This window comes from Amborella trichopoda, chromosome 4 (assembly GCF_054954075.1).
Source record: "Amborella trichopoda isolate Santa Cruz 75 chromosome 4, AtrichopodaSantaCruz75HAP2 v2.0, whole genome shotgun sequence".
Taxonomy (NCBI): domain Eukaryota; kingdom Viridiplantae; phylum Streptophyta; class Magnoliopsida; order Amborellales; family Amborellaceae; genus Amborella; species Amborella trichopoda.
In genome coordinates this window covers 53,305,750-53,366,663 of record NC_142339.1, presented here as the reverse complement: position 1 = coordinate 53,366,663, position 60,914 = coordinate 53,305,750, and the positions used below count along the sequence as shown (strand labels likewise).

Below are 60,914 nucleotides of genomic sequence, written 5' to 3'. Positions count from 1 at the left end.
AACAATTTCTAAGAGATTATTTGGGAATGAACAAAAGGATAAACAATTTCTAAGAGATTCTTTGGGACAACAATTTTAGATGGCACAACTAGTCGCACACAAGCCGGAGGAAGCGTTGAAGTGAGCTTTTCGTTGAGAATCTAACCAAAGCAATATATAATGCCCAAATGATATTTATACTCCCGCGGGAGTATAGTATCCATTTACTAGCTCGGGTAAAACCTCAATTAGAATTAATTTTAGGACCCCAATTTTGGCAATGTAACTTTTTCAACCCATAGATTTAACCTCAATAATAACAAAAAAATCCTAGTTGCACCATTTGTGCACTTAAAAAAAAAAAGTCTTAAAATTAAGTAGAGACCATTCAATTTTTAGATAGTGAAATCTAAGTGTTAGAAGAGTCAAATTTTCAAAATTTTCCTTTAAGAATAATTATATAGTGACTCTTAAGTTATTCCCAAAATTTTAGATTAAAAAAAAAATCCTTCGAGTTAGGTCTTCCAATATGCTTCTAAGAAATTAGAATTTCATCTGTAATCGTGACAAAGGAAAAATATGGAAAGGTATATAATAAGAATGTTTACTTTTGGTACAAGTTATAATCACTCTTAGCCATTAGATGCAAAATCGGAGTGTGCTATTGACTATGCTCAAAGTTTAAAGTTTTTTTAAAATTTTGTGACAGCCATCGGATTTCACATTTGATAACTAATGTTGATTATGACCTTCGTGGACTAAAAGTATGCAACCTTAGAGTGTACAATTCCTTCAAATAAAACATGATTGAAATATGGATAACAGTACCATGAGTTGAGAAAAGGGGATATTATGCGTAGAACATATCTTAGCCTACCAATTATGTATCAAGTATAGATCAAAAGATGAAGCATTGTCTAACGGCACCCTTCTTTGTTCGGGCACGGTTTATATAAGTTGGTCACCTAACTTGTAGAAGTAAGGTTGTGATGTTATCTACTATCCATTTTCATTTGACAATATAGATGACACATCTTTGAGTGTATATATATAAAAGATAGTATCAAAATCTATACTACCTAAAATAACATAGATTATGTAAATTACTGTAATCTTACTTCTACATCCAAGATTGCATCCTGATATAATTTTTACCTATTTGTTGATCAAGACTAGCTACAGGAAATAGATGGTTATGATATGCGGAGATATAACCATAGCATGATGCACTTAATACATAGGAGTAATTCTGAATCGGTTGTCACCCGATGAGACTTCATATAAAGTTGTGGATCCATGGTTGCATTTGTAGGCCCCAATCTCAGATGCCCCTCGAAAGGCCCACATGTAAAATTGTTTACACATTTCTTCATATTGGAGGATAGATGAAATTAAAATAAGGGAAAGGTCTATATAAGGTGGCACCTCAAAAATCCACCAAAAAGGATTGTTTTGATGTTTGAAGACTTCAAATTGATCACCTGAACCTCGAGATGTATCGATATTAAAAAAAAGAGGATTTCAAGTTGATAGCAAAACTTATAGTGTATCTTTTGGAACATCAATGTAAAAAAATTTATGTTTTTAGATATGCCCGATTTGTCATTATTTTTCAAGATTTAAATTTCATGATTGGGGGTAAAAATAGATTTTTAGGCCATCAAAAGAGCTTCCAACATCAAAACTGCTTCTTCTCACATAATTAAAAAATGCGCATACTTCGATTGTATAAGGTGGCGCTTTATGCAATCAAAGTATGCATAGTTCTTAATTATGTGAAAAGATGCACTCCACATCCTAGTCACCACATTGTGGTTTCCATTGCCACCACTTCATTAATACCTTCAAAAAACTAATTTGAAAAACTGGTAGGGGCCCGTCTTCCCCATTGAATTACCCAAAAAAAACTAAGGTTGACACCTTATGAAAACCGCTCTCTTAATTCTAATTGTGGGTTTAGCCCAATCATTGGGCTGAACAAGGCTCGTCAGATCGCCACCTTGGCTATGGCCCGGCCCTTAAGCTGTGGTGGCCCAGGCGTAGCGCTCGGGCAACATCTTGTAGCCCAAGCCCTAATTATTTTAAAGCCGGACTGACCAGGCCGCCTAGCCCATTTTAGTCTTAGTCTCCCCTCCTCAATCCAACCCAAAAAAAAAAGTTCCATCCTTGCATATTTAACCTATGTACAAAGAACCCCAATCGAGGGCATAGTTACAACAGCATCAAAACACAACTTAGGGCTCAACTTCACCATATGTTACTCCAGCCCACAAATTTCCAATTTGTGGATGTGTTGGTCGACAGTATGAAAAGGAGGTTTGAATGTTTCTTTTTCCTTAACATAAAAGGAAAATTTCCAGAGATTGTATAATATGCTCACATGAGAAATGCCAATTCAACGCCAGTATTATGAGAATAAAGATTAATACGTGCATCCTGTTAGTGATATGATAAATATAAGTGTTGGGTAAAAAAGGGGGCAAAATTAAATGTGGCATGCATGAGCGTTTTTTCAAACGATATTTTTCGCCTTTCAAAAGCGTAAATGGAGTGCATAAAAAAGACCATTCGTCTAATTGTCTTTAAAATATATGAAACAAAATGTCTCCTCGTTATGCTTTTAGGTCCTATGCAACTGAACCAGAAGCCTACTATAGAGAATCAGAGTTATGTCATATAGAGAGAGAAAGTTCGAATTTAGACAGAGAGAAATCGAGTAGATAGGGAGAGAGAAATCGAGTAGATAGTGAGAGAAAGATGAGTGCCAAAGTTATGCAAAATTGTGTATAGAGAAATGGCATGCCAAAAATAGGAAAATAACCTATCCTATAGAGTTCTAAGTAGTTGCGAGTTAACTATCCAAGTGAACAGTTTCATATTGTTACACTACACACTATGACTATTAGATCTCAAACAGTCACCAAGTGCAAAGTGCGGATATTATCTCAGGAGATCAAGGGCTAATTTTATTTTTTTTGAAGAGGAAGAAGCCATTATTTTTCTCTTTCTCTTGTTGATGTTAGCTACAGCACAAAAATAAAATTTACTTAGAACTGAAAGAAGGGAAATTTTCTAAAACAGCTAATTATAAAACTACATGGACCTCATCTCAAATGACAAGGATAAGGATACAAACATCATTGAGTAGGCTCCAAAATTATTCATTTCAGCTGCCCAAACTTTCTACATGTCACTATAATGCCATTTTCCATCTGTCACTGGTAGTAATAGTGAACAATGGGGATGTGTCGCACTTTGGAGTGAACAGTTACACTGCACAGTCTGACTGTTGGATCTCAAACAACCACCAAAGTGCAAAGTGCACTACTAAGCGCTCTTGCAACCTCGCACACGTACACGTGCCGTACACCATGCGTTGCACAAACACCCTCACTCTCACCTTTGTTTTAAGAGATTAAATGTATGTTTTAAGAGATTAAATGTATGAGTGTCTAGACATATAAACCACGCAATCCTCACTGTCTCTTTTAATGTGGAACTTGAAACCAATGTTCGCAAAATCGAACCGGAATGGTTAACCGGTTTTGGGATTGGGAGCGGTTTGAACCGAAACTGGACTAATCGACGCGGTTAACCGTTTTAACCGGAACCAAACTAACCGGAGCGGTTAACTCGTTTTTAACCGGTCAAGTACTTCTTTTTTTAAAAAAAAAAGGTAAAAAAGGTCCAAAAAAATTAATAAGTAATTGAAAAAAAATAGAAAACCTTAGATTAAGTGTATACTATTATATTACATACATTTATCTTACAAAAAAAATTGAAACAACTTTTTATATAAATTAATATTTGAATACTATGAAGATATGCAAGACAATTTAGAATTTGACATTAATTCAATTAATGAAGTTACAAAGTCCAACTAACAATGCTAGTAGTAATGAGAGTGGCGTGGGGGATCATGATATTGTTGTGTTTTACTATCAGGATTTATAGGGCGAAAAATCTGAGTAAGGCTTGGTGGAGTTTATAATGCCGCAGTTATGCCCCCTCGCCAGTCAGGAATATTTCTTGTGGCACCCCCTTGGTCAGTCTCCTAGACTCATTCAGCCTTCATGCTCTCCCCCGCCCTGTTCTGTGTTACCCGCACCCTGTTTTGTGTTTCCCCCACCCTATTCTGTGTTATGACCCTCAGCATCTTCAATACTGTCATCATCATGATAACCAGGTTACGGTGACCGTTATGGCTTTGTCTCTCCCTTGTTGAGTAACTCCTATGCCTCAATGCCTGGACTTCCTCCCGAGCCAATCTCATTAAATCTTCCTGTTCATCAGGCACCGCATCATGTTGCGCCCCTTCACATTCCTGGATGTCTGGTTCTTATCAATTGTTTTCTATTGTCCCATTTTTTTCATCATCATGTGCCTCATCTTCATTCAGTGTATAATCGTCATCCATGTCCATTGTCATGTCTCCTTCATTGAATGCAGCAACATTCACATTATCATCCATATTGACAACTGCCCCACTAAAAAAATCATGGTCTAGTAGTGGGGTCCTAAGTGACACCCACTTATCGACGAAGTCCCTTCGGAAGATGTAATCAAGGTTGATCGGCGTGTAGTTTATGGGGGTCCTCCTTATATGTTTTTCTCTCAATTTTAAATTATAATGAACGGACACCAAGTTGTGCAACATGTGTGTCTTTAACCTATTCCGCCTCAGGGTATGTATCCACTGAAATGTACTCCAGTTTCTTTCACAGCCCGAGGCAGCACATGTTTGACTCAAAATTCTAACGGCAATCTTTTATAATTTCTTTGTTCGAATTCTGTATATCGTCCACCATTGTGTTGACACAGACAAACATAGAAATACTTAACAATAGAAAATAAATTGATTTAAAAAAAACCACAAATAGTAGTATACCAAACTATTGCAAGTTTTAACTTAAAACTAACCTGAGTGCAATTTTGCAGTTGTTTTTTTGGCATTGTTGTATGCAAATTCCCAATTTTTTTTCATGTACATGATAAGCTAGAAATAACAAGATGCATATACAAGAAATTAGTACTACATAGAAATGCAATTCATTATTGTAAATTGAAATTTTATTACATACATGTTTTGATTAAGGTTTACCTATTGCATACACTCCATCTAAGTTTCAAGATCGGGTTCAAGCTTGTAAATGCAGTTTCTTACCCCCTCAATGATATTTGCGTCATCTAAAGTGGCATTGGAGTACAAATTTTGTGGATTAAGAAAGAACTCTGCACATGGTTTGTTATATAACTTTTCTCTGAGTTGAGAAAGAGTCATGAATTGCGACAGTGAATCATAAATTACCTGCTGCATGGATATCCTGGTGCAATTAGTCTCTCCACCTACGATCAACAATCTCCAATATCTCTTCATTCCATATGTTATTCTCAAATATAGCTTCCCTTGCACGTCTCATTGCATCAAATAGAAACCCCATTGCGGGTTTATCATCAGAGTCACTTAACCTCAACATACTAAAGGTTCAGTTACAGAAACAACATAGTTACATTAAGCCCAGAACCTCCGATCGAGAAGGGTGGTTTCAACTGCCTTCCAAGTTGACTTATTGCTGCCCTATCAGTCTGACATTCATTAGAGCATATCATTGACCTCACTCCTGCATTGTTTACCAATATCGATTGTATCGTAAGGAACGTTGTAGCGAATCTAGTATGGGACTCCCTGACAATCTCTCTCATGCAAGGCTCCCTCATCAAAGCATGAAGATACGTGTGATTATATATAAACCTTATAATCAACTTGCTCTTTAAAATACAATATTTAACCCTCTTCAGCTTCCCTATTTCCTTGAGCATCAATTTAACCCTCTTCAGCTTCCCTCATCTACAATTTTGTCTAGGTGTAGACATATTAGTCTCCTAGTATGTGTCTTTTTTGATAAATCAATGCTAGAGTGATAAATAATGCCCCTAAGAGAACCTATTAAAAAATTGATAAGATACCTATGGGACTTGTCCTTCCAACCGTCAGTCATGATGATCACTCTTGTACCTAGCCAGCAGACCTTGAACTGTGCAATATGCTTATCAACATCATGAACAACAACTTTTAAACATGAGCCTGCAAGCTCCTTCGTAGTTAGACCTCTAACACCTAGCTCTGCCTCAGTTATAGAAGCTACCATTTGTGGGTAAAAGTCTGAGCTTGCATAATTAAATAGCAGTGCATTAGTATACCAGTACATGCTAATCATCTTTCTCGCTTTTCTATTAATACACCTGTTGATGGAAATTTTAATTTTTTTTTATGATATTGTGACTTGTGGGGATCAAGTCCAGGGTTCGCGAGTCATTGATGGCACATCTATGGGTTCATGTCGTTGAGTAGCAAATGACCGACTATAAGAGGATGAGCAACTAGAGAAACTACGTCTTAATCTACTAGATGTGGATCTAAGCAATGAAGGCCCACATCCTCCCTTACCCGATACTATATGTTCTTGAGTTTGACGGCTACTGGATGCACCATCCCTTCTCCCATACTTCTCTTGAATTTCCATTTGTTTATAATTAAGCTCTTGAATATTGGCAATCCTAGCTCATTCCATTTGCGCCTCAAACTCTGCCTCTTGGTCATCTTCTTCATCTATTGGACTTTCATACCCCCTCCCTATCTCCTCTGCATCCCTTTCTCTCTGCATTTTTTTTCCTTTTATTTATGTAATTATTTTTATCATTTGTTGTTTTACTTCTGGTGGCACTTCTTTACAACTGGTGACATTACCCTTTAGCCAAGAAAGATGTTCTTTTATGTGATAAATACCACCACCCATTTCCTTATTACAAAAATTACGTCGAACTCTTCCTTTGTCATTCATTTTTGTACCATACTGACATGTGACATCTCCCCTTCTCATCTTATTATTTTCTTGTAAATTTTTCTGAACATAAAAAGTTCATTAAAAAAATATTTATTTGGGAAAATCACTCTACCAAGGGGACCTTGTAAGCATGGATATTTAAGCCATACTTTTTCTTGAAAATGAACAAGTTACAATAACATCCAATAGAAAAAAAAAATATAATTAAGATGACCATTAATCACCATGTCATTCAATTAATATTTCTCAATAAAAATCATGCATGTGTGCCTCTAGACCATGAAAGCTGAAAAAGCCATGCATGAGGGGAACGCATTAAGAAATGTGGTGAAATATGTTTTCTAGAGGGCTAAGGTTAAGTAAATCCTTCAATGGGGAATATGAACAAAAATAAGTGCCCAAACCTTTCCCAAAGCACATGGTACACCATGAAATTGAATAAGAGCAGCAACCTATTAAACAAGAAGTAATCCATATAAAGATACCTCAATTCCTGATGAGCAACCTATTAAACAAGAAGTAATCCATATAAAGATACCTCAATTCCTGATGAGCAGTTTACATTTTATGTGATAGTGACACTTGCCATGAATATATATTCAAGGTAAAAACTATTTCTCAAAAGGTTCTAAATGGATGCATCGAAAGGGACAAATACATCCACTTTCCAAAAGTGGAATTTAATACACTCCTTGCTATAAGTTTAAACTATAAAGCATCCATTGCTCCAAAGAGTTATACAAGCTAGTACAATAGATCAATTCTGTATGTTGATCAAAACTGAAGATCTGATAAGATATGCTTCCAAAACTGAAACCTCTATAAAAATGGGCTTTAAACACAATTAAAGTTGAACAACTAAATATACCCATTTTTCATAACATTGTTGCATGCATAAAGATATAAAATCTTAATTGTAGCATACATAAAGATATAGAATCTTAAGGCTTTATGACACAATTGCATAATGAAGTATAGCCAACAGGTAGTCCGATACTTAAAGAATACTTGAAATACTAAGTGTTTTTTGAAACAAAATGACTCCACAAAATTAAATCATTCATAAAAAATGTCTCCCTAAAATTTAAAGAATACTGGGAATAAAATATTTGTTTTTTTGAATATATATATATATATATATATATATATATATATATATATATATATATATATATATATATATACTCATATTCATCACAAAAAACGTATTTTCATATATATATATATATATATATATATATATATATATATATATATATATATATATATATATATAACATTAAAAACAACCTCACAAAAAAAATATCAATTTTATTTTTCATTCAATAAACCCTAAAATCCCCAAAATCGACCTCCAAATTTTTGTTTTTGTTCTAAAATTCATTCATTTATTTTATGCAGTTAATAATCTCATAAAAATATTGTTTATATATATTCTCATATTCATCACAAAAAAATATTTTTATAAATATATATATACTGTATAACATTAAAAACAATCCTCACAAAAAAATATCAATTTTATGTTTCATTCAATAAACCCTAAAATCCTGAAAATCCCTAAAATCAACCTCCAAAATTTTGTTTTTGTTGTAAAATTCGTTCATTTATTTTATGCAATCAATAATATCACACAAATATTGTTTATATATATTCTCATATTCATCACAAAAAATATTTTTATAAATATATATATTATATAACATTGAAAACAATCCTCACAAAAAAAATATCAATTTTATTTTTCATTCAATGAACCCGAAAATCCCTAAAATCCCCAAAATTGGCCTCCAAATTTTTTTTTTGGTTCTAAACTTCGTTCATTTATTTTATGCAATCAATAATCTCACACAAATATTGTGTATATATATTCTCATATTCATCATAAAAAACATATTTTTATAAATATATATATTATATAATATTAAAAACAATCATCACAAAAAAATATCAATTTTATTTTTCATTCAATAAACCCTAAAATCCCCAAAATCGACCTCCAAATTTTTGTTTTTGTTCTAAAATTCGTTCATTTATTTTATGCAATCAATAATCTCATACAAATATTGTTTATATATATTCTCTTATTCATCACAAAAAAATATTTTTATAAATATATATATTATATAACATTAAACACAATCCTCACAAAAGAAAGATCAATTTTATTGTTCATTCAATAAACCCGAAAATCCCCAAAATTGACCTTCAAATTTTTGTTTTTGTTCTTAAATTCGTTCATTTATTTTATGCAATCAATAATCTCACACAAATATTGTATATATATATTCTCGTATTCATCACAAAAAACATATACATATATATATATATATATATTATAACATTAAAAACAAAAAAAACCCTAAATTCCTAAAATCGAACTCCAAATTTGTTTTTTGTTGTTTAAAAATCGTTCTTTTATTTATTGTAATATATAATACTAGTCAAATATTGTCTGAAAAATCCTAAAAAAGCTGCAAAATTAAGAAAAAAAATTTGGGTTCGAGCTTACCTTGTCCGCTTCAATCTCAAAATCGAGCCCCAAATCTCTCTATTTTAATGAAATCAGGAGTCTTGAAGTATATGTATCTCTGCGATCTTTAAAATCCCCAACTTTTTATCAAAAAAAACTGAAAAAATAGGCCAAAATCAAAAGAATGGCGGATTTTTCATAAAAAAACTCAAGAACACCAAAAAATTCATCAAAAATCGCCAAAATCAATATAATATTGGAGTTTTTTATTCAATATTGATAGATTTGTAGAAGATTTAAAGGTATTGTACAATAATTGAGCCAAAAAAACGACGACTAAAAAAGCATCAAAAAGCTGCAAAAAATGGCGGATCACGGGTTCTGCTCAAATAACGGCCGTTATTTGCTATGCGCCATTATTTTGTTATATCGGGCGATATAACGCCAGACCGGACCAGTTTTTATAGAACCGGCCGGTTTTTCAAAATGTCGCCGGTTCAAGGCCAAACCGGCCGATTTTTTAACCGATTTTTTTCAGGACGCTTTGGTTTTTTACTAGTACACTAAAACCGGTCCTAACCAGAATCACCACCCCACCGGTAGGGAGCTAACCGACGGGTTCCGGTTCCGACCGGCCGATTTTTCTAACACTGTTTGAAGCCACTCCTTTCTCTCTTAACATATATATACAATTTAGGAAAACCACACAAAACATAACGTTGTTTTGAAATTTCAAAACCAAAAATACTAACACTAATGATATATTTTTATGAGTACTAGGACTCACATGTAGATATGTGTCCCCTCTTCATGATCCATAGCTTTGATGAATTTTGGACCTAATATTTTAGATATATTTAATCTCTAACATGGAAATCATAAATTTGTAAAATGATAAATTTTTAAAACTACAAATAGTAACTTTTTTTGAAAAAAAAAACATAAAAACTTAAAACGGTTGATTCTGCCCTTTTTTTAGGTGAGACCACAACTCACATCCGGATGATGGCTCAGCAAATGCATATATGATTATGCATCCCCTGACACATAGCCCACTTTTCTTGAATCTTTGCATAACTTCAGAAAAAAAAAAAAAAACTACTAAAAGGGCAGAGAACCACAAATAAAAAGGACCAATTTATGAAAGTAATTTGTAGGCGTTAGTGAGAAAACTAGGGCCCTTCAGTCACGGGTTCACATGAAAGTCTTTTCTTTCTTTCCACCTAATCTTCTTTCTCATTTCTTTTTTCTTTGAAAGCCGGACCATTCTACATGTAATGGACTGTTTGTATACTACATTTTGGTACTCACATTCATCCCGAGAATTGGATGGTGGAGATGAACAGTTCCTCTAATATTGTGTATTAGAGCAGGGAAATGGTTCATCTCCACAGTCCCCTGATGACACTGACGGTTGAGATCACATGCAGTATACAAATAGTAAATACTATTCAATGATTTTTTTGTTTGCTTTTTTAGGTTGCGGGGTAGGTAAACCTGGAATATGCATTATTGACCCAAACAGAAAGCTGCATATCCAAAAGAACCGTATAAAGGAAAAAGTTTATATAAGGGTGAGTCCCTAAACAAAGAAATTAAAGTATACCTCACAATTTTAGTAAAAGAGGTTGTTTAGATGCAAAAAAAACCTCAAATCAATCATTACGACTTCAAGATGTAAAAACATAACAAAAACTGGATTTTAAGTCTTGAAAATAGTGTATCTTGTAATGCATTTTTAAGACCGTCAATTTTTAAGTTATCAAATGTTCATAGATCTGCTCTATCTCTACTATTTTTGAAGCTTTAAATTTTATAATTAGAGATAAGAATAAATTTTTAGGCCATCACAAAGATTTATAGTACTGAGATAACATCTTTCGATATTATTTCAAGGTACGCCTTATTTTGATTGTATAGGGCCTCAGCCTCATACAAACTACACGTGGAGAAGTTTGAATGAGGTCTCACGAAATGTGGTATCCTTCAAAAAATCTATCTTAGATATAGATTTATGATCTGAAACGCATATTAAGTTTACATTTCAACTTTAAATGCAAGATTTAACTTCTAAGAGAAGTGCAAATATAATATACATTCATTTTTATACATTCCTTTTTCTTATTGGAAAATGGTTTGATAGGGCTGCAGCCCTATCAAAATAAGTAAATCCCCATCTCATAACTTATAGAAAATTGTAAGTCAAGTATTGAAAAACCTTTGTATTGATCATCTCGACTTCAACATTATGGTTGTCAAAATAAATTAAAATTTTAAACCCTAAAAATACTGTACAACGTAACAAATTATCTAGACGGTTTGTTTTGTGTTAAAAAATAAGTGTTGACAGATCTGTAAAATTTGTACCAACTTTTTGAGTTTCAAATTTTATTATCAATTTTGAAAATTGATTTTGAAGCCATCATAGAGATTTCCGTCGTCGAAAGTACTTTCCAAGTATTTGAGGTGAGGCTTTATTTTCATAGAACTGATACGACTAAGTTAATGCTTGAAGATCATGAGCGTGGTCGGCCATAATGATTTAACATTCTAAAGTGAAATTCGACAACTGATAATGGCAATCACTAAATTTGGGGACACAATGCATATGTTATGCTAAAGGAAATAGCACATGTTTCCATATGAACACCTTTAAAGAACAAAAGAAAATTTTGATTACAAGGCAAAAATTATTGTGGGAAATCCATAAAGTTGAACTTTATACACCCATGGTAGAGGGATGTATTTATGCACATCATTATGTAACCGTATTTGTAATATATAAAGACTATAAATGTGAAATGGAAAGTTCCAATTAGTGGGTTTTGTCTCTTTATTTTTTGAGTTTAGTCCATCTATTGCAACATATTTGAACAAAAGGAAGGAGAAGGCTAGAAATGGGTTTTTCCATTGATTCATCTGTGAGATTGCGGTTTGGGCCTACAAAACGAGTGGAGGACGTATTTATAATAGATAATAATTTCAAGGAGGATGTACTTACAATAGGTAATAATTTCAAGAATATTTTACGTATGTACCATATTTAAATATAGTAATTATATAGAAGTCCATAATTTCGCAAAATTTACGAGGAGGTCCTTGGTTTGATGTTCCGAACATTGGACCATTGCTTTTTTTCCCTTTTTTATTTTCTAATTTTTCCCAATGATTCTATGTTCCAACATCTTGTCCGATTCCTGTTTTATTTTTTTTAACTTTTATGGAGTGTAGGAACTGGTCTGAAGTTTCAAACCTTCAACTGCTTAGCTGGTGTGAACATTGTGGAAGCCAAGCGGTTTGAAGTTTGGACTATAAACTTTACAATCCATGTACCGGTCTAAGGTATGGAAACTCAGACCACTTTGCTTGCACAATATTTACTTAAGCTGACTTGTCCAAGGTCTCAAATCTTAAATTGATTCCTAAACTAAAAATTCACAATGCCAATACCGATCTGAGGTCAACCTCACGGCTTGGCTTGCACAGTCTTCACAAAAGCCAAGCATTTTAAGGACTTTGGAAGTTTCCTTACACTTTAAAAATTAAAAAAATAAAATAAAAAAGTAGTCAAATATTTGAAACATTTGACAAAGGACAAAATTGAAAAAAAAAAAATGGACCTTTGAGTAAAATTTGCAAAACTCTAGACCTCCACGTAATTCTCTAATTTAATTACGGTATGGGCGTAATTATTGTAAGTTTAATTTAATATCTTAAAGTCCTAATATAATAAATTTTCTATTAAAAAGAAAAACACAATAGTATGCCAATAAAAACTCCCACGGATAACATACTGATTAGACAATGCGAAAACCTTGGTGAAAAAACTTGTTTTTGCGACCGCGAAACCAGCCGGGTTAAACGCTAATGGACTCAACTTTTCGGGCATGTTCTGCTTTCCACTTCCCTCGTTCGAAAAATGATTAAAACAAGTTGGCCTTCAAATTCAACACTCTTAATTTTCATAACATTAACATTAAGATTTACATTGACTAAATTCAATATGGGAAGACCTTTTGGAGATTTCACCTACCAATTATATATCGGAAAACTATTTAAGTTCGTTCAAGTACCAGGAGACCATTTCTCTTTCATACAAGGAGGTCACAAGCATTGTTAGAAAAACCGGACGATCTAACCGCTAGTTGCTCGGTTAGATCGAAACCGATCGGTTTTGATTTTGGGCAGTTTTAGTATTCGACCGGTATTTTTTAAAAAAATCTATAAATTTTCAAAAATAAAGAATTTGATTTTTTTAATGTATTTTTAATATTTTTTACATTATGATAAAGATTAAAATTTGTTTTGGTCACTAATACTCACTTTTATATTTTCCCATCTGTTTTAAAAAAATTTAAAAATATCCCTAAGCACAAATCCTTTTTTTTTTATTAATTTTCAACTTCATTTGAATGTGTTTTGTTTTAATCATGCTTTATATGTTTTTTTTATATTTTAGTAGATCTTTTGTATCTTTTTTTATTTTTTTCAATAGTTTTTTGACCGTCCGGGACTTGTCTGGTTAGAACGGTTGAATTGGCCAGTTTACCGATTGGGCTGGCTAAATTGCTTCCGGGCCCATGCCCAATTAACCATTCCTGTTCGATTTTGTGAACACTGGTCACAAGTATCCATCAGCTTGGATGTGTCATAAAGTTCGAAAAAATTTCTTTTGAATGGTCTCATTGTATACTTTTCCTAATGAAAATTATTCCCTGTTATCGTTGGGGGATGCAGGAAAAGAGCCCAAACTTAATTGGTTGACACTTGACTATTTGCGCTCTTCATCCTAAGCTCAATTTCTACCAAAGGTTGGGGCCTCTCCCTGCTGATTGACCTAAAATAGAACTACAATCCGAATTCATAACACAAAGTTGTTCGTTTTTAGTTATTTATTTTACTTAAATTTATTTTCTTTTGTTGAGCAGTTCATCTAAAAAAAAATTAGAACCTTAGGGATCATGTGTCTTGCAGAGCCAGCGTACCGGCCCTACGTCCTCATCTATGACCACTCACGTGTTGTTCCATCTGCTCTACTCCATTATCATTTCCCTATAATAATGGAAATTATTTATATCTTACGATCTGTTTCAAAGCTGAACTTACTTTATGACAGGAAGCTGAGCACCAATGCAGAAAAGGAAGAAGCGACAAATATTCCTCTTTGAAAAATTATAAATAAAAAAAAAGAACCAAAAGGGTAAGAAAAGAAGTAGCATAACCATCCAAACAGGCTTTTGCACAATAACTGGCCCAAAATAAAAATAACAAAAAAGCATTTTACTATATTGTCCTCCCCCAAGACATTCTCGCATCACAGTCTTGGAGGAGTTGAAAGCACACCTTAAAACCCAGGGGCACTTGAGCTTCTCACACTGAAAACAGAGTAAGAAAAACTAAAATTGAACGAAAATGCACACAACTCACAGGCACTATACAAATCCAAAAGCGGGTTTGAGCGAGATTTCCAGTGAGAACTTTTCTACTCCTGTGTTTCGGCCAAATTGTTCACGAGAGCAAGAGCATTACTCGTCACCTGTTTCGCGCAGGAGACTCGCCCGCTCAATGCCGTGACGCCGCCGCCGTCAGATTCCCCCGAGCCATCAAATCCGTCCATACATGTGTCGTCATTTGTTATGGCCGCACTTAACCAGGTTTGGACATTCCCCATTTGCAACCGAAAACCGGCTCTGCTTAAGCGGCTCAGCTCCCGTGCAGACCTCTTCACTTGATCCAAAGCATCAGCCAAGTTTTCAGCGCAATCTCTTACCGACCCATGCTCTCGGGTCGAATGTCCAAGCCGAGCCACTAGAGCCGAGGCCTTTTGCGTGCTCTTCAAACTAACTGAAACTGCAGCTCTAGCGAGCTGACTCGGACTCTGTTTGATGGAGTCCGAGTAGACCGAGAGCGAATCGTAACAAAGGGAAGGGTATAGAGTGGTGTCACATGATGTGCGGATGAAATCGGACCGGGAATCGTTTGTGACGGCCGTTATCGTTGGGAGCACAACAGTGAGAACGAGAGAGAAGAAAAGAGCAGCCATGGCTTAGGGCCTTTGTGGCGTTGGCGTCTTTGAGGAGTGATTGAGTGCAGAGTTTATATAGAGAGAGATGGAAAGGGTGAAGTGTGATTGAGGGCGTGCATCACGAGAAGTTGACGGGTATTAAATGATCCTTCCGTGACCGACTGTACTAGAAAGTTTTATTTGTTTATTTTTTTTTTGCGCCTCTTGGACAAATTAAAAGTGAGAAACACTCTATCGTGGGTCCTTTTTCTTTGGGTTAGGTTTATTTTTAAGTTATCCCATTTTTTTTTTTTTAATTTTAGATGATGAGGGTGGACTTATGGACTTATGAAACAGTATAAGCTCAACAATTCAGATTGAATCTGGATCGATTTGATGATCAAAATTGTATATCGGTAATATGATTTTAATATTTTTTATATAAATCTAAATAGTATGAAATTTAGAGCATAAACTCTTCTCATCAAGGCACACTTAATAAAAATATTAAAAATATAATTCAGATAAAATAAATTGACCAAAATACCTTCAAAACTTTTCAGAGGTATTTTGATCAATTTAACTTATATGAATTATTTTTTTGATATTTTTATTAGATTCAAATATTGTTCAAGAATAGCCCCTCCAAATTTCAAGTAATTTGGATTTGTAAAAAAAAAAATTAAAATTCAATTATGAAATACAATTGTAATCATTGGATAGTCCAGATTCAATCTGGGCTGTTGGGCTTACACTGTTCTATGAACCCATAGGCTGAGAGGAGCTTTTTCCATATATATATATATATATATATATATATATACCTATGGATTTTGTCAATGTTTTAGTTCAAACTTTTTAAATTTGATACCTACAGATTTTGTCAATGTTTTTTTATTCAAAAATCAATCCATCATCTAGGTGAGGGTTGTCTCTCACCCGCAATCCCTACATAGAAACTCTCTCTCTCTCTCTCTCTCTCTCTCTCTCTCGTGGAGATCGTGGGTGAGAAATATCACGTACTTATGGTTACTACACAAAATTTGTAAATAAATAATACTAACATTGTAATTATATAATATAGTTCATTAATAATAAGTAAGATGATTAAATTTAATTATTTATATTATGTTAGTTTTTTATATTTTTAATTAATATAGTATATTAATTATTACAATAGAAATAAAAATATTAACTGTTATTTCTTCAGAGCAATGAGTGTTATATTAATTATATAAATAATCATAATCCTCATAATCCTAATTGATATTATAACTCTGTTATAATCACTTATATATACTTATGTAATTATATTTTAATAAGTATAAAATTCTAATTATTTGTTTCATGCATATTTCCTTATTTTTTAGGGGACTGTTTAGTATTACAAGTCATGGTGGGTTTTTTTTTATATATATAATTATGATAGGATTTTAAGATTATATTAGATTAAGTGAAATATTGATACTTTGCATTACAAATTATGTTTTACAATATAACTCATCAATAATAATTAATTTATGTGAATTAATATATTTTTTATATTACGTGTTAGTAATCATTTTTATGAGTTGTAGTAATAACTAATTTAAGAAATAAATATACCTATACTTGAATTAATTATAATCACAATAATTTCCTCCCTACGTTATATGTCCTCATGTAGTAGAACATTCCTTCTGCTCCACTACAACGTTTATCATTAAAAGTTTGTTGCCTATTTTTTTATGCGCTATCAAAATTCTAAGTTAGTTTAGAAAACTTATAAATCTCCCCTCTATCTCTCAACATGAGTGAGAAATCATTATTTTTTATTTTAAGTAAAATTTAGTTTAATCTTTTTAGTACATTCTATATTTTCACGACTTAGATTTTGTAAATTAATTTTTCTAACAAAATAATATTAACATAAATATTACATTGTGCATGATGTTTAAATAACACATTAAATAACACATGCAATGCAGATACATGCTACTAGTTTGCCATAATGGAACTACAATGGGTTAGAAATTGTGAAGGCAGAGATTTTTGTTTCGAATTTGCTTCTTAAGGCGAAATAGTAAACTACCTATATGGGATATTGGCATTCTCAAATACCATGTTCTCACTTTAAATACCTTATGAGATTTTGGTAGTTACAAACAAACATATCTCACTAATTAGATTACCATGATGTTGCTATGTTTTGACATTGATATCTCTCTAGCTAAACCATGAGAGATACTGTTATTTTTAAATACCTAATTTAAAGGATGTTTAGATCGTAGATATTGGTGATTTCAAACATTACAATTTCACACTAAATACCCTACAAAATATCGGTGGATTGGATACCAATATTGCACAACATGAGTTACCCAAGGTGATATTCGTATTTCCAAAACACTAATATCTCGTTGAGCCTCCCATGATTTATTAGTACTTGCAAATACTATATTTCATAAGGTGTTTAAAATGAGATATCATTATAATCCACTTTACATCAACTGGAGGGGCGAATTTGGATATCTCCTCTCCATCACTATGTGACCCATTCATTAGATATGCACTTGATGTGTACATTGATGGATTTTTTAAAATAAGACGTATGGAAAGCTAGTAGATCTCTTGAAGCATGACTCGATAAATTTACCCTTGTTTTGATGTACCCAGTTTTTTAAAACCTTGTGAATTCCAATCATGATGGCCAAGATAGAAATCGGTTGGGACGAAACTGATTCTAAGATGGTATGTTCCCAATTTGATTCCCTACCTAAAATCCTCATTATATTTTTTCTTACTTTAAGCTTATCTAATTTCTTTTCTTCTGAGGTCTCCTTTCAATCCCTACCCCACAAGTCCCTATTTTAATTCTATTTTTTAATTTATTTTTAATTATTTTTTGGACCACCAATTTAATCGATCCAAACCTAATCCGGAGATGATCCGATGCGTATCTGTGGACAAAAATATCGACCCCACAGACCTAGATTTGAGACACTGGTTATTGGTTGAGAGGTCTTTTACATGACCTCAATATTCTTCATTGAACTCCTACACCATTGTATGCTTATAATAAGAGCGTCATATGTATTGCATCAAATCCAGTGTATAGAAGTGATTTCCATTTCATTTGTGAAAAATTTCTAGCCGGAGAAGTTACACTTCCACATATTACCTCACAACAACAACTTGCAGATATTTTTAAAAAATGCAATAACTCGTGCTCGTCATGATTATTTCATTGACAAACTGATGTTGTTAAACCGACCTCAATTTGAGAAAGAGTGTAGAGATAGTTGAAGATTATGTATTTATTTTATATATATTATGTATAGAAAGTTACTAACTGTAATTTATCTTCTTGTGCAAGTTATCTCGGGTTGTATTATATATTGTTGATAATGGTCAATAGATAGAGATTTTCTTTTTGCTTTTTTGAAATGTCTCTATCTATTGACCACTATCAACATGTATGTATAATACAACTTGAGATAACTTGCACCATGTATATATAATACAACCCGAGATAACTTGCACCATGTATATATAATACAACGCGAGGTTACTTGCATCGCAAGTTAACTTGCACAATAAGATAAATTACGGTAACTTTTATATATATATATATATATATCTTTACAGGTTCTACCGTTCAAAATATAAATGATCATACTGGTGAAAAGGGTATATGGCACTATTCTCATCTATGTTTTTTATATCCTCACACAAAATAGTGGTGCAGAAAGAAAGTGTGATCATTAAGCAATAGTGGGGATTTGGCGTAGTATTGCCAAGCCCCATAGTAAGGTCTTTGACTTCATTATCACCCAATGGTAGATGCCCAAATCCCTACTGAATTACCACTTTTGATAATAGCTTAGGGCCTTGGCAGTACTTTTGCTAAACCCCATGGTGAGGTCTCTGACTCCATTCTCAACAAATGGTAGTCTCAACAAAGGGTAGGGCCCAAATCCCCACTAACCTACCACTTTTTTGAGAATGGAGCTGGGATCGTGATGGTAACACCACTTGTGTCCCAACTAAGGTCTAGGCTTCTATTCTAGTTCGAATGCTCGTTAGGGTCCTATGATGGAGTATGAATCAATCTTATGGGTGGCTCGGCTGCTCCCGCTTAGATAGAGCGTTGCCGCTTCGCTTTCATGAAGTAATGTCACACCCCAAGAATTTACAGTACTGTTATTCCTGAGATGTGACGGACAAAACATATATACATCTATTGATAGGACAAATTTACAGTGGCGAGGTCTTACAAAGTAAATAAAGAAACTAGTACAACAACAGTATCTTCCAAGGTTGATCTTGACTATCACTCAAAATGAATTCGTCGTTATCCTGAAAAAATGTTTACCATAGTTTGATGAGTTTGGCTGCTCAGTAAGTGATCATCATAATCCTAAAAATAATCATGATTGAAAGATATCAATATTTTCCAAAATGAGATCTATTAACAGAAATGCATCAACAGTTTCACTTTCAATAAATGCATAATTATGTATAATCCGAGTAATTGAAATGCTTATAACACTTTTAACGACAGTACATAATTCAAAGGATTTCACAAAATACCCTACTGGCGTCCCAAGTAGGTCACCTATATACCCCATCAGCGTCCTGATGGGTCCACTTAATCCCTATCGGCGTCTCAGATAGGTCCACTTAATCCCTGCAGGTCCACTTATACCTCACCGGCAAACCGGATGAGTCCACTTAATCCCTACCGGCGTCTCAGATAGGTCCACTTATACCTCACAGGCGAACCGGATGAGTCCACTTGCATACTTAAATTATTTCTAAATCTCTTTAAACATTCGAAAGCAGCAATATCATGTACTCAACATATCACTGAAACCATTAATATGAATTTCACTTAAACCATTAATAACAGTCACTCTCTATAATATTTCAAAAATAACCAATCAAATATTTTGGGCTCAAATTTAGAAAGGTAACAGTTTGTAAAGGCATTCTAGCATAATTGCCAATTTAATATGTATAAAAAAAAAAACTCTTATAAAAATTCAAGAATACGGAATTATCACAATTTATGGAATATCAATTCACAAATAAACATTTCACAACAATACTATAATCAATTGCAAAAATGTCAATTTTTAAATAATAAGGCAGTTATTTGCACATGAATTTTACAATGTCTAAATATTCAAAACAGTAGAAAGCAATATCACAATTTTACTAAAAGCAGAAATATCACATTTATTTCTAACAATAGACAAGAAAAATAAATAAATTTATTTTTCTAATTTACAGCATTCAAAATTTCTAACATAGATAAAATATCACAATTTTTATTAAAAAGATTATTTTTCAAGATAATGAGGTCACGTGCGCATAAAATTTATCGCGCCTAAAATTCATGATAATAAGTAGAAATAATTATTTCATTTTATTTTTAAAAAGAATGGATTATTTTTCGAGACAATGAGGTCACTTACACACAAAACTGATAAAATAAAGATCCTAGACGGAAATATTACTATTTATTAAAAATAGACTATTTTTCAGAAAGACGATGTCACTTACCCACAATTATTTGAGAGGGAGATTCCGATAAAAAAATTTTGGTTCGAGAGAGAAGTTCACTGTGTTTCGACCAGAGAGAGAGATCTCAAAATTTTGTTTTAGGGTGGGAGTGCTCACATCCCCTATTTAAATTCTTATAATGTATTATTATATTATTTTCTTACGCTCTATCTCATACCTGAGGTGTCGCGTTAAAAGCAGACTTTTATCGTACGAAAGCCACGTTCGCTAAAGGACGCTGCCAGCTGCAAGCAGCAGGAGGCAAAAGCGGGCAAAGGAAAAAGTAAAGGCAAAGCAAAAGTTAATCCAAAGCAAAAGTTTTTGAAAACAGTGATGGTCCCCAAGGACCATCATACTCAAACAGAACATCACCTATTTATAAGCATATTTTCTCCTTTTTTTTTTTTTTTTTTTGAAATTTTAGGATTGTTACATTCTTTCCTCCTTAAAGAAATTTAGTCATCTAAATTTGTGTACCTGATTACTGAAAAAGATAGGGGTATTTTTCTCTGATTTCGTTTTTTCGTTCCCAAGTCGACTCTTCTCTTGAATGGTACTGTCATAATACACGGACTAAAGGAATCTCCTTGTTACGCAACACTTGCACCCTTCTATCCAGTATCAAAATTGGCTGCTCAATGAAGGATAGGTCCTTCCGGATCGGTAAAGGTTCATATTTTAAGATATGGGACGGGTCGGGCTGATATTTTCGTAGTGAAGATACATGAAAGACATTATGGATGCCAATTCGGGTGGTAAGGCAAGTCTATAAGCGACACCTCCGATTCTTTCCAGGATTTCAAATGGTCCGATGTAACGTGGGCTCAACTTTCCTTTCTTGCCGAATCTCATAATGCCCTTTATTGGTGAGATTTTTAGGAAGACTCGATCACCTTCCTCAAATTCAAGATCTCTCCTTCGGTTATCGGCATAACTCTTTTGCCGACACTGAGCTGTCCTGAGCCTTTCACGAATTAATGCTATTTTATCTGTGGTTATCTGGACAATTTCTGGCCTCAAAAGCTTTCTTTCACCAACATCGTCCCAACATATGGGTGACCTGCATTTTCTTCCATACAGGGCTTCATATGGTGCCATTTGAATACTGGCTTGGAAGTTATTATTATAAGCAAACTCAATCAGGGGTAAATGGTCATCCCAACTTCTTGTAAGGTCAATAACACAGGCCCTCAGCATATCTTCCAAGATTTGGATGGTCCTCTCCGATTGTCCATCAGTTTGTGGGTGAAAGGCAGTACTAAAGGTGAGTCTCGTCCCCATGGCTGACTGTAGTCTAGCCCTGAATTTAGAAGTAAACCGAGTATCCCTGTCCGATACAATACTGACAGGAACTCCATGCAACCGCACTATTTCCTTAATGTACAACTGAGCCAGTCGATCCAAAGTGTACGTCGTGCGAATCGGTAGAAAGTGGGCAGCTTTGGTTAACCGGTCCACAATGACCCAAATGCTATCATGTCCTGAATTTGTTCTAGGCAAGCCAGAGACAAAATCCATAGAGATGTGCTCCCACTTCCATTCTGGCACCGGTAAAGGCTGCAACAACCCAGCGGGCCTTTGATGTTCAGCTTTTACTTGCTGGCATGTTAGGCATTTAGACACAAATAATGCTACCTCTTTTTTCATATTATTTCATCAAAAGGTTTTCTTCAGGTCCTTATACATTTTAATACTTCCGGGATGTATCGTATAACGAGAATGATGTGCTTCTTCTAAGATAGCTTTCTTTACACTCTCATCATTCGGGACACAAACCCGACCTTTGAATCTTAGCAAATCCTCACTACATATAGAGAATTCATCTCTCTTTCCTTGCTTCACCTCTTCTATAATTGTTATAAGCTGAGGGTCTTTCTTTTGTGCCAATCGAATCTGTTGGATTAATTGGGGTTCCGCCTTTAATGTTGGCAATCATACTTACCACACCATTAATGGACGGAGTTGGATGCCAATCCACTATTTCCTCTAACAATCGTATTTCTTGGATCATTAGATGAGCTAAGACTCCCGTAGATTTTCTACTTAGAGCGTCGGCCACAACGTTAGCTTTTCCTGAATGATAATGGATTGTACAATCATAATCTTTTAAGAAATCCATCTATCTTATCTGCCGCATATTTAAATCTTTCTGAGAGAAAAGGTATTTCAAACTCTTATGATCCGTGTATATTACGAATTGTTCACCATATAGATAATGCCTCAATATTTTCAAAGCGAATACTATTGCAGCTAGCTCCAAATCATGAATTGGATATTTTTTCTCATATTCTTTCAATTGTCTAGATGCATATGCCACTACTTTCCCATATTGCATTAATACACAGCCCAAACCTTTATGTGAAGCATCACTATAAATCACAAATCCCCCACTCCCCTCAGGAATAGTTAAAATAGGTGCTGAAGTTAATCGAACTTTTAGTTCTTGAAAACTCTCCTCACGTTCACTTGTCCACTCAAATTTGACATTTTTCTGTGTCAATCGAGTCAATGGGATTGCGATTCGAGAAAATCCTTCTACAAATTTTCTGTAATATCCTGCCGATCCCAAAAAGCTTCGAACTTCAGTCACATTACTTGGTTGTTTCCAATTAACAACGGCTTCAACCTTTGAAGGATCAACTGATAGACCTTCTTTTGATATGACATGTCCTAAAAATGTCACTTGTTCAAGCCGAAATTCACATTTACTAAGTTTGGCATACAATTTATTTTCTCTTAATATTTGCAATACCATTCTTACATGCTACTCATGTTCCTTCTGATTCTTGGAATAAATTAAAATATCATCGATGAATACCACAATAAATTTATCCAAAAAAGGCCTAAAGATTTCGATTCATCAAATCCATAAATGCAGCCGGTGCATTAGTTAATCCAAAAGGCATAACTAAAAATTTATAATGGCCATACCTTGTTCTGAAAGCTGTCTTGAGTATATCTTCACCTTTAATCTTAAGCTGATGGTATCCAGATCTAAGATCAATTTTTGAAAACACTTGTGATCCTTGTAATTAATCAAATAAATCATCAATTCTAGGTAATGGATACTTATTTTTCACTGTCACTTGGTTCAACTGTCTATAATCAATACACAATCTCATAGTCTCATCTCTCTTTTTGACAAACAGTACTGGAGCACCCCAAGGTGACACACTGGGCCTGATAAAACCTTTATCTAATAATTCTTCCAATTGTTGTTTCAGTTCTTTAAGTTCTGCAGGAGCCATTCTGTAAGGTGCCTTAGAAATTGATGCTACCCCTGGCAATAATTTAATGGAGAATTCAATTTCCCTGTCAGGCGGTAATCTTGGCAATTCTTCAAGAAAAACGTCGGGAAATTCTTGGATAACCGGAGTGGTATCCAAATTCATTTCTTCCTTCCTATCTTCTTTGATATAGGCAAGAAAGCCTTGACACCCTTTTCGAAGGAGGCGATTAGCTCGAATACAAGAGATTAAATATGATGGGGAGTCTCCTTTGACACCATTGAAGTAAAATACTGGTTGATTCGAAATACTAAAGGTAACAATTTTCTTATAACAATCAATACTTGCATGGTATGCAGAAAGCCAATCCATGCCTAAGATTACATCAAAATCTTGAATTTCCAGGAGTATTAAATCAACCAACAGTTCCTTTTCTTCTATCTTTATTACACATGATTTGTACACTATATTGGTGTTAATTGAATTTCCCATCGGTGTGGCTACCTCTAGAATGTATTCTAATTGTTCTGGTTCTACCTTTTAGTGGCATGCAAAGTGTTGTGACACAAATGAATGAGTAGATCCAGGATCAATCAAAACATGAGCTACTTTTTAGAAGATAGTAAGAGTACCTTGGATCACTGATTTTGAGGCCTGAGCGTCTTGCTCGGTAATCGCAAATACTCTTCCCTTCATCTGAGGCTTTGGAGCTATCTCTCCCTGCTTTGGAAGCTGTTGTGTCTGTAAGCTAGGACATTGTTTAATCTGGTGTCCCAATTTTCCACATTTAAAACAGGCTCCGGTATTCCAATAACAAGGGCTTGATCCATGATTTTTCCCACATTTTCTACATGGTTCTATTGGGTTTTGAAATGGCGAGGGCCTTGGCTTCTTGTTTGGCCTTTCAAACTGTTGTCGATTAGATGATGTAGGTCTAACATGACTGTTCTGATTTTTCGTCTTTTGGTAATCTTCAAAATCTTTTTCGACAATTTGGGCACGATCCACTATTTCAGCATAAGTTCTTAATTTCAAGACTGATATTCTGCTTCTAATAGCTGGCCTGAGACCCCTTTCAAATTTCTTCACCTTTCTTGCCTCATTGTTAATCATATGTGGTGCAAACCTGGCCAATTCAGTAAACTTGGCCTCGTACTATGCTACTGTCTTATTTCCTTGGATTAATTCTAGAAATTCCATTTCTTTTTGGTCTCGAATAAATTCTGGGAAATATTTTTCATTGAATGCCTCTAGAAATACTTCCCAAGTCAAGGTTTTATTTTCTTTGACCAATACTCCTTTTGCCATTAGCCACCAGTGTTGTGCCTCACCTTCTAACATAAAAACTGCCAAGGCCACCTTCCTATCATCAAGACATTCCATAACCTCGAATATTTTTTCTAATTGCATAATCTATCCCTCGGCTTCCAGTGGGTTTAATTTCTTAAATTGTTCGATATTGCTCCCACCATTTCCTAAAACTGACTGCTTGGGTGGATTGTTGTTTTCCATCTGATGTTGCATTAAAGCAACCATATTTTCCAAGGCTTTGTGAATTCCTTCCATATTGGCTTCAGCTATTCTGAATCTTGACTTTATCCCGGTCTGTACACACAATAAATGTGATTTTTAAGTATATTCTTTTTAAATTTCCTAAGGATCTTAAACCTATTGCTCTGATACCATAGTTGTCACACCCTAAGAATTTACAGTACTGTTATTCCTGAGATGTGACGGACAAAACATATATACATCTATTGATAGAACAAATTTACAGTGGCGAGGTCTTACAAAGTAAATAAAGAAAGCTAGTACAACAACAGTATCTTCCAAAGTTGATCGTGACTATCACTCAAAATGAATTCGCCGTTATCCTGAAAAAATGTTTACCATAGTTTGATGAGTTTGGCTACGCAGTAAGTGATCATCATAATCCTAAAAATAATCATGATTGAAAGATATCAACATTTTCCAAAATGAGATCTATTAATAGAAATGCATCAACAGTTTCACTTTCAATAAATGCATAATTAAGTATAATCCGAGTAATTGAAATGCTTATAACACTTTTAACGACAGTACATAATTCAAAGGATTTCACAAAATACCCTACTGGCGTCCCAAGTAGGTCACCTATATACCCCATCAGCGTCCTGATGGGTCCACTTAATCCCTATCGGCGTCTCAGATAGGTCCACTTTATCCCTGCAGGTCCACTTATACCTCACCGGCGTACCGGATGAGTCCACTTAATCCCTACCGGCGTCCCAGATAGGTCCACTTATACCTCACCGGCGAACCGGATGAGTCCTCTTGCATACTTAAATTATTTCTAAATCTCTTTAAACATTCGAAAAGCAGCAATATCATGTACTCAACATATCACTGAAACCATTAATATGAATTTCACTTAAACCATTAATAACAGTCACTCTCTATAATATTTCAAAAATAACCAATCAAATATCTTGGGCTCAAATTTAGAAAGGTAACAGTTTGTAAAGGCATTCTAGCATAATTGCCAATTTAAAATGTATAAAAAAAAAAACTCTTATAAAAATTCAAGAATACGGAATTATCACAATTTATGGAATATCAATTCACAAATAAACATTTCACAACAATACTATAATCAATTGCAAAAATGTCAATTTTTAAATAATAAGGCAGTCATTTGCACATGAATTTTACAATGTCTAAATATTCAAAACAGTAGAAAGAAATATCACAATTTTACTAAAAGCAAAAATATCACATTTATTTCTAACAATAGACAAGAAAAATAAATAAATTTATTTTTCTAATTTATAGCATTCAAAATTTCTAACATAGATAAAATATCACAATTTTTATTAAAAAGATTATTTTTCAAGATAATGAGGTCACGTGCGCATAAAATTTATCGCGCCTAAAATTCATGATAATAAGCAGAAATAATTATTTCATTTTATTTTTAAAAAGAATGGATTATTTTTCGAGACAATGAGGTCACTTACACACAAAACTGATAAAATAAAGATCCTAGACGGAAATATTACTATTTATTAAAAATAGACTATTTTTCAGAAAGACGATGTCACTTACCCACAATTATTTGAGAGGGAGCTTCCGATAAAAAAATTTCGGTTCGAGAGAGAAGTTCACTGTGTTTCGACCAGAGAGAGAGATCTCAAAAGTTTGTTTTAGGGTGGGAGTGCTCACATCCCCTATTTAAATTCTTATAACGTATTATTATATTATTTTCTTACGCTCTACCTCAAACCTGAGGTGTCGCGTTAAAAGCAGACTTTTATCGTACGAAAACCACGTCCGCTAAAGGACGTTGCCAGCTGCAAGTAGCAGGAGGCAAAAGCGGGCAAAGGAAAAAGTAAAGGCAAAGCAAAAGTTAATCCAAAGCAAAAGTTTTTGAAAACAGTGATGGTCCCCAAGGACCATCATATTCAAACAGAACATCACCTATTTATAAGCATATTTTCTCCTTTTTTTTCTTTTTTTTTTTTTGAAATTTTAGGATTGTTACAAGTAAGGTTATGAAATAAAGCAAAGCTTTCATCTACCGCATTAAAAAACCACTAATGATTTCAAAAAAAGGGTAGAAGTGTGTCATCTTCACTAAATTACCCAAAAACAAAAAAACAAAAACAAAATTTTAAAAGGAAAAGAAGGCCCTCCTTGAAAGAAAGACCTATGTGATCTTTTACCGAGGAATACATTTTTTTTTTTCTTCAACCCTTTTTTTTTGGCAAATGATCAGTTACATGTGGTCTTTATTATAATGAGATAAATTTCAAAATAAAATCAACATAACAATAAAACCAATATCTTAACAACTTGATGCCATTGAAACAACTATGCACTAGGCTTGAGAATAAAAGATAAGATTGCAAGAAACAAAAGAAGAGTGACGGATATTACCTCAACCGGGCTTATTACACCCCATACTGAGTCACCACCATTCGATAGCGCGGGATCCACAGTCTAGCTTCAATCTTCAATCTCCAATTGCGAAAGCAAATTTCGGCGAAGCCACACTAATGAAACATGAACCCATTTGATCACAAACTGAAACCCTAGATGAATTCTTTTAGCAACTTAGTTTGAGAGAGATGGATTCTCTTTTTTCTAAACCCTAAAACCCGTAGCCATAAATCCATATTTGAGAGATAGGAGAGAGAATAACTCCATAACCTAAACCTCTAGGTTCTTATACAATGTGGGAGAGAGAGATCTAACATGAGAGAGAGAAACTTTCTTAAGAGAGAGATAGAAAGATAAGGTATAGAGATTTTGGGTAGAGACAATCTCTTTTTTATAAGCTTGAACAAGATTAGGGTTTTTTAAGGTTTTCCTTGGCTTGCCTCTTATTGTGAGATTGAATATAGATCGTCAATCAAAGGTGACTTGTGGGTTGAGAGATCTGAGTCATCCATTCCATAGATGGGCCGTCAATATTATGGAAGGTGCATGGATCATTATTCCCCTTTCCTTAACCATTTTCCCATAAATAGAAATTAGATAAATTAAATCTAATTAAAATATAATGCATTCTATAATATTTCGTAAAATATTCCAAAGATGTATCAAGTCAATATACACTTTCAATATTTGGTTAATATATGGCCAAAATATTTCATATCTTATTTGACCACATGCCATAACATAATATTACCAAAACATGAAATAACTTAAACTTCAAGAAAGAATCCAATGGGTGGGGCATGCCACCCATGTGTGGCATATGTGGGCCCCACCCACTTGACACATGGTGGGCCCATGTGCACTATGGGCCCCTCCATGATATTTTATATAATTTTAAATTATAAAAAAAAATCTAAAATATTATTTGAATTTTATAATTTTGTAAAATCAATATCTTTATTTTTATAAGTAAAAAAACAATTATAAATAAAATATCAAATGACTCATAAAAATTCAAATAAAAATTCGAAAATAATTTATATCATAAAACAAACATAATTCAATTAACTTGCTGGAAAATTGATCCATATAGTTAAGGAATTTAATCTGCAATCATGAGGCACTCCACTTTCAACTGTAGACTACCACGCGTGCATTATCGAACCGACTCAGTGTTTCTCATGACCCACTGTCCAAACAGAAGCTCATTAGCAGGTCACAAAGATTTGCGGATGAGCCAAAGGGCGTAATCTCAGTCTGTGGATTACAGGTCCTCCTTTAGAGATAAGTCAAGGTCACCAAGACCTTATGCGACTACAGCTCTATGGCGCATATGGGTATCTCTCGCACATGCATACATTTCATCCTTAAAGGTGGATTTCTGGCTTTCTCGAATGATCTATCGATATGCATGCCATGTGATGGTACATGGATGAGGTTTTGGCCCTTGTTTCTGTAGGCCACTATCATACACAAGTGTCACACAGTCCCTTGGCTCACTCATCCGGGCATGTTCTCCGACCTCATCAAGGGCTAACCCATAAACCCTCATCGTTTTGTTCTTTATGTCCACGTAACATGAGTTTTTTCCAATCGATTGGCCTAGATCTTTAAGCATAGATCGATATCAGTAAACCATCTTTTGTTTAGTATGATCCACAAGGACTACATTCCCACTAAGTTCATGTTTCATTATATCATTTCATTTTACAAGCACTCATAAGGCTTTTAAAAGCCACGTAAACGCAACACGCCTAATATACAAAACTTATATCATTGGTCCTTAATGGTTCTTCCACGGTTAACGGCTCACAATTAATTGATTTTGACCTCTTAAAACTTGTGTGTTGAGTGACTTTTGGATATGAATCGAATGAAGGTGAGGCGTGAGGTAAGGTGAAAAAGAACCGCTCAAGAGATAGAGATGGTCGCTCACGCCACGAGATTTCTTGCCCATCCACTAATTAAAGTTGCAACGGAATTAGCACCCCAAGGAACCACGTATTTCGTGCACGCGCCGGAGTAGCGTGTGCTGACTGCCGAAAGATTTTCAACGTAGGCGTTGGCCTTTATTTTGTACAGATGGCCGTGGACTTTCCTCTCCCTTTTTATTTCATTACTTTTTTTTTTTTTTTTTTGCAAAAGTATAAAAAAAAGGGGTCGAAACTCTTTACGGGTATTTGGAAAGCTTTCCATATTCCCCTTACAACATATAAGTTTTATGTTTCCCTTACCATTCAGCCATCTATTTTTTATCAAGAGAGTTATTCACCATTTGATTTTAGATCCGATGTCTCAAAGTATTTTATTTTTAGTTTTTTTAATATAATTTTTTTGAATATGAAATTTGGTACGTGTCATCTTCTTATTGGAGCGCACCTATAAAAAATATTAAAAATAACTTTTCGACAAAAAATAATGACCAAAATACCTCTTGCAACTTTCAGGGGTACTTTGATTATTTTATTTTATTGAAAATGTTTTTTATATATTTTTCGTTAATGCGAGTTTAATATAGGAATGGACGTCCAAAATTTGGTGTCAAAATAATTTATCAAAAAAATATTAAAAATAAAAAAGTATAGAGATGTGATATTGTGATTGAGACAATCTTAGCCCTCCATTAAAAAATGAACGGTTGGATAAAAGGGAACATATAACTTCTACGATGAAGGGAGAATATAAAAAGCTTTCCCATTACTAAAGGGGTTAAAATATTATAAATTGTACTTTACATTATCCTTTTAAACATCTACGTCAACCAGATACGTCCTAAATAAATTATTAAAAAATTCTGCCTCTATTTGGTGTTGGGAAGCTTGGTCAATTATGGGTACTTTGATAATTGGCTTTGATAATTTACCCTTAATGAGGCATTAACCGAATGATAATTGAGGGTAAAATTGTCAAAGTATACCTAAACACAAAAGGAAATTACCCAAAATCATGATCATTATGTAAACATTTGAGTTTTCTCCAAAAGGAAATTACCAAAACACATATTTTTATGGAATGATTTTAAGGGGTTTCAACCTTTGTTTTTTTTTAGTAATTTCCTTTTGTGTTTTGGGGGATTTTGATCAAAATAATGATCATGAAAATAATGATCTTTTGACCCTTTTAATAAAAAAAATTTGAGTTTTTAGTAAAAATTTGATGACAGACACCCTTAGCTATCAGATATGAAATTTGATAGTTTGAATTTTGAAGTATGTGAGATAGTTCAAGAAAGTTTATTTTGAACTTTATGCACATCTAATTTTAATAATAATTGTAACTTCTTTATATCAAATAAATTTGTTTCATATAGGCTTAACCACATTTCTACCGCATGCAATTCCAAAGTATAAAGCATTCATTTTAAAAATGAATGCAAAAATAGGTGGTCCATCTACAAATAATTGAAACAAACAGTACAATGTTTTTTTCATAAAATCATTATTATTTTTTCTTAGTATATATATATATATATATATATATATACATATATATATATAAAAGTCTTCCCGACGCTTCAAGGCGAAAAGCAACAGTAATCTAGCCGCACCACCATCCACCGTCCGTTCAAATTAATTCAAAATAACGGTTGAGATATGCTCCAAAACCCGGCTGTGATGGACTTAAAAGCTTCAAACCTATCGAAATTTCGCCTTCTACCCTCCTCTGCTCTGCTAACCGCCCTTCTCTCTCCTTCACTATCTCTACGGCTTTGCGGAGGTCCCCTCTCTCATCTCTCTACGCTGCTGCCCTCACTCTCTCTGCGCTGCTGCCCTCACGCAGTCTCATCGCTCGCCCCCTTCTCTCAAGGCCTTTCTCTCTCACCACCTGCTTTAGAGAGAGAAGAAACCTTGTTCATGGAAGAAACCCAACATGTTTTAGTTCTCTCTATATTACGATTTTTGCATATCATTTTTCCTTTCGCCATTGATATATGGAATGCGAGCTATCCATCTCTCAGCCTGCATTAATTCAGTTTGTATCATTTTTAAGCTTGGTATGGATTTTTTTGTGTGCCATTTTACCCAATTTTTTTCTGGTTAGTTCTCTCTCTATTACAATTTCGCATATCATTTTTCCTTTCACCATTGATACATAGAACGCGAGCTGTCCATCACTGAGCCTGCATTAATTCAGTTTGTATCATTTTTAGGCTTGGTATGGATTTTTTGTTGTGCCCTTTTACCCAATTTTTCTTCTGAATTCAATCACAAAAACAGAGGAACAATGGTTCAGTTGGATTTTATTACTTTCTTTTATCATCGATTCTGAAAGAAAACTGAATTAGATGGCTATAAATGGGTTTCACTGTGCAATTTTTATTGTTTGGATCTATAACTTGAAGAAGTTGCAATGAATACAGCTATATGCTCTAATAGAAAAAATAATGCCTGACTTTCAATTGAAATTTTAATACAATTATTTGATTTTATGTCATGCTTTTATTCTCTATTTCACAATGCAACTTTTTCTTTTATTTTTTAAACAAATTGGGGTTCAATATTCATTTCCCTGTTCTGTGATTTTTTTTGTTGGAAATTTGAATTTGGTGATGACCAAGTAAAATGCGTCCATTGATAATTCAATACCTTTAAAAATGTTGCTAATTCAATACCTTTAAAAAATGTTGGTAATACTATTCAGCAACTAAAAGAGGAATTATTTGAAGCACGAACCTTAGCAGCTGGAGTAGTTGGAGCTACTAGAAGAACACTGCTGATGATGAACATAGAAGCCAACCTAAAGATTGAGGTACTTAATAGGGAACTCAAAGAGAAAGATCGAATAATGAAACTCCTAGCAAAGTTAGCCAATGCTCTTTCAAGTAAAGAATGTGACTCACAGAGAAAGCTATAAGCATTTCGTGATGAAAGCGCACAAAAACTACTTGCTTGTCAAGAAGAAATAAATAAGATGAATGTGATGTAATGATGATGAAAGATATTGAAGAAATTTTTTACCAGGAAGTGAAAGAACCTGTCGAGGAGTTAAAGGAGAAAGTAAGTGAAATGCAAAGCTTAGAAGAGCTAAACAATGTTCTTTTAAGAAAGGAAAGAGAAGCAAATGACGAGCTGCAAGCAGCTCGTAAAGCCGCAGTTGAGGTATAGTTTTGGAAAAATCGAACCACCAAATTAAGATTTATATGTTTTAAAAGACAACAATAGACTGGTATACCTTTAATTACACAGGCATATTTTGGAGGACCCACTTTTCTTCATGATTTCTTTCGATGTATAACCATATTTTGTCAAATTTTATTTTCTGATGGTTGTAACTTCTGAAGCTGACATATATCCATTCTTACAGTATTTTGAGAAGAAACCAAATAATCGTTCATTTATAGTTGTGAAGAGAATGGGGGTCTTTGATGAGCAGCCATTTACTTGTGCTGTAAAAGCAAGCTTCCAAATGAAGAATGGGATTTGAGGGCATCAGAGTTATGCTCCTTATGGGAAGAACGCACAAGAAACCCATCTTGGCATCCTTTCAAGACAGTTACTATTGAGAGCATGGACAGAGTATGTAACTCTGAATTTTGTGATTTTTTTCAACTGCATATGAGTGATTGTAGGTATTACAAAATGTGCACATCTCCATATATGCTTTCAACTGCAACATATTGACCTATTAGATGTGGGTTAACTTCCCATATGTGCATCTTCTTAAATTCTTGATCTTATTGAGACATTAATGAATTCCTTTTAGTTTGTTTTATATCATGCTTCTGATTTCATGGAAAATTCTGGTGATGGTGCAGGAGGTCATTGATGAAAATGATGACAAGTTGAGAGAACTCAGAGACGAATATGGGGATGAAGTTTTCAAGGATGTGGAGACCGCAATGCTTCAACTCAATGAATACAATCCAAGTGGAAAATACCATGTTCCTATTCTCTGGAGTTTCAAAGAAGTAACGCAGGCCACATTGGAAGAGGTAATTCATCATTTGGTGAATCAAATCAAGAACAAAAAGAGGAAGACATGGCATAGATAGTAGTGTTTGTGAAGGGTATCGACTGTTAGATATGTCAGGTTTTATTTATTGACCTAGATTTTGGCCCACCTTGGAGATGCTCATTGTTTTTAAAACAACATCTGCTGTCAAAGAATTAAAAGTTTAATGTTATCAAATTACACTTGAGGAATCGGCCTGCCGGACAAAGTTCAGCAAAGATGAAAGACTATATAACACACTATACAGAGAAAATAAACCAATATGATGCAAGTGAACTTATGCAGCAAGTTTTAGGAAACAATTAGTTCCAGTTTATCCATGTATTGTCTGTTGTCTGGAAAATTGAGGATTCAAGATATTCCAATTCTAACTCAACGAACCACGTGTTTGGGTTGTTCTGCTGCATCACCTATCTATTGGACCTTGAGTATCAAATCATGCACTCAAATTCAACTATTACTAATTAAAAATGAAAAAAAAAAGGACATATAAGATGCCTTGAACATGTAACAGTACGAACCATCACTTAGTGAAAATTCGAGAATTTTTCTTTTTTTTTATAGTACTTTTTAGTGATAATTTCTTTGTAACTTGTGCTGAGTAAAGTCTACTTTTTTGAAGTTGACAACCCTTGGCATGGCATAAGCCTTAAAAGAAAGAACTATGGGCACCTTTTGTGCTTTCTTTTCTTTCCTTCTTCACTCTTCCATTCTCTAGCGATTGAATCATGTGCAAATACTTTGCTATTTCAAATACATGACTGGTATTTCATACTGAGTGGCGAGTTAGTATCATCATTTTTTATGATTTGCTCTGGTTGAACAGTGTATGAGTTATTTGGTAAGCTGGTTTTAGGAACTAATGTATGTGTAACCATCAATATTCAAGTCATTTTCTCTTGATCATTCAACATGAATCTTTGTGCAGTCTTCTCAAGCAGCAGTGAATCAGCTCATACCACCTAGCAGAGGTTTGTAGTTCTGAGCCTTTAATACTTTGATACTTTAGACCGAAGCTTTCGAGAATTAAAATTCAGATAAATAGTATGTTATGAACGGATAACCCACAAAGTTGTTTCTAATTTATAATCACTGAGAAGACGAATTCTTTTTATGTACAATGTTATATGGCCCTTAACCGATCCAAACAAAAAAAGGTACTCCAAGCTGCATCCACGGTGTGTTCGCTCTACAGGATGGTTGTTTATCAACATCCCTAGTTGAATGTCCCTGTGGGCCCCTTGACTTCGAGTATCATGTACAATAGTCTAATAGCAGTGATGTGCTTTCCCTTTTACTATATTTACTAAAATGACTTATTCCTCACCCTCGATGTGCATTACTTAAGTTGTAGGTCATTACTTAAATTGCAACCTACAACCTGGAGTTTTATACAGATATGCATGATTTGTCTTATTTGTAATACCACCTTGATCAAGATCCACGCTCTGCCAAGTATAGGTTTGGTGCTTCCACATCAGGCCTTTTTTCTCACTTTGCTTGAGCTAAAACTACCTCACTCTTCCTTTGCAGGAAACTCATCAAAGAGCTATGCGAGGTTATTGAAGATTATGGTCTGGTCAATTTCACCGCACTGGATATTCAGGTATCTCAGAGAGTGTGCTTGCTGCTTCCAATGATGCTGCAAGCTCGGGGGCCGGTGAGCAAGCAAGAAGGATAGTCTTGATGTTCTTAGAGGGGCTTTAACATTGGCTTTCCTACCCTTTTGGTCTAAAAAAATCAGCAAAGCAGCAAAGAAACAATGAGATGGTGGCTCAAATATCTCATATATGGAGAACAAGCTGCCATGGAAGTGCTGATACAACACTTTGAGCCTCATTTGCAAAATTGGGGAAAGTTTGATAGGCTTCAAAAGGAGCACCAAGACAACCCTAAAGATAAGAGCTTGGCTGAGAAAACAGCTGCTCAGAGTTTGCTGTAGAGAGTATCCGAGTCACTTAAAACCAGCTCGTCTGGAGAGAGACTCAAGGATATGATTCTAGAGAGAGGGATTACTCAATTAGCTGTCAAGAGGTATTTGACCTCCTTGTATCATTTTTTCTATTTCATGAGGTGTTTGACCTCCAGTGGTTTGTAAATGATTGTAATTGGCCGTTGCTTAATTAATGGTAATCCAGTAATATGTACATGGTTGTAATTGGTCGTTGTTGAATTAATGATAATCTTTTGTAAATGAAATTTCCTGGTTTCAGGTATTATTCAGTTTATGTTTTTTTTTTTTTTGAGACACACATAAAGAGAGAGAGAGAGAGAAAGAGAGAGAGAGAGAGATCATTGTCATCAACTACAATGAAGCACACAGAATCTTTTGTGAATGAAATTCTTTGGGTTTTTTTTTTTTTCTGTATGCCCTCTTGTGTGGTAAAAGGTGAGAATGTATCAAATGCTCGACATAAAAAATAAAATAAAGTGAGAACTGTGGAGATATAGATGCGTTTCATTATCCAAACAAACCTACATTGCACATATTAATGAAATGCATGGAAAAGAGATAAATGTTACACATAAGTTACCAAAAAGTCACTAAATAGGTTCATTAGATGCCCCATAGAGGGGCCTTTTACATGGCCACAAAATTACATGAATATTAAATATTCACTTAACCCCCAAAGTCAACTACAAAAAGGGGTATTTACAAGTTTCCAAAATTCAAAAAATTAGTCAACTCCTTTACATTCCCCATAAATTATTCAAAAAATTAATCAACTCGGCTCGAGGTCCTCGGTAGCGCCACATCCCATGTACCCTCACGAGACAGTTACGTTTGTCATATCCACTCTTATTGCAAACTTTACACTTCCTTCCCTTTCTTATATCAAATCCTACAAATTTTGCGTACTTATTATAATAATCATAAGCTTCATCTTCGTCAGTAAATGCCATTCCTATTGCCGATTCGATACTTGCACCTCTTGTTAGGGCTACCTCAGCATCTATAAGTAACGAATCTCCTTCTCCATTTATTGCAACTATGTCCTCATCAGATGGAAAATCATGGCAAGCTTCATCCAGTATAACCTGAGCACCACACTCATTCCCATTTTTTGAATTAGTAATGTTGAGGGGAGAGGAGGGAGATACTGATGTTGAGGCATCCATGATACAAGCATAGTACGCCCGTACAACCTCCTCCGTTAGCGCTGACATAGTAATGGCTGTGTCGAGATCTGATCTTCCGATCGGGAGCTACTCTCTCCAATGTCCCCAAGTACATCATCATTTGCATTTTTCTCCTCGAGCTCCTCTAATGGGATTGGATAATACTTTCATAGGTAGCCGAATGCCTTAAGAGTTCTGTGCTATGGTGGATTTCCTCCCACTACATTATAACACCGAATGTTAATTGGCAAAAATAACACAATAATGAATTCTAAAGCAATTCTTAGAAAACAAAGACTACTGCTTATCTATCTCATTAATTATATAACAGAGAAAACAAAGACTACTGCTTGTCTATCCCATTAATTATAACATAGAAAACAAAGAGTACTGCTTATCTATCCCATACCAGAGATTTTCGTCCCTTTCTTTCTTCTCCAAGGATCAGCAAACCCGGAATGCAGGCTCGTATGAAATGGCACTTGTTTTCACTACTCTCAAGCAGAAGAGAGTCCAAGAGATACATTCAATAACCGATTGCAATCACTTATCGATTTTGTTTTCTGTACTACAAGACCCCGGATGATAGGTAGTGCTTCCAATACTTGAGACAAAAGCTCATCTCGCATGAACCTATTCACACCATTAACAGAAAGTAAGTAACATAAAACCCTAAGATTTCATTTCAAAGTTCAACTTCAGGGAAATGAATACTGAACCTAAATTCATTTAAAAAATAAAAGAAAATGTTGCATTGTGAAATAGAGAACAAAAGCATGACATAAAACCAAATAATTGTATTAAAATTTCAATTAAAAGTCATGCATTATTTTTTCTATTAGGGCATTCAGCGGTATTCATTGCAATTTCTTCAAGTTATAGATCAAAACAATAAAAATTGTGCAGTGAAACCCATTTATAATCATCTAATTCAGTTTTCTTTCAGAATCAATGATAAAAGAAAGTAATAAAATCCAACTGAACCATTGTTCCTCTGTTTTTGTGATTGAATTCAGAAAAAAAAAATTGGGTAAAAGGGCACAACAAAAAATCCATACCAAGCCTAAAAATGATACAAACTGAATTAATGCAGGCTCAGAGATGGAGAGCTCGCGTTCCATATATCAATGGTGAAAGTGAAAATGATATGCAAAATCGTAATAGAGAGAGAACTAACCAGAAAAAAATTGGGTAAAATGGCACACAAAAAAATCCATACCAAGCTTAAAAATGATACAAACTGAATTAATGCAGGCTGAGAGATGGATAGCTCGCATTCCATATATCAATGGCAAAAGGAAAAATGATATGCAAAATCGTAATATAGAAAAAACTAAAACATGTTGGGTTTCTTCTTGAAGGAGGTTTCTTCTCTCTCTAAAGCAGGTGGTGAGAGAGAAAGGCCTTGAGAGAAGGGGACGAGCGATGAGACGGCATGAGGGCAGCAACGAAGAGAGAGTGAGGCCAGCAGCGTAGAGAGATGAGAGGGCCACGGGAGAGAGGGGACCTTCACACGAGAGAGAGGGGACCTCCGCAGAGGAGTAGAGATGGTGAAAGAGAGACAAGGGAGGTTAGCAGAGCAGAGGAGGGTAGAAGGTGAAATTTCGATCGGTTTGAAGCTTTTGTGGGTTTTGCAGTAGATCTCAACCGTTATTTTGAATTAATTTGAACGGACGGTGGCTGGTGGTGTGGTGAGATTACTGTTGCTTTTCTCCCATTGGGAAGACTTTTCTTTTATATATATATATATATAAAATAAAAAGCGGTATGGCATCTCAAACCATTATTAGCAATTTTTTGATTAAGGCTTTTTCATAAAATCTTCGATTTTTTTTAAATCCATTAAGAACTTGAAGTTTACCAGAGGATCTTCAAAGAATCAATTTTTTGTTTTAATTAAACCAATATGAATCCGTATTTTATCTCCTTTTTTTAAAAAAAATATCTAAAAATTTCTTCCCTACTTTATTGGAACTTCCATTCTCTTCATTGATTTAATATGTTTTAATTTTGGTTTAGAGATAAGCACGTCAAAAGTGATTTTAAACTTTTTTTTAACCAATCCCAATCCCGGATAAAGAACGTGGGTTATGTTAGGTAGGCAGCCAACATAAAACTTTATCAAAACTTTCTATAAATCTTGAATTTATGACCGACCTCAAATAACTGGAAAAAGGTCCTAATGATGATTATGATATTCCCTTTGTATTGAAAAACAATATATATTTCCCTAAAAGATTATATATCAAAGCAACCTTATATCCTAAATAATACATTAGAGTTATAGAAGTAATCCAATAGAAAATCTTTCTTTTCACGAAATCTAAAGCATCATTAAACAAAGACAAAAAGAGTTTTAGTGACAATCAAATATCTAGGTAACTAAAAATTGAATGTCAGATTCAAATATTTAAATTTGTTTAAGCATTTTATTTCTTTTTTTCTACACGTAGATGTTTGATTAATTTCATCTATTTGGACATTTTGTTATTTTATTTTTGCATACAACACGACATTTTGGATGAACCACTATGTACATTTTTGGGTTTTGTTCATTATTTAACTACATTCCTATATCTAGGGGTCTTTTTAGTTTTATTTAACATTATTGGGTTTTGAGTTTTAGTTATCTTTAATCCTCATTGAGGATCTTTTATATTTGTCTTCTTCTAAGAATAATTCTATTCCTCATGTTACATTTCTTGTTTAATAATGTAGTATTTGTGTTTAGTATTTTTGTTATTGTTTTTCCAATAAATCCATCACATGTTTTATAATAGAGTGCCAAGTGTTACCCTAACCAACTAGGTAAGGATATAAACTTATTGTTTCATTACTTAATATATTCATACAATAACGGCAATCATAATATCATCTTGTTTCACTCCTTTTTTTTTTAGAATATCCAAAAAATTAATGATTCCTTAACTTACCAATTTTTGGGGATCCATATTTTTTACTCGATTCTAATTTTTGGAACAAAATTGATTTACTAGCAATATTTGATTTGTCCATATATTGCTATTCCCATACTAGCTAGTTATGTTTCAGACTAGCTAATAAAGATAGATTAATTGAATGTTTAGAATAACTGAATATGATAGCTTAAAAATGCAATATATTAAGTTGTAATATCTTTAGTTTTCTTGAAACTGGAAGCTAGAAAATTTTAAAAATACTATTTTTCAAGTAATAAAAGTTCATAACTATAACATTCCAATATTCTTTTAATTTTTACTAAAAATAGAAAATTGCATCAATAAAAAGATACGAAGTCACTTATATTTAGAATTTTAGAGAGAGAGAGAGAGAGAGAGATGCCCATATGAACACCCTTCTTCTTTGACGATTCTAGGTGTGATCCATGTACTTTGCTTCAAATTCATTAGCTATTAGTGTCAAAAAAGTTAGTGGAAGACCAAGGATGAAGTTTCTATAGGGCTTAGGTTTTATGAAAACAAAATAAAAGCCTCACCTCAAATCCTCATATGGAAAGCACTTTTGGCAATAGAAATCTCCATGATGGATCTAAATTGTGTTTCGATACCGATAATAAAATTTGAAACTAAATGTACAATTCTTGTGGATCTATGAACACTTCATTTTGGGTGAAATGGACGGTCTAGATAGTTTGTTACAATATACATATTTTTAGAGCTTAAAAGCCATTTTTTTTATGACAACTAATATGTTTAAATGCTGGAATTGTAATTTTTATGACAACTAATATGTTTAAAAGTTTTTAAATGCTTGAATTGTAATTTTTGATGAATTGTAAGGTGAGGCTTTAGTTATTTCAACAGGGCTGCAGCCCTATCAAAACATTTTCCAAAATAAAAATAGTGCGTGTATTGTGTTGTAGGAACATTGTGTTTAGAAAAAAGAAGAAGAAGGAAATGTCCTAGGTAAAAGCGACTTGGGAGAATTTTATGATCTAAGAACATGAGATGTACCTAAGAATCACAATTCAAAAATTGGACGGTCTCTGTTCAATTTTAAGAACTTTAAAGTGTAATTTTGCTTAAAATTAACAGCTAAGTTGAAGGCGTTACATCCCCAAATTTTGAACTCCCAAAATTACTCTATTAGATTTGGGTGTGCTTTTTATATGGTTGCAACCTTAAACAATCCAATTAAGGCGCACCTCCAAATTTTATCATAACTTATAATTTTGGTGTAAAAAAATCTTAAGATTATTTCGAAATCTATTTTTATATCTAATTATAAAATTATAAACTCCAAATATAATTAAAATCAAGTAAATCTTTAAACAAATAAAAATCTTGAAAATAGACGATCTAAATAATGTGTTGCAAGATGCACTATTTCTGAGACTCAAATATCAATTAGAAGTTTTTCCACCATTAAAACAGCCTTTTTCCATAGATTTTTGAGGTGCACCTTTAATTCTAAGGTTGCAACCTTATATAATTTTTTCCGTTAGATTTTAGCTAAAGGATTAAATGATTAAATGCATAATATGCTCCACCCAAGAAAATCTTACCTCTTTGGGCAATAAACCAAAAGCAAAAGAAAAGTCCTTCATGCGTTGGGGGACGCACACCCGCATTTGTGTCCTCCAAGGCATCTTTCATCAATCTTAAGATGGATGTAAAGTGGTACTTTTTCAAGAACGAAGAAAAACCAACGGCCAGATAATTTTTTTTAAATATCAATTTTAGTTTTTAACATTTATTTATTTATTACATAGTAGTGATCCCATGTTAGATATTTGATATTTTTAGTTTCTATAAGACCTAGGCTCTATAAAAACAAAATAAAACCTCATCTCAATTTTTTGTCTGGAAAGCACTTTCAATAATAGAAATCTCTATGATACCTCTAAAATCAGTTTTCAATAACAATAATAAAATTTGAAACTCAAAAAATGGTACAAATCTTGTTGGTCGATGATCACTTATTTTTAGGGAGAAATGAATGGCCTAGATAATTTGTTGCAATATACACTAGTTTTAGAGCTTTAAGTCCTAATTTATTTTCACAAACATAATGCTCCAGTCGAGATGATCATTGTAAAGGTTTTTAATGCTTGAATTGCAATTTTCAATGAGTTATGTGGTGACGCTTTACTTATTTTGATAGGGCTGCAGCCTTATCAAACCATTTTCCAATCTAAAATCTATCTTAAAGTGGATCATAAAAAGGGGATGTATATCTATATGATTCCTAGGACTCATAGAAACCTTACCCAAATTGAAAAAAGTTTATATAGAGCCGAGGCTCTAAACAATCAAATTAGAGCCCATCTAAAAAATTTCACTAGAAGAGGTTGTTTTGATGACCAAATATCCTCAAATTGATCATAAGAAAAAAAATAGATTTCAAGTTTTAGAAATAGCGCATCTTGTGACGTATTTTTGGACCGTCAATTTTCAAGATTTTCATAGATCCACTCGATCTACATTATTTTTTTAAGTTTTAAATTTTATAATTAAATATAAAAATACATTGTAAAGGTATCACAAAGATTTCCAGTATTGTAACCACATTTTTGAAAGATAAGCTCTAACTTGATTGTTTTGACCGTAAGCTCTATACAAACCGCAACCTTTAAAACCACCACTTAAAAGCTAAGTCATTCCATTCACTTACTTCGAAGTAAAAATAATCGCAGACACATTTCACCCCTGTTTGGACGCTCGCATTGCTCCCACACAAGATGATTTATATTGCGGTAACATTAAAACACTTTCTGAAAAGACAGTGATATCCAAGATATGTTCCTGTCCCACATAAAATGGGACGTTTTTCGCCAAACACTATTTACCCTTTTGACAACCGCCTTGTTCGGGATTTATACACCCAACAAACGGGCCGTAGAAACACACACTAGCCAAGACTGTATATGCACGCCAATTCACTTCATATCGTGAACCAAAACCAGAAACATTTCATACATGGGAGGTTTGGCACAATCAGTCATGGGCGATTGCCCTTTTTCTTGACTTGTGATGTTGCCAGGTTATTCACGAATGCGAGCGCGTAACCCGTCACCTTCATCGCATCAGACACTCGACCACTCAAACCCGAGTCTCCAGTCGAGTCATCAAACTCATCCAAACAGGTATCATCATCTGTCATACCTGCACTCAACCATGATTGGATGTTACTCAATTGCCATCCAAAACTTGATCGGCGTAAGCGACCAAGCTCGTGAGCCGATCGTTTAATCAGGTCAACGGCATCAGCAAGGGTATCAGCGCAGTCCTTGAGAGCACCGTCGTCTGGGCTCGATCTTGCGAGCCTGTTCGCAAGGGAAGAGGCATTGCGTGCGCTTTTGAGGCTCACGGAGATGGCGGCTTGGGCAAGTTTGCGAGGGTTCTGTTTGATGGAATCGGCGTAGGGCGAGAGGGAGTCGTAACAAACGGAGGGGTAAAGGGTGGCGTTACACGATGTTCGGATGAAATCGGAGCACGATTTGTCAGTAACGGCCGTTATTGAGGAGATTACGGCAGGAAAAATGAACAGAAACATTAGAGAAGACACAGACGCCATTTTTTGGCTCCTCTTTTACCTTTTATGTGGGATGAGTGTTCTTAGGGGAGGTGTAACAGTGGTTTAAATAAAGAGGGCAAGGGAATAAGTTGGGTATTAAATGAAACGGCCGTTGATTATATATGATACGATGGAAATACAAAGGGAAAGCTTTTTTTTTCTTTTCTTTCTTCCTTTTTTTTTTGGGTGAATAACCAACAAAGAGAAGGCTTACAATGTGGGGACTTATACTTCCCAATGGGCACCCCGGTTAATGTCACTACGCGCCATGTCTTTGCGTGAAAAAGCTAAAACAAATTTGGCATTAACTAGGTTCCGGACCCAGTGGGGCTTCCTGCCCCCAGCGGGCCCTTGTCCCTATAGGTTCGGCCGAAATAGGCCAAGGCAAGGCCCAACCCTCACCTTATAAGGGGTAAGGCCAAACCGGCCGGCCCTTGCCTAACTCTCAAGCTCTATTAGTTCACATTAATTGCAGCGTTCAAAAATTCGGCCAAGTATTTTCTACTCTACTATGCTGATTTACTCAAGCTTGCGCCCTTGTCGAGCCTGAATTGGCCTTCCAACTTGTGATCTTAAATTTTAAAAAAAAAATTATAAAAAGTCTCAAAAAAGAAAGAAGAAGTATATATTTAACACGTGTATTTATGTTATCTATTATTTTGGCAAAAATTGAAAAGTATTTTAGCTACGAATACTTATTTTTACATTTTTCTGATTTTTTTTGAAAATTTGAAAATACCCCCGTCACAAAAGAAAAGAACGAGGCCCACATATGATCCATAGTGGTTAGTGGTTTAGAATTAAATAATTTTAAAGCTCTCAAACTTCCGTATCGAGTTCCCTAGTAGTTTTTTATTTGAATGTAATTCAATGAGAAAGACTGACGTGCCCGATTCCAATATTAGTAAAGTAGTTTTAATAGTGGGAATAAAAACTACAATGATAACCTTAATGTGGGGAGTGCTGCAACGACGACCCGCTCATGTGTGAGTGCTTCAACGACGACCCGCTCTTTCCCGGTAAGCAGGTATATGGACCAGATGAATGCAAAGCGTCACGTCAGAGAGCACAACTCGAAAAGCAGTTGCTACGGTTAGCTTTCCTCGCCACTCTTTAGTGATAAAGTAACGGAATCAGCAACTAAAGCAATGAGTACGTCGTGCACGCGCGGGTGCCGACTAAATAAAGTTCAAGGTAACTGATGTCGTTATTTCGTGTGAATGGACGGACGCTTTTTCTTCTGGTTTCCATTTCATTTTGGGGGATTGCAATTTATACGCCCTTTTTAACTATAATAAATGTTTTGATAGGGCTGCCGCCCTATAAAAAATAAAAAGTAAGTAAAGCCTTATCTCACAAGCCACAAAAAAGTTGTACTTCTTGCATTGGAAAACTTTCAAATCTATCATCTACCGCCGGGACCGTAATGGTTGTTAAAAAAAATTAGAACTTTTAGTCCTAAAATAATATATATTAGAGCACATTATTTAGATCATTCATTTCACCTTAAAAATAAGTGTTCATGTATCCAAGATCTATTTTATTTTTTTGAACTTCAAAACTCATAATCGGTGTTAAAAATTGATTTTAAAGCCATCATAAAGATTTTTGATGCCTAAAATACTTTATTGACAACTATTCGAGATGAAATCTTGTTTTGTTTTCATAGGGGGCTTATAAAAACTGCATTCTTCAATTACATCAATTGATTTTTAACAATATCCAAACAAAAGAAAGGCGGGGAATTAAATGGTCGGAGGAAGAACTTAAACTATTATCCAAAAAAACAAAAAGGTCGAATTTAAACTCATGTAGATGGTGGTATTTAGAGCTCAAAAAATAGGGGCACAAAATTGACATCCCCCTTCAATTTATTCAAGATTTTTGTTCGTTTCTTTATACAAAAAGCTGGATAGCGGCTGTCGTTTTATGTAATTATTGGAGTGAAGGAGCCCACGGCATTAAACTAAACGTCTATAACCACGGCGATGGCCCCGCCCCCTCAGCGTCTTTTGAGTTCTATATGCCACATGCTCCTCTCTTTCTTTTGATGGCATGCTTAATATCTAATTAAACAAGTTCAGTATCTAATTAAATATGTTTAGTTTCTAATTGAAAACTTCTGTTAAACAAGCACGATTAGCATGAAGGACTTCGTTTAAAAGGGGAGAGGCCAAAGACACATAACAGGAAGAACTTGTTTAACAAAAGAAAGGGAATCACTACTGTGTCATTCCTCCCAATTCCAGCTAAATTTTTTCTATGTATGACTCAGTCTTGTGGACAAACATATGAACTAGCAAACACATATTGAGAGAAGTGATTTTTAACAAGATGGGGCAAAGGAATTTGGACCGTTCATTGTGAGGATGGTGGAGATCAAGCAAATAAGGCCATGAACCTAGTCACCAATGTTTGATTCAAATTGGTCATAAGAAGGGGTGGTCCAAATGAGACTGATGGGGCAGGGCAGTTGTCGGGATGACTATGAAAAATATCTTCGTTCTTTTTTGTATTAGATTGTGTGTGTTGTCTGTCAAAACTTAGTGCATCTTATTATTGTGTTATACTTGTTTAAGTCTCATTAATCTTTGGGTATGTTCCAAGTAATTAGAAAGTTGTTGAGAGTGTGGATCATTTCAATCCCTACTCTCTTATTAATTTGGTGAAGTTTTCATTTAGAGAGGTGTACAGTGGATCATTTCAATCCCTACTCTCTTATTAATTTGGTGAAGTGTCATTTAGAGAGGTGTTTGTGAGCTAGTCAAATGGGTTTTAGTTTTTTTTTTTTTTTTTTGGTAATTAAGTGGGCAAGATAAGCCCCTACTTGTTTTCAAGCAGATTAGGAGTTAATTTTTTGAAAGTATTAGTGGGATAATGTTAGCGGTGGGAATAAAAACCACAATGTAATCACTAAAGATTGTAGGGAAATCCAATACGTGAGCAAGTCAAATGGGTGGTAGAGCAAGATTAGGACGTGGTTGTTACTAGTTGAGAGATTGTAGGGGAATCCAATACGTGGGTCTAAGTTGGTGTTTATTTATAGTGTCTCATGTAGTATGTAGTAATGCAAATTGAAGAAAAGTATTTCAAGTCTCCTTTACTTCTGTGTGTGCTTGTTTCGTGTGAGTAAGAGTTCTTTTCAAGTGTCTCTTTGGTTCTCGATCTTGGGTGTGATTTGTAGACTAAATCTTACCATTGATTATTTTTTATCACATTATCTCATTTAAATATAATATTAATGTTTAATTGATGCTATAGATGTGTTGCCATTGAGATTTATTGCATTTTAGCCTCGAAATTAATGTGGTAGCACTCAAATAGGAACCAGACTCTTGATATTCACATCTTTTCAATAATTTAATCAAAATATGTATATTAATCAATTGTTTCAACAAATCTTTGATCAATAGTAGTATATAATCCTAAAAGATTGATGCATAACAGTAGTATTTTAAAACTCGGTGATTTTCAATCAGCGTCACTGATCCAGATGCGGAATCAGTTGGGACCGTATGGGTCCCCACCCAGTTCCCCCATAAAACACTCCTTTCCATTTTTTTATCTTTTTTCTTTAAACTTATCTAACTTTTTATCATCCCCGCAAAATCCCCACCTCATAAATCTCTATTTAAATTTTATTTTATTTTCTTAAATTTTTTTGGATCACCTATCCAAACAATTCAAAAATGATCTAGATCGAATCAAATCGATCCTAACCGGGATTGAGGGTGGACGATCCCCATTGATCTGATTTTTTAAACATTGATCCAAAGGTTTACAAAGAAGGCTGAGTTGAAGTCCTCCTCCAAATGGATTTATAAAGTAGAATTTTGAAAAAATTTCTAATGGAAATCATGGCTTAAAAGGAGCGGTGGTGGTGCTTAGAGTTCATAATGGAGTGATTACAGGAAAGTTCTCAGGGGCGGCTGGAATCATTACTGCCCATGAGGTTGAAGTGTGTGCTACGTTGCAGGGTTTTAAGATCTGAGAGGGTCACACGGAGACATGAAGATAAAAGGCAATTCAGTAATGGAAGAAGTTTATATAAGGGTAAGGTTTTAAACAGTCAAATTAAAGTGCACCTCAATAATTCACTTCGAAGAAGTTTTACTTCGAAAAAGTTGTTTCGATGGCCCAAAATTTTCAAATGTATCATCTCGATCACAAGATGTATGGATATGAAAAAAAAAAAATGAATTTTAATTCTTGAAAATAATGCATCTTGTATTATATTTTTTGGACCGTCAATTTTTTAAGATTTTTAAGTGTTTGTGTACTTGCTCGATCTACACTATTTTTAAAGCTAAAGATTTTATAGTTAGATGTGAAAATAAATTTTCAGACGACTACAAAAATCTCTAACATTTAAATAATATCTTTTGACACTATTTAAAAGTGTGCTTTACTTTGATTATTTAGAACCTTGACCGTATAAAAAGCACACCTTCATTAAATACTATGAAGTGGTGCAAAGGGAAGTAAGTACTTTGGAGTATTGAAATTACGGATTTAGGAGAAGAAATGTATACAATATTGCACAAGAATCGTGAAAAAGAAATTAGAAAGATTCAAAACTTCACTTGGGTTTAACTTATTTAAAATATAAATTTAAAGAAATAAATGCAACATGCGTTTAAGTTATTTAAAATATAAATTAAATGAAATAAATGCAACATGACACAAGCCCATGGAAGCGACATGCTTTAAGGAAACGCATCGTAGCATGACCTCAACTGAGCCACCAACATGGACTGGATTGACAAAATGCTTTTAATTTGAGTGTTTTCTAGTATATTGTAAGGGACGTTTGCGTAATTAATGGAACATTACAAGAAAGGGAAATGTTTATACGGAACCAAGGCCCTAAACAATCAAATTAGAGCCTACCTCAAAATTTTCACTAAAAGAGGTTGTCTTGATGCCCAAATATCCTCCAATTAATCATCTCAACATCAAGATGCATGGACATGAGAAAAATGGATTTCAAATTTTGGAAATAGTGTATTTTGTAATGTATTTTTGGACCGTCAATTTTCAAGATTTTCATAGATCTATCCATCTACACTATTTTTTAAAATTTAAATTTTATTAATAAAGATAAAAATATATTTCAAGGCTGTCATAATGATTTTCAGTATTGAAACCAAATTTTTCGACACTATTTGAAGGTAGGCTCTAATTTGATTGTTTAGAGCTTATACAAATGCACCCTTAAAGAAACGGGCACCCGGTACTCTCAGGGAAAAAGTTTATATAATGGTGAAGGTCCTAACCAATTAAATCAAGGGGCACTTCGAAAATTCACTAGAAGAAGTTATTTCAATACTAAAAACTCTCAATTCGATTATCGTGACCTCAAGATGTATGGATATGAGAAAAAAATAAATTTTTAAATATTAAAAATAGTGCATCTTGTAATGTATTATCCAGACCATCAATTTTTAATATTTTCAAGTATTCGTAGATCTGCCCAATTTACACTACTATTGAATTTTTATATTTTATAATTAGATATGAAAATAAATTTTGATGCACAAAGATTTTTGCTATTAAAACAACATGTTTCGATACTATTTGAGGTGTGGCTTACTTTGATTAATTAGGTCCTCAACCTTATATACCACACCCCTCTTTTAATTCAATAGAGATATCAAAAAAATTATGTGATGATAAAATAATTGGGATTGTATACAATGATACCATTTACCGTTGGTACATAGAGGTCACAATTACTTATAATCATCTAATGTAAAATCTAATAACTTAGATGTGTCACAAAGTTCAGAAATTTTTTTTTTAAACTTTGAGGACCTCATTGTACCAAAGGTAAATGATCTAATCATATACTTTCCCCCAATAATTATCCAAAAAATAATAATCTAAAATGTGGTTCCTTATAGTCTATGTTAGGCCATTAATAAGAAAAGTGAGAGTATCCCATCTACATCTTGCGGACGGGTGAAAAGGTGCACAAGGCCATATCTACTAGCTAAACATTTATTTTAGACCTTATGTTTTATTTTTATGCAATAAAAATTTGATCTAGATTTTCAATATAGGTTTATTTTTATAAAGACGACTCAATAAAAATGATTAAAAATATTTTAAATAAAAAAATAACTAAAATACCCCCAATTTTATTTTGGTCAATATTTTTATTTAAAATATTTTTTATTATTTTGATTTAATTCTACTTAAAAAATAAAATTTAGATTAGTAGCATGTCAAATTAGATGGCTTGGAGTGAGTTACGAAGTCCAAGAATGTTTTCTTTTGGAATTTTGTATCTAATCAATGACACTCTGACAACCACCCATTTTGAAATTTAAGAGACAAGAATGATTGTGACTTCCTTGTACAAAATATAATGGTCTCTTTGTAGACAATTCCTAAACTTATATATTGAAAAGAGTATGGATATTAAAGATGGACGTAAAAAAAAAAATGTATACAATAAGGCTATTTATTTTTAATATAAAGAGGTCACAATTATTATTGACTATTGGATGTAAAATCAGATGGTTGATAATGTGTCATTGATTGGACACAAAGTTCAAAATAAAATTTCTTGGATGTTGTGACACAATTCAATCTATTGGATTGTACTAAAAATATATGGTCTTATAGGATACAATCCTTGTAAAAAACACTAGTTTTACAAAGTTTGAAACCAAAGACGATGTAAGAAAATGGTACTCTCACATAATTCAAAACGAAGGGTGCAAGAAAGTTAAAAGAGAAATTTATGTTCAAATTATAGAAAAATATTACGTTCGTACCAAAAAAATATGGTATAACGCGAAGGTCCAATTTTCCGGAAATTTTAAATTACATGGAGGTATATCTCCTACATTATTTTTAATTTTTTCCGATTCATTCCTCGGTTCGATGTTCCAAGCATCGAACCTAAATTATAGGGAAATTCTCTGTCTAGGAGCTATATGAGACCTTCCCCTAGAAAACATAGAACCCATAGGGCGCAAGATTCGCCTCCAAAACTACAAAACCGAAGTGTTAAGAGGTTTGTAATCTCGGATCACAAAGCTTAGCAAAAACTTTGAGGTCACAATGCTTCCATAAAAAATATTGTATTCCTCGACATGGGGTTGGGAAAAGGGCTGGAGTCCTCGTGGTAGTACTCCACACCCTAATCACCACGTTGTGGTTTTTATTCTCACCACTAATACCACTCTACTAATACTTTCAAAAAGCTAACTCTTAATCTACTTGAAAAATAGGCAGGTACCTTTCTTCCCCACTAAATTACCCAAAAAAAAAAAAAACATGGGCCGAAATGTTCCCCATGCATGCCATATTGCATTGTCAATGATGTAAATACACTTAAGACCACGGACCACAATGTTTCACAGAGCATGTGTCCAATGTCCAAGGCCAAGGCCTTACGTTCGAGGTTTGTCACCTTAGACCGTTCTTTTGGCTAGAAATTTTCATATAATTCAAAGAAATTAAATAAAATAAAATAAAAAGCTAATATGATATTTGGAACATTAAAACGAGGGGCAAAATTCAAAAAAATAAAAAAGGATGACAAGATTGGACCTTCACGTAAAGTTTCAGATAAATTGGACCTTCACATAATACTGTATTTTTTTATGGTACGGTTGTAATTTTCCCCACATGAAATATGGTCTAATAAGAAAATGACTTTTAAATGTTCTCAAAATGTGGGGATTCCTAGCCTATATAAGACTTCCTAATTTGGAAGGAAACAAACTGAGGACCTAGGATTTTTTCTAAGGTGCGCAAAAAATAATAAATCATACAAGTTCTTGGAACTAAGTTCAAATACAATAATTGAATCTATAGATGTTGAATTTTCAGAACCTAATCCATAAAAGTGAACTTGAAAGTGTTAGGACTTTACCGATGAGGGATGAACGAGTTAAAAAAATATGGTACTTATAATGAACCCAAAGCAAATAACGATGATAATGTCATAGAACTAGGCAGTATGAGAGAAATAATGAAAACAAATGAAATAATAATTATGATTTTGTAGAACCAGGTAGAATATGAGAGAAGAAAAGTTACCCTCTACAATTTTATCCCTGATATTTATACTTGCCTGGTTGAAGTAAACAAAGAGGAAGGTAGTAGGAGTAATACAGATAGCCTTAAATGTGGCGGCCCTTTTTTATTAGGTGAATCCATAATGTCACATGATACGGTGTTATCGATAAGATGGACTGTGGAGTTACCATTTAGTTCTAAACTCATAGGATGTAAATCGATATTCAAAAGAACATATAAGGGTGATGAGTCTATCAATAAGTAAAGGCAAAAAGTTTATATAACGTTGTAACCTTAAATGTAGAATTAAATATGCACCTCAAAAATCTATCGAAAAATATTGTTTTAATATTCAAAAGCCATCTAATTGATCATATCGATATCGAAATGTATGAATATGAAAAAACAATATATTTTGAGTCCTACAAATAGTACATCTTGCAACACATTATCTAGACCATCCATTTTCAATATTTTCATATTTTTATAGATCTATTTGATTTTAACTATTTTTGGAATTTAAAATTTTATAATTAGAGATAAAAATATATCTTAAGATAATATTAAGAATTTTTTACACCAAAATTACATATTATGATAAATTTTAGAGGTGTGCCTTAATTAGATTGTTTAAGGTTGCAACCTTATAGAAACCGCACCCATAAGTAAATAGCTAAATTATTAGCCAAAGGGTTAGAACAAAAAGCGAACATAAATTATTTTGACACTTATGCCCCAGTTGTAATGATACCTACTAACTATTAACAATAGCTTGAATCAACCATCTAGTTGTACATTAAAATGGATGTAAGAACTATTTTTCTAAATGGTGAATAAGACGTAAAAATATATATGAAACATCTCAAAGGGATTTGTGATGCTAAGCTAAGAATGTTTGTAGATTGGTTAATTTTTTCATGTACTAAAACAAGCACCAAAACAATGACCATTTTTTTTTTTTTGAAAATGTGCTAATGTCAAATAAACTAAGAGCAATAAGGCTGATAAATGTATATATAGTAATGGCATTAATTTTAGACATGCCATTGTATGTTAAATTTGTGGATGTTATGTAGATATTTGGCCCTAAAATGAAAATATTGAAAATGGTTTCCTTGCATCGAGTTTTGAAATGAGGGATTTAGATGTGGGTAATGTGATACTTGGTATCAAGATGGTAATAGTTATTCTGTGTTATTTGGTATGAGGATAATGTGATACCCATGCGATGAAGGGAGTAAATAGTTATTCTGTGTTTCTCTGTTTCTCCTAACATCCTCTCCCTCCCGTCCTATGTTGACATGGTTCTCCTGGCTCCTCTCCCTCCTCTCCTATGTTGACATTGCTGGACCGGTGTACGATTGCGGAAAAAAAGCGCCACCGGTGGTCAGGGAGGTGCTCGTTGTAATTTTTGCAAAAAAAAAAAAAAAAATCCCATACATTAATTAAGGGGGAAATAATGTCCATACATAATTTTCTCATAAGTAAAACTTCCCCTTGCTCATAAGTAATTTTCTTATACATAATTTTCTCATAAGTAAAACATCGCTTTGATGTTTCAAAAATATGCAAGATCTTACAAAAGCATATCAAAATAAAACCAAAGAAAATCACTTGGTACAATAATATCACAATCACTCTTGGTGCTGGGGATTTCGAGAAACGACCATTGTTCCATTTGAATCCCACTAACCTCCTTGAATAAAAAAAAAATAGCGAATGCAGAAACAAACAATCTTTAGCCGTGAAAACATACCGTTCACAATCAAATTCAGCAATAGATCGTAATATTGACAGGTTCGAATCTCTAATTATGGCAATTAAGTTGTTGCAGCGGCTGCAACATAATGTCCCAGATTCAAATCCCAACTACTCTATCCAAAAAATATAGTAGTAATAACATATAAATGCAGAGACCTTCATGAGAGATCAGTGTTGCTCTCCTCCAACTGTAGCGGTGGAGAAATGGTTGACAAGAGAAAGAGCATTGCTCGTAAGCTGGGCGAGGTCCCCAATCTTTCCTGCAATAACATCCTTAACCTCGCCATCGAGCTCCTCAAATCCATCGGAGCATGCGTTTTCATCTGTGAGGGCGGCGCTAATCCACGTCTGCACGTTGCTCATCTGCCACTTGAAGCTCTCAGTCTTGATCCTCTGCAATTCTTTCATGGAGTCATTCATCTTGTCCTCTCCATCTTCCAGCGCTTCCACGCAGTCATTCAAGGCCATCTGCTCCTCTTCACTGACCTTTGCTGTCTTGATCAACTCCGCGACGAAGCCTGCAGTAGCTTTAGTGGCGGAGAGGCTCACCATCAAGGCGGCTCGTGCAAGTTTCTTGTGACTGTATGTCACGTACTCAACTTGACCAGAGAGGCTGGAGAGGCAGAGGTCAGGGTACAGGGTGGTCTCGCAAGCTGTTTTAATGAAGATGAGAGCAGAGTCGTTTGCGGTGGGGGGGGGAGCCGGGGCATCGCTGGCAATGGCCGAGTACACAAGAAGAGAGGAAAGAGACAGAGAGAGAAGGAAGAGGTGGGAGGCCATTGCAGGAAAACAAGAGCTTAGGAGAACTTTTTATTTAAGAGAGGTTTTGCAGGTCTTGTAGTTGCAGGCAATGGGAGAGGAAGAAGGGGTTGCTTTAAAAGGGAAGGGCAATGGGTGGTTACGCGGTTTATTTGGTCGTGTAGAGAGAGAGAGTCGGGGCTTTCTGTTAACGTCCTTCCTTTGCCCCTAGGCCCAAGTGTTCACGCCGGGTTCCACGCTCTCTCTCTCCCTCTCTTCCCCTTGCCAGACGGAATAACGACTGTGGGGGTGGCAATGGACCCAAACCCATTTGAGACCCGAGGGGTAGACCTGATTCGGGTCTGAATATGAGTTTTAAAAATTGAACTGGTCCGGCCTCACATCTTGGACCCAAACATTATTTGGGTCCGAGTCCATTAATACTTTTCAGGCCCTAATATATAAAATATATTTGAATATGAGTGGTTTGCATAAGGTTGTAATTTTAAACCATTTAAATTTTATCATAAATGTAATTTTGATATAAAATTTTTTAGAATAACGTGATAATTTGTTTTAATTTTTAATTATAAATTTTTAAATTTTAAAAATAATTCAAATTAACTAGATCTATAAACACATGAAAATGTTGAAAATAGACGATCTAGATAATGTGTTGTAAGATAAACTATTTCACGGACTGAAAATCTTTTTTTTCATATTCATACATCTCAATGTTGAGATGATCAATTAGAAAGTTTTTTCCAACATCCAAACAACTTTTTATGATGGATTTTTGAGGTGCACCAGTACTTTTACATTTTAAGGTTACCACCTTATGTAAAGTTTTCCCTTTAAATATATTTAAATACATAAATATTTTAATTTTTTAGTGGGGACCCATCAGGTCTGGCTGAGACCCTACCCGACCCTTTGCCACCCTAGGTCTAAGGGGAGGAAATTATTTGGAATCCACATTGGTTTAACTAATGTCTAAAACGTCCCCCTATTTCTAGGTCCATTGCTTTGACACAATGTTGGCAAGGTGGGGGGTCTTCGGATAATTGTTTTAGCCAAAAGATGTTATGGTCCTGCTTCCCTGTGGTAAAATCCCCTCTGGGATTAAATCGGACACTAAATTTTCAAAGATGCAACATTTTCAACTCATAAAATAATATTACTCGAAAAAATTTCTTAATTGCACCCTCTATGCTCTTAAAAAATAATAATATTTCAAAATTGAATAGAGACCGTCCAATAATGAGAGGTTAAGATTTAAGTGTTTGAAAACAACTCTACCAAACAAAATAGTGTTAGAAAACTCAAATCTAAAAAATTCTTTCTTTTTGAGTATAATCATCTAATGATTTTTATATAGTTCCCAAAATTTAAAAATCCTCTTCTACACCAGGGTAGTGTTTGTGCTTAATTTTTAATTATAAATTTATAATTTCAAGCACATATTATATGCTCTCAGGATGTTCTAAGTGGATGAGGACCTTGAACTTTCGCTTAACCCTTCTCAAGCCATGGTAAATGAGCTATTTGGAAGAATTTTTTGAAACCTAAATTTCTATATTCAGTTGAGAACAAATCAATGACCAATTTTTGAAAAAGAAAATCTCATGTTCAGATTTTCAAAACAAATGAATAATTATCGGACGGTTTATATTTTTGCATACTTTATGCCTGGATATTTCTTTTTTCATAGGTTTTGTATTTTAGTTTGGCCACGGTTCAATGTTACAACATCAAACTACGTTGTTTTTCTTTTTTAATCCAAGGGCACTCAATGCACAAGATATTGGACCCGATTTCTGGGTCAGTCCGTATTGGAAACGACTATCCTATATTTAGATTTCGCTCTTCTTTTTTTTCAATGCATCCCACATTGAACTACAAGTAAAATAAAAAGAAATTAAAAACTTAGGACAGTTTTTATTTCTAACACGAGATCGTTCTTTACTTCCACTTTTTTATATTTATAACATCAACATCCCTATTGTGGTAAGCCTTTTTGCTAATTATATGTTATACCTGTAACATCGACTTCCATATCATTGCAATATAAATTTAAAAAAAAAAGAACAAAGAAAGGAGATATAATAAGAGACTATCTGATGTTAGAGATATGGGAATACCCAGTGTTCGTAAAATCGAATCAGAATGGTTAACCGGACATGATCCTAGAGGCGGTTTAACCGGCCTAACCGGTAAACTGGCCGATTCAACCGCTCTAACCGGGCATGTCTCGGGGCAGTCAAAAAATTGTTGAAAAAAAATAAAAATATAAATATAAATTCTTTTTTACTAAAATATGAAAAGCATATAAAGAATGATTAAAACAAAGCACATTCAAATGAAGTTAAAAATTAATGAAAAAAATGTATTGTAACCCATTTTATATTTTTCAAGGGCTATTTTTAAAAAATTTTCAAAACGATGGGAAAATATAAAAGTGAGTAATGATGACCAAAATAATTTTTAATATTTACCATAATGTAAAGAATATTAAAAAATGCATTATAAATCAAATTCCTTATTTTTGAATACATAAATAAATATATATATATATATATATATTATTTTTATTTTTTTTATTTTTTAAATGCCGGTTGATCAACCTAACCAAAACCGGAACCAGCCACTGGGTGGTTAGCGGTTAGATCGGGCGATTTTACGAACAATGGGAATACCCGATTTTTTTAGAGCCAAGGGATTAAATGGAAGTGTGCCCCCACGGGAGCACAAAATCTTTCGCCGTTTTGAAATAGCAATTAGGTTCTCAATAAAGGGAAAATTTAATATAGGGCCAAGGCTCTAAAGAATCAAATTAGATCCTACCTTAAAAATTTTATTAGAAGAGGTTGTTTTGATGCTCAAATTCCTTCAAATTAATCATCTCGATATTGAGATGCATGAAATTAAGAGAAAATATTGCATCTTTTAACGCATTTTTGGACCGCCAATTTTTAAGTTATTCAAGTTTTCCTAGATCTACTCGATCTATATTATTTTTTAGGTTTTAAATTTTATAATTAAAGATGAAAAAGATTTCTAGTATTGAAACCATATTTCTCGCCACTATTTGAAGGTGGGCTCTAATTTGATTGTTTAGAGCCTCGGCTCTATACAAACTGCACGGGATTAAAACCAGCTTGTGGTTATTTCGTGGCGTGGATATTGATGATGAGGGATTGAAAGTACATTAGTGGGTTTTGTAGCAGTGCTATAAGAATCAAATCAATCCACAAGTTTTTCGAAACAATGAGTCAAATCCAATCAAAATCATTATGACTAATTAATCTAGTTAGACTAGATTTCAAAAATATATAAAAATAATAGTTCAAGAGCATAAAATATAGGAAAAAGTTTATATTGAGCCGAGGCTCTAAACAATCAAATTAGATCCCACCTCAAAAATTTCAGTAGAAGATGTTGTTCCGATGAGATGCATGGCCATGAGAAAAAAAAATGGATTTCAAGTTTTGGACATAGCGCATCTTGCAACGCATTTTTGGACCGTCAATTTTCAAGTTTTCATAGATCTGCTCGATCCAGACTATTTTTTAAGCTTTAAATTTTATAATTAAAGATGAAAATATCTTTTAAGACTATCACAAAGATTTCCAGTATTGCAACCACATTTCTCGACACTATTTGAAGGTGTGCTTTAGTTTAATTGTTTAGAGCCTCAACTCTATACAAACTGCTCCCTAAAATGTATATCCCCAACTTTATTTAGTCGACCTTATTAATCAAACACTTATCAAACTAGCCAATATTAGTTAAATATGTTCGGATATGGATATCTCGGGTTCATATTGATATACATTATTATGGTTGTATGGGTATATATCTCTTGATAAGATTAGGTATCTAGAAGATAAAAAGAGACAAGTCAAAGTTATTTAGTCGTCAAGTTAGTTTGGTGATGAGGCCCCCTACTATTTATTTCTATATCCAAGAATCATATCGTATTTATCTCTTTTAATTGTGTGATTGTCCTTTATATATAGATATACTTCTTGATGTAAACATTCATCCAAAATAGTGAAGATGTAGCTCGTTGGGCTTTAGATCCATGGACGTAAGAGTTTGGATGAACCACGTAAATGTTGTGTTTTTTATTCTTCTCTCTCCATTCTCCATTCAATGTCTCTGCATGTATACTCCCACGAATCATTCTTCATTCAATGTATATGCATGTATGCTCTCACGAATTCTAAGATGACATCAAAGCAAATCTGCATGCCTCTCCTTAATCGAAGGACAAGGTGAAGGGTCGACTTCTTTTTTATCAGCCAAGGTGTAGCTATCCTCGAGCTTCCATTCACTCGTTCCCCAATAGAAAGCCCACCCACTATCAATCACTTAATTCATAGCCCTAATTGTCTCTTCAATAGGGGTTTGAGAAGTAATCAAATGTTTTCGAGGACATCAAATTCGAAGAAGTAACTTCAGTGCCATTGTTATTGCTACCATACTTGCTTTGTGTCTTTAACGAGAAATATATGACGTCGAATAAGAGGAGTTTGGCTTCAAAGTATTGGAGGTGGGGGAGCACACGTATTTGGGGTTGAAATTTAGCAGAGAGTTTTACTTTCTGGCAATGGAGTTGGAGATTGGTTTTTGCCTCCGATGATTTTGGGTTTTGTTATTGATTGGATGTAACTCAAATTTAGGGTTCATATTTTGATAGAGATTGATTTATTTAGGGATAGATTTGGAGTTGGGTTTTCTCGTTATTGGCTTTTGGGTGTAAAAGGTGGGCTTTTGGGCAGAATTTGAAAGTGGGTTTTGCGTATCGATCAATTTTGCGATGGACTCGAGAGAAGTTAGTAGCTCTGGAATCCTTAAAATAATATTGGAGATGGTTTTGGTATAGAGATTGATTTAGTGCACGATTGCTTGGATCTGAACTTGCTAAAAATGACGGTGTTTCAAAGGTTTCGGATTTTCTTTTGATTTTTGTTGGCTCTTCCAAGTGCCTCATGTTTGATGATTGAATCTTTCGATCCTGGTTGATGAATAAGTTTTTCGTTGCTTGATCATATTTGATAATTGAGTTTTTCGTTACTCAATCCTATTGGATGATGGAGTTTTTTGTTACTTCATCCTGTGTGATGATCGAGTTTACACGATCTTGTCTGCTTCGAATACCTATGTTTAATGATTTTATATTCCGTTACTCAATCATGTTGGATGATGGAGTTTTTTATTGCTCCATCCTATGAGATGATCAAATTTCTTTCTGTTATTTGATCATGTTTATTGATCGAGTCTTTCGTTACTCGAACCTGAAAATTCTGAAAGCCTATTTGTCTGTTATTGATCGAATTTTTCATTACTCGATCCCAGATGTTCCGAAGTTCTGTTTGTTTGTTGTTGATCGAGTTTTTTGTTACTCGATCCCGAATGTTCCTGAGGCCGCCTATTTGTTCAAGAAATGTGCTTGTTGTTCTAGCAATCTAAGCATGGAGACCACTGCTTCTATCGGTCATGCCATGAACCTGAAGATCTGAAGATCCAACTCGTTCGTTTATGCAACTAATCGGAAGACCTAAATATCACTACTTGTTTTTGGCAAACTAGTATTGTTCAAACTCCAGCTGCTTTGTGTCAAAGCATCTTGAGTTTGAGGGGTTGTGTCAAAGCATCTTGAGTTTGAGGAGGTGTGTTAGAATATGGATATCTCTGGTTCAAATTGATATACATCATTATGGATTTATAGGTATATATCTCTTGATAAGATTAGTTATAGGTATATATCTCTTGATAAGATTAGTTATCTAGAAAATAAGAAGAGACAAGTCAAAGTACTTGGTCATCAAGTAAGTTTGGTGATAAGGCCTCCTACTATTTACCTCTATCTCTAAGAATCATATCATATTTATCTCTTGTAATTGTGTGATTATCTTCTATATATAGAGTTACTTCTTGATACAAACATTCATCCAAAATAGTGAAGATGTAACCTGTTGAGCTTTGGATCCATAGATGTAAGGGTTTGGCCTGAACCTGAACCGCGTAAATGTTGTGTTCTCTCTTCGTCTCTCTCCATTCTCCATTCAATGCTTGTGTATGTATGCTCCCATGAACCATTCTTCATTTAATGTCTGTGCATTTATGCTAGGGATGGACATGAGTGGGTAGTGTATAGGGCCAAGCTTTTGTAGGCAGCTCTTAAAAGTTTACAAGTACTCAAACACTTGGAACTTGATTTTATAATGCCCTTAACCAAATTACAACAACACATTACCTTTTATAAACACTTAACAGAGCATTACATAAACTACAAAAATGATATTATAAGACCTCACTTTAGTACCCAACATAATTCCACCCAAATAACCACTTGGAGATTGGAAAAACTTATGGCAGTCTCAACCACATATAAATATAAAATTTTCTCTTGAATACATTGAACACTTGGCTTACAAATACAAATCAGTCCAATCTACATATTAGAACTCAAATAAATGTGTGCATATAAGGCTTAGATCATGAAAAACACGAATAATAAGCTTATGATGCCGGGTTTATAGCTAAGGACTTAGTTACACTCCATAAGATGCCTACTATCGATAGCACAAGATCCTTGATCCAAATTAATTTTAAACTTGGGAATAATTAACGAGGAATCTTAGTACAACAATGGTGTTCAACTTAATGAAGATTATTCATTAAGGGGCTGATGCAAAAATGTGTGGGAGAGATGGTGCGTGTGAGAAACTTAGAGCATGAGATTGGTAATAAACATGTGAGACAAGTTCATATGAATGGGAGGTAAAACTTTG

General features: G+C 34.1%; 2 protein-coding genes, 1 long non-coding RNA gene and 2 other non-coding genes across 14 annotated transcripts; 1 reads left to right on the top strand and 4 right to left on the bottom strand.

Annotated features, from left to right (window-relative positions):
* Positions 1-14,532: 14,532 nt before the first annotated feature.
* On the bottom strand, positions 14,533-15,401 carry LOC18422039 (21 kDa protein). Its single transcript, XR_016054797.1, has one exon. It is a non-coding gene; the product is annotated as a 21 kDa protein (transcript).
* Positions 15,402-31,641: 16,240 nt separating this feature from the next.
* LOC110007158 (factor of DNA methylation 3) lies at positions 31,642-36,144 on the top strand. Of its 10 annotated transcripts, none has more exons than XM_088865652.1 (7): positions 31,649-31,987; positions 32,635-32,742; positions 32,955-33,092; positions 33,298-33,509; positions 33,749-33,925; positions 34,874-34,916; positions 35,479-36,144. In XM_088865652.1, the coding sequence occupies exons 4-7, from the start codon at positions 33,501-33,503 to the stop codon at positions 35,583-35,585; spliced, it is 336 nt and encodes a 111-aa protein (XP_088721778.1). In that variant the 5' UTR covers positions 31,649-31,987; positions 32,635-32,742; positions 32,955-33,092; positions 33,298-33,500; the 3' UTR covers positions 35,586-36,144. The 10 variants fall into 9 exon arrangements, 6 of the variants coding, with proteins under 6 accessions (XP_088721777.1, XP_088721776.1, XP_088721775.1 ...); XR_016054792.1 differs by having other exon boundaries at positions 31,653-32,029; XM_088865650.1 differs by having other exon boundaries at positions 31,648-31,987; positions 32,635-33,092.
* Positions 36,145-36,475: 331 nt separating this feature from the next.
* Positions 36,476-38,656, bottom strand: LOC110006734 (uncharacterized). Its single transcript, XR_016054796.1, has 3 exons — positions 38,285-38,656; positions 37,475-37,698; positions 36,476-37,285 (listed from the first exon to the last, which is right to left on the bottom strand). It is a non-coding gene; the product is annotated as an uncharacterized LOC110006734 (long non-coding RNA).
* A 4,074-nt stretch (positions 38,657-42,730) lies between these two features.
* LOC18422306 (21 kDa protein) lies at positions 42,731-44,110 on the bottom strand. Its single transcript, XM_006826854.4, has one exon. It carries the CDS (start codon positions 43,579-43,581, stop codon positions 43,006-43,008), a length of 576 nt encoding a protein of 191 aa, XP_006826917.1. The 5' UTR covers positions 43,582-44,110; the 3' UTR covers positions 42,731-43,005.
* Positions 44,111-53,352: 9,242 nt separating this feature from the next.
* Positions 53,353-54,221, bottom strand: LOC18422062 (21 kDa protein). The gene has a single exon (XR_016054791.1). It is a non-coding gene; the product is annotated as a 21 kDa protein (transcript).
* Between the last annotated feature and the right edge of the window lie 6,693 nt (positions 54,222-60,914).

Excerpts from the sequence above, each read along its gene's own strand:
- LOC110007158 (XM_088865651.1), top strand. Across the intron at positions 33,926-34,873 it reads CGCAGGCCACATTGGAAGAG|TCTTCTCAAGCAGCAGTGAA; the intron begins GTAATTCATCAT and ends ATCTTTGTGCAG. Across the intron at positions 34,917-35,478 it reads GCTCATACCACCTAGCAGAG|GAAACTCATCAAAGAGCTAT; the intron begins GTTTGTAGTTCT and ends CTTCCTTTGCAG.
- LOC18422306 (XM_006826854.4), bottom strand. The coding sequence starts at position 43,581 with ATGGCGTCTGTGTCTTCTCTAATGTTTCTGTTCATTTTTCCTGCCGTA.